We start from the raw sequence: 72,089 nt of genomic DNA, 5'->3' as shown, positions 1-72,089 counted from the left end.
TGACAAGGCTCCTTCTCCTACAGTTGTACTCTCTGACTCCCTGCCTGCGATCCTCCCAGGGCTATGACTCTCAGTCTTGTTGTTGCTCTTATGGCAGTGCGGGTGGTAACTATCAGTCCTGCAGAGTAAAGGATAAGTTTCAGTGTCCCCCCGCCCAATTGACAGATCAAAGAGGGCAGCAAAATCCACATCTCTTCTTACTTCCACGCCTCTCACCTCGAAGTGAGTGCGGTGAGCTGAAGGGTCCATGAAGGGGGAAGCAGCAGACCTCGCATCCAGGCCCCATCAAACGTTGTATGGGCCGGCTCCTCAGTTCCACCACACAGCAGCTATTATTGTGTGTCCCTAGTCTCTAGGTGTTTCTCCGTACTGCCTCTATAGGCTCAAGTTTATGTCACAAGTGCAAGTACCACAGTCTTGCAGTCCAGTACATCCATCAGCTCAGGACCCCACACTACAGAGGCACAGAGTTAGATTGTTGATAGCCACAGAGCAGAGGATCAAAGGGTTTGCATCAGGGCCTGTGAGCCCACCTCACTCCCGGACTCACGCAGCATCGGGCCACATCAACATAAGCAAAGACATCAGGAGGGTGGGTGCGGGGGAAAGGAAGCCTGCTGCCACGTCGGGCCCTTCAAAACACCACTGCGGCCTCCAACACCACTCAGGAGCCCAGGCCCAATATCACTCTATTTCCCCATTAATGGGTGACAAGAAGGTCCCCAAGGGCCACCCAGCTGTAGACTGGATATGTAGGGGGGACTCGCCCTCCTCCACAGAACGCCTCACCAGGCCGTAGCTCATTGCTCCCTTCACCGAAGGACGCGGCTCTGAGGGCTGTGACCACTGCTCGTTTTTGCCCCGGAGGGGGAGGAGGCCGCACCCTCTAGTTCCTGGGGCACTTCAGGCAAAGCAAGTCCGGGACTGCAGAGTCCAATGTCCCTCATAGTGCCAACGCCACTGCCCAGAGCTTCTACTGGGGATCGCGGTGTTCAGTCCCGGGGAAGTGTTATCGCATTGACGGCCATCTCACTTTCAGAGCGCGGTATCTCCAATTGCCCACGTGGTACACTAATGTTCAGGGGTTCTTTGATTGATCATTCAGCGGCATCTACACCATCTCAGCCACTCAGCGCCGTCTGAGGTCTGCGCTGGCAGAGGAAGTCCCCGCATTCAACTCCGACAGGGAACTATCTTGCAAGCCTGCCCACCGGTTCAGCAGTCCTACACAGCCTTATTCTCTGCCAAAAACCACAGCTACTGAGTTGTACAGCTCACCACGTAATCTGGACACCTTCCAGGCAGGTTTGCTATAATTATGTGGCGTCGAGGATCAGGATTAGTGTCAGGATGTGATTAGCGCCGGTGGAGCTTGCAGCGAGCACAGCTACCCGGCCATACTGCTGGCCACACCCCATAAAACACAACTCTAGAACAATAGCAGCAGGATGGGCCTGATAGATATTGTAGAGACACAAGCTTAGGGCAGAATACTGAGGAACACCACAATGATCTCATTCAAGTCAAATGTAAAATGGGGCAAAAAACAGCTTGTTTGTTGTTGGAAAGAAAGAATTTAATCCATTTTCAGAAGGTGCTTGCAATTCCTGTTTTTTACAATCTGTGCAAGATAATGGCATGTGACACCATGTTGAAAGCCGCCGTGGTTTGGTATACCACTATGTTGTTCTCAATGGGAATTTGCTGTTAGGCAACTTCAGGCCTGTTCAGGTGCAACATGATCACTGGGTTAAGGTTGGACCATATGCTCTGGCCTAGGAACATCCGCCCGGCTGCCCTGAAATAAAAAAACATCACATCTCTATAAGCTGATACATGCAAAAAGACCAAGAGGTACCGTTGGTGCTTCTGCTGTGCATGTATTGCTGCTCAGCTCGGTGTCACCAGTCAAAAGAGCAAGGGTGTAGCCATGGATGGAGCAGGGCTTAAAGAAAGGTCAATGGTAAATTGGTATGTAGCTTTCTTTAGTGCTGCACTAGGGAAGGAGCAGTGTGCCGGGGCACAATGCAGGCAGTTTGGCAGTTCAGTTTGTTGCAGAGACAAATGGTTGGCAGCCCACAGTCCATGTGGCCATCACAGTAAAAGACAAGGTGAGTAGTGTACCTCAGATGGATTCGTACTGTAGACCTGATAATCAGCAAACAGGGGCGCTGATGATTGATATCCACTGCAAAGCTGTCCTTTTTGCCAGGGTTATACAAAGCTCAAAAACACGTGCAAACAGACACATTTGTTATTGTCTCTCACCACCAATGTCTAGGCTTCTTGAGGCTCAGCAGTTCCTCATACTTGAGTTAAGAGAATCTTTCCTTATACAGTTAATACAAAATGATTTGAGCGATCAAACCAAAGGGTGAATGGCATTTCACAAATAAAAAAGCACCACATCCCTCCTGAAATCAATCCCAGAGACATCCCGCTATTTAGGGAGTTGTTCATACAAATGGTCTACTAACAAAAATGTTAATTTATATTAGAAGTGACCTTCCAGTTCTTAGCTTCTAAGCCCTGTTTTTTGTAGAGAATTATAAGGATAAGTTTGACAGAGAAAAATCCCCTTCAGTGAAAATTTCACCTCTGAGGATCTGAATCGAATAGATCTTGTTGGTGCTGGTTGTCGTCTATAGGACCATATTAACTTACCTATCTGAAATGCCTAGTTGTTAGTTTGAATGTAACCCAGATACGAAGCCCCATAAATCACGAACAGGGGCTACATTTTAAAATCTGCCTCTTGTGCTTGACGAATTGGCACATCATTGTGGGTTGGAGTAGCAAAATAAAATATATAGCTGTGCTCCACCAATGTACTATAAAATGTATTCTCGCCTTAATTGCATAAAGTTTGTCTCTTGAAATAATAAGATTGTCAGATTATGATCTTAACCATGCCATAATGCCCTACTCCATGATGTGAATATTTAACCCATTTATAATAAATGTCATAATTTACAAATCAGTCACTCTTTACAGGGCAAGGCAGAAAGTCAAAACCATTCCTGGCAGAAATGTTCAAACCATGCCCCCAATGTAGGAGACTATAAGTAGACTGGTGCCACTGGTGCATAGATGGCTCATGGCCACCAACACAGCTTTGAATGTGAAACTATCCTGTAGCCCACCCTGGAAATTCCAAAGCAACAATCTGGCAAATCGTACCATGATCCATGATGTAGAAGAATACACTTACTAACCATTATTGTGACAAATGTGCCTTTACTACTCTGCTTTTATTACTCCGTTTTCTGCCCCCAACTATTTCTGTCTCTCATTCTTTGCCACCCTCACTAATGCTCCCCTCCAATTCCACAGCTTCAGGATCATACTGCTTTCAATGCAACTGCTGGGACTCACTTCTTTCTCACTGGTGCCTGCAATCTAGACGAGTGTCTCACAGAATCTCTACCATGACTGAAGAAACATTGCTCTAGTTGCTTACATCAAGTCCCATATGAGGAGGAAAACTTCTGAAATCCTCTGGTCTAAAGTATATAAGAGGTTCTAGTGCTACTACTTCATCCATAAAAACTTGGGACCTGACTCACAATGGTCCTCCATGATCGTGTCGGTAGCCCAACAGTCATGGGGGAGTCTCTGAGTGCAGAGAATCCCCCACGCCTGTGGGCCCTTCGCAACAAGTGCAGAGGCTCCTTATGAATTAGTTCCATGGAATGTATCTCCCACAAAATCTGTCAGCTTATATTGCAGCATTAACATTGCTTTTACTCCTGTTTCTTTTTTTTCAGTTCAAAATATGTTATTGAAATTTCTTAATGGCTAATAAACATGGACATACATAAAAAATATTATTGAGTGATAAAATCTATGACAATATATAAAATTCAAAAACATCATATTCACTATATTAGATATGAAACTATTCATATAAAAAATAAAAGAAGGGGGAGGAGGGGAAGGGAACATCCAAAAGCAACTAATGTTTGAGCTATAAATAGAGTTACTATATCATATAATTAATGTAATATAAGAACAATAAAAAGGGAAAAAAGCTATAAATATATCACTTAAAATGATAAATAAACATCAACAGGTATCCAGAATAAATGATAAGAGTTAGAATTATGATTAATCCTAGACAAGGATAACTGGGCACCTCTTCTTGTAAAAATAACCAATGACCACCAAGCATGAACTGATAATGACAGAACATCTTTCCAATAGAAGGTAGTGGATTTTAATGCACTTGAAATTAAGAAATTAAAAAGTTTACCTTCAAGATCCTTTAAATTCTGCGATAAAATAACAGATTTGCATATTAACATTTTGTATGATATATCCTCATGAATATGTAATTTTTTTAAATAAAGTCCCACACTTCATTCCAGAATTTAAACACTAAAAGACAATAATAAAGTGCATGTTGTAACGAACCAGGATGTAATTTACAGTGCCAACATGTTGCAGATGGAAGAAGTTTAGCTTGGAATAAACGTAATGGAGTTCATAAACAATTAAATAAAATATAAGAATTTGTTTGATAAAGTGAGACCGGTAGCCATCCAGATATATTACTAACCCAAATATCTTCCCATGTATCCATTGAAAGCTCATTGTTACAAAAAGTGGAAATCATACTATTGTTACTTCCTAAAGTATTAGATACGCTTTTTATATAAAATAGAAACACCATGAAATGACGCTGATATAGTTTCAAAATAAATTGATAAGTCAGCTTTAAAATTAGATGGAATAGCTTGAGGAAAAGAATCTAAAATCTAATTACATAAATATTCGTATTTAAAAATATCAGATTGAGAAAAACCAAACCTTATTTGTAAATTCTCAAATGGTGTGAAAATGTTGTTGGAATAAACATCTTTAAGATAGAAAATACCAGCCCTAGTCCAAGAATACCAAAAACTGATATTTCTATTCAATTTTATAACATTGCTATACCATAATGACAAGTCTTTAGTATTAGACATGGGAAATAGAAAAATTGAATCAAGATTGTTAAAAATAATTTTAGTGGATTTAAGAATCACAGATTTATAAAAAATGATGATTTGTTAGACTCAGTTAACAGAGTGGGTAATGGAAATGGATTTACAATGGATTTTTCAATATGGAGCCAAGTAGGGAGATTTTGTAAAAAAAAGAATGATTAAACCATATGGAACTTTGCTTTAAAATAAAAGCTTTTTGGTATAGACAAAAGTCAGGGATACCAAACCCAGCATTTCATTTAGGCATTTTTAATTTTTTATAACTAATTCGAGGTGATTTGTTGTTCCAGAGAAATTTGGAGAGAAGTTTATCAACATATTTATAAAATTGTAATGAAAATTGAGTAGGAATCATGGCAAGGGAGTAAAAATTTTTTAGGATCAATGGTCATTTTGATAGAATCCATTCTACCCGACCATGAGATATGTAATGATGCCCATTTGGACATTTTGGGGGTTATTAGGATGGCGGGCGGGCTTTGCCCGCCCGCCACCCTATCGGCTATCGGGACCGCCCGCCTAAAGGGCGGGGGTCCCGACATTGGTATTAGGATGCGCCCGCCACGGTGGCGGGCGCATTCCTCAAATTAACATTGTGGCGGGCCGTGCTCACTGCACCGCCCGCCACAATGTTAAAAATAAATGCACGCATTTAAATGATCGAAGCGGCAGGCACCGCACTGTGCCTTCCGCTTCGATTATGTAAATGCAGGGGGGTACCACAGGTACCCCACCATGTGTCACCCCCCTTTGGCATTCACTCTGGGGGACCACAGGGGGCCCCCAGAGTGAACACCTCATGCCTTTCCGTGAAAGGCACCGAAAAACGCACATAGTAATATAGCGGGCGGTGTCTAACAGACACCGCCACAATATTACTCGTTTTCCGCCCCGGTCGCAAGGCGACCGGGGCGGAAAACAGGCAGGCGGTGTTTTTTACTGCCGCCATCCCCCCCGCCATCCTAATATGGCGGGGGGATTTGGGCTTGCGATGACGGGCGGATTGCCTCTGCCCGGCATCGTAATGGACCCCTTTGTCTTTAATATAATCTAAGATAAAATTACAATTTAAAGTTAATGTTAATTTTATGGAAGAAGAGAATAAAATACTAAGATATTTTAACTTATCCTTTTGCCAAATGATGTCATTCATGGGAATCATATCAGGAGTACAAAAAATGTTTAAAGGAAAAAATTCAGTTTTGTTAGTATTTACTTTGTATCCAGAAACTGTAGAATATTTTGTTATAATTTCTAATAAGGAAGGGAATGTTGATAAGGGATCACTAATAAATAAAAGCACATCATCAGCGTAAGCTAAGGTTTTAATAATAACATCATTAATATTAATTGCTTTAATATTATCATATTTTCTTATAGAAGTAAGAAAACATTCAATCCCAATTAGAAACAATAGAGGGAAAAAAGGGACACCCTTGTCTTGTACCTCTAAAAAGGGAGAATTAATTCAAAACGTGGCCATTAATAAATAAATGAGCAGTAGGAGCAAAATATAAAGCTGAAATATTGATAAAAGTGTCACCAAAATTAAATGATGATAAGGTATGAAATAAAGATTGCCAATGAAGTTTATCAAAAGCTTTTTCAGCATATAAAGCCATAATCCCAGAAGGTAAGGTTAAAGTAGAACCTTGTTCAATGATATGTAACCAAGTTCTTGTATATTTTGCAGAATATCTATTTTTCATAAACCCAGATTGATCTGGATGAATAATAGAATCTAATACAGCGGCTATTCTAGTGGCCAGTATTGTAGCACATAATTTACAATCTCGATTAATTAAAGATATAGGACGATAATTAGACATAAGGGCGGGGTCTTTATTTGGTTTGGGAAGTACAATAATTAAAGCTTCAGAAAAAGAACCTGAGGTAATTCCAGAAGAGCCAAAAGATGTAAAAAGTTGAAATAAAAACGGTAAAAGTTGGGACTGAAATTCCTTGTAAAACTCAGCTGGGATACCATCAGGACCTGGAGATTTATTTTTTTAAGAGATTTTATGGCAGATAATATTTCTTCATTAGTAATAGGTAAATCAAGCTCGATTTTATCTGATTGAGAAATCTTAGGTAATCCACATGAAGTTAAAAAAGAATCAATTATGGTTCATAATGAAAATCTGCCTTATTATATAAATTAGAATAAAAATCCAAAACTTCATTTACGATATTTTTATGAGATAAAGCAATTTTACCATTTGAACCATGAATTGAATTGATTTGAGTTTTATCTCTTTTTATACATAAGTAATTAGCTAAAAGTCTTCCTGATCTATTTGCATTGAAACTAAATGTGGCTTTGGCCCTAGAAATCTGAACGCAAGCTCTTTTACTAAGGATTTTATTAAATTCATAGTGAAGCTTTTGCAGTTTAGATCTATATTGAGGATAATTAGTTGAAATAAAAAGTCGTTCAAATTTCGCAATTTGTTTTTCAAAATGTTTTATATTTGCATTTAAGATCTTATTTTCGTGGGCCATAATAGAAATAGTAACCCCTCCAATATAAGCATTAAAATCATACCATCTAATAAACATTGAAGTAGAACCTTCAGGATTAAGCATAAAATAATCATGAATGGCAGATAAGAGTTTAGGTGTATTATGTACATTGAGAACTATACCAGTCTTCATTCTCCATCTAGATTGCTTAGTAAACGTTGGATTTAAATTTAAAACACAAGAAATCATAGCACGATCTGAAATATCAATGTTACCAATCTTGGGAGTAGTGACTGATTTAAGTAGATGTCTTGTGACTAATTAATAAATAATCAATCCTAGAAGGAGACTTATGTGGCTTTGAAAAAAAAGTAAAACTTTTTTCTGTAGGGAAATGTAAAAGCCAGATATCAACTAACTTAGTGGTTTGAAGAAATGATTTAAAAGCATAATAAACTTTAGGAGGGTGACATTTAGTAAGGGATAATCTGTCTAATAAAGGATCAGATATGACATTAAAATCACCTCCAACTATTAAAGGAACAGTACCAATTTTTAGAACCTCCGTTGAAAGATTAGTCCAAAAAATAGGATTATCCGCAGTAGGACAATAAACTTTTAATAGAAATATAACTGAACCATGAACCATAACTTTAACGATTAAATATCTCCCATCCGTATCTGAAGTTTGACTTAAAATGTGGCAATCCCATTTTTTTGCAAAAATGATAGCCACACCATTTTTTTTACCAATAGCAGGAGAAGAGACAATAGTGTCAACCCACTTTTTCTTCATATAATCTAGGATTTTTTCATCTATATGAGATTCCTGTATAAAACAAATATCAGCTTTGTAACTACCTAAATAATCTAAAATGTTAGTACCTTTAACTGGATTGTGATGTATTTACTATGGGTACTGTATCGATCCCCCTATTTCTGACCCTTGTCTGGTTAATAATTAACTAGCAGCCATTCAACTGCACAGAAACCCGTTATCTGATTAGCCAAACAACGGCACAGAAGCCCGTTATCTGATTAGGTCATAGCGCATGCCATCTCATTAGGCAAGCACTATTTCTCCAGCCCCCTAATAGGCATACGGTGTTCTCAAAACAAATTAAACCTACCACGACCTGGGAAATCCCCACAGCCATTGTTTTGATTTAACCGAGAACTTCAGTAAAGAATGTGCGAACGATCAGTTCGTATGACATCCTTATTGACGTATTTATGTCCATCCTTACGTCAATCTCGGCACCTTTCCGGTATAAATAATACCGACATTGCCTTAAGCAAACACACGAGGTGGTGACAAGATTGGAGCAGCGAGACTTGCCGAGGAGCCCAGCTGACCGCGAAGCCCACAGACGCTGCCCCTCCTTTCTGACGCGCTGAGAGAGAGACGCTGCCTTTTCTCCTGCCGAGAAATCCAGCTCAGGCGCTTCCAAGCTGCCCTCGCAGGCAGCTGGAATATCAAGCCCTGAGATAGAGATACCAACCCTCCAGCCTTCTAAATCCCAGGTACTGAACTGAATAACCCTTTGTAGAGAATTCTTGAAGCAGACTCTTGGCAAAACAAACTTAACTTAAACTGCTACTTATCTACTCCCGCCCACGTATTAGGCTTAGGTCAGGTACATTGGGGTAGGCGTAGTTAGAAGCACCAGTTGAGTACGATTAGTCAATGTATATATGTATGTATCTATTTTATCCATTTTAAGTATCATATGGCTAAGAAACCATATCAATGCTTTTACAGCATTATTTTATAATTCTGTTATTACTGTATGCACTTTACTTAACTATTAGTATTGCAATAATAGCGATTCATTTCTCTTGTATGAGAAAAGAGACTGATCAATAAATAACATCTTTTTATTGAACACGCCCGTCTCTTCCTTTTCTCTACAATCTGGTGAAACTAAGAATGCACTGAACTGACTGAGTAAAATAAGTTGTCTTTTGTTTTCACACGACTCTAGAGATACACTCTTGATTAGGGGAGAGCAAAGTTGTCATGTTCTATGGTTGTCAGAAACTAAATCCCTTCTTGTCTATCCAGGGAGGTTAAACTCCTCCTTGTCCATTCGAGAAAGTTTCTAGTGAACTCTGAGCTAGCTGGCAAACATTAAACTTTAAGTCTAATATTGACAGTAGAAGACCTAGTTAACCTCTGTCCTACGTCTATGCTATTGAAGATATTATTCCAATGCGCAGAGCCTATTGGGATAATAGGAACTACACTACATGGCGCCCAATGGTTTGGATAGGCGATAAATCTAACGTAAGACATTAGAGTAACTCAGTCGTGCTTTTTCACACAGACCCCTTTTCCCCATAATACTCCAAATACGTCTGGAGTGGGTGAAAGGTTATATCCGCCAAACTTAGTAGGAGGAGACTCCTATGTATTGTTCTTGGTTTATTCAACGTTGAAGGATACACTGTTCCAAAATATTGTGCATCTAATCTTTGTTTCCATAGAAACCTGATCTGCAAATAAATAAAATAACTTTCTTGACATTAGAATGTCACAAGCTGAAGAAGAAAGGGAGACAGCTAGAATAGCAGCTCAACTCCTAGCGGCTGACAATAGTCTCCTACAGCAAGACCCGGAGGCAATACTCATCACGATCAACATAAGGAAATCTATAACTTTAAAACTTATAGAAAATGGGCTGACACCGAGAGGTGGTACAGTCATATTCGTAATTGAGGCACACGAATATCGGCAGACAGAGGTATTCTATTCATGGATAAACTTTCCAGCAGCAAACGCTGTAACAAAGGACTTCCACTATTACAAAATAGAGGAACCTCCTAATGAGTACACTCCTTTTGAGGAGGTGGAAATACCACTCAAATACCAAGAGCACCTGCTCTGGTTTAATGGTGCCCTAAAACATAATAATCACATCACCAGGCTAAGTCCACTAGGTAGACCAGGAGCAACGTGGCCGGTCCTAGCCGGATACACACCACATCCAGACATTGAAGAAATGTCTGCACCAGAACTTTTAGCACAGCTAAAACAATTAATTAAAATACATAGACAATTAGTCCAATATGTAATGCGGACTTCAACAGTCCAACCAGCTATTAAAATTCCACAGCTGATCCCTCACCAGGGGAACACAAATAAAATTACACCACAGAACATACAGTCCTGTCTAGGTAAAGTACCCGCAAAACGGGAACAAATTCCATTCTGGTTAGCACAAAAAATCACTCAAATAGAGGCGGTATTTCCAGATACCACCCCGGTTGAGAAACACAGGATTCTGACTATCTGTCTTCCAATGGGAATCGCACCACATGTGGAGGACTGTGACACTTGGGGTACAGTCTTTGCTTCCATTTACACAAAAACACATGGTGTTCCATCCATGTCAGTAATACCAGATGTGCTAAAACAAATTCAAGATGAATACGGTCCAGAACCTGCCTTAACTCTTGGTATGAAATTACTAAAAGACTTCAAGCAGGTCTCGGCAATATTATTAGCAAATATAAAGGGAGAAGCAGCAAATGTGGCGATCCGCCAGAGGTTGAAAGAGACAGATATAGCAGACCAACCATTTGAAATTGCCAGAATCATAGAAAAATCCTATGAAGAACTAGGAAGAGATAGTTTGGGTGGAAAACCGGTGAAACCCCAACTTATTGAAAAACCTGAAAAAGTATTTATTAAAAATAATCTAAACACTCAAAAAAAGAGCTGGGATGGAAATAAACAATCCACTCCTAAAGAAAAAAGATTCCAGTCCAGAGGAAGGTCTCCTCGGCGGAGAGAAAGATCTCCGGACCAAGGACACAAGTCTCCCCAGAGGGAACCCTCTGAGAAAAAATACAACCTTAGAAATAGGGATAATCTGAAGAAACCTGATAGATATCAAGATATTGATACACGTCCCTCTCAATCTTTTCAGACTTCCTTGCAGAAATCGGAAAGAAGAGGACGATCAGAACACAGGGAAGAGCACGTCAAGTCCAAAGACAAGGAACCTGCTCATCAAAATAAAAAATTACAGTTTCCAAAAAAGAAGGTAGCCAGTATTAAAGTAATCAACCATGCCGAGAATACTGAGGACACAGCTGAAAAACGGAGAATGGGCTCAGACAATGCTAGACAGCGCAGCAGAAGTGAGCATAGCTCGCAAGATCCTTATGAATCATCTGGAGACAGTGGACACGAATGAATACATTCAGGTGGAAACTGCAGATACCAGAGTTAGCAAACCTCATAAAATATATGAAATAACATTGCGTATAGAAGGGGATAAGACTAGGAAAATAAGGGGTCTCTTTTGGGATAATCTCTCCAAGGGCTATGACATCCTTCTAGCTGAAAGAGACTGGCCACCAGAGTTTGTCAGGGAGTGCCCTCATGGCGAAGAAATAATTATGCCTGCCTTCTCAAATCATATTCCAATTCATAAAAAATATACACTTGCAAGAAAGTGGGCAGTAGCCCAAGCTCCTGCATTATATAAAAACCATGTGGGATGGGATGAGGACTCTCCTCCTCACAAAATCCAGTTAAAATCACAACCTACTGCTCAGAGGCAGTACCCAATTAAGCAAGAAGCAAAAAAACGGGTAAAAGAGATCCTAGATCAACTTGAATACCAGGGGGTGATTGAAACTTGCACCTCACAAATGAATAATCCTTTGTTTCCTGTCTCCAAACCAGACAATTCATATCGTCTTGTTTTGGACTACAGACACCTTAACTCATGTTGCAAAACCTTTGCAGTACAAAACTCGCATAGTGCTGCACTAATGAATAACATAGTGCGCAAAAAATACAAAACAACATTAGACATCTCTAATGGATTCTTCTGTCAAAATATAGCACCAGAGAGCAGATATTTGACCGCGTTCTCAATAAATGGCGCGCAAAAAAAATTCTGTCGTTTGCCCCAGGGGTTTAAAAACAGCCCAGGATTATTCTCAGCAAGAGTAACAGAGTTACTACAAATATATGATGATGAGGCATTATCTTATGTCGATGACATCTATCTAACAGATGATGACTTGGATACTCACTTGAAGAGAGTGAACACCATAATACTTGGGTTCGCAGCAGAGGGTTACAAATTCAACTTTAAAAAGTCAAGAATTGCCCATCTAACTGTCCTGTTTTTAGGAGATGAACTATCAAGTGAAGGCAAAAGCCTGGCTGACAATTTCCTAGAGAAATGTGCTGTAATCCAAGCACCTAGAACACTAAAAAACTTACAATCAATTCTAGGTTTCCTGAATTTCGGAAGAACTTACATTATAAATTATGCAGAGAGAGTTAAACCTCTCTATGATCTTATAAAACCAGATTTTAAAAGAATCAATTGGACTCAAAAACACACAGAAATGTTGAGATCTTTACAAACAGATATGTTAGTTAAAACAAAATTACAAACACGTGACAACACACGCAACCTTGTGATTCGAGTCATCCCAGGAAGATGCGGATTCACATACCTGACCTCTAATGAGGGAGAGAAGGTACCAATTGCATACAAATCACACATGTACACAAAAGCTGAAATGAAATTTAGCCCAACGGAAAAAATTCTAACCGCGGTACAGACTGCTGTAGCAAAAGAACGAGCCCTAGCACAAGGTAAACGAATAATCATTGTGACACCGATACCCGCCCTGGAGGCGGTAACAAAGGCAAGCATTCCGAATGCTAAAGCACTCCATCGAAATTCTGCCTCTAGAACATTACGCCTGTGTAATATATACAGACGGTCATGCTCAACCCTCAGTTTGGGGAGAGCTGGCTTACAACGCCACATGCGAAATTGTAAAAGAAGTGTGGCGCGGAGGTAAATTAAGACCTCTACTTACAAAAACACACTCAGTAGAAAATAATTCAGAACAACAAACTGAAATAATAGCTTTAAAAATGGCGCTAGATAATGCCGATCGCGAATTCCTGACACTTATAGTGTGCGATTCGTATTACTGCGTCAAATCATACAATAACGATTTACAGAAATGGATTCAAAACGGTTACAAAGATGACACAGGTGCAACAATAAAGCAAAAAGTGCTTTGGGAACAAGTAGTTCTTTTACAGAAAGAACTACCAAAAACTCACGTGATACATTCACTGAGTCATCAGCGTGATGGTGTTCACGTTGCAGGGAATTCATTGGCTGAGACAGCCACAGCGGTAGCAACTAAATCGGCTTCCGTAGCTACAAAAAAGCGTACAGTAAAATACATTGACGGATAAACTGTGCTCGCAGTGAAAACGTCATCAAAAGGCGACTGCTCAGCGCTACCGATCAATTACCCACTCAATTATACATACATAATCGATTCAAACTCAGTCCCTTTTGCTCGAATCCCTGGAGTGGGGGATAGAGTAATTCCAAACACGGACAGGAGAGGCTTGTTAATAGCAGACGCACATATGGGTGAGGGTCTCAGACACCTTAAGCTAAAAGATTCTCTGGAAGAATTACAATCAGTGTACTGGTGGCCAGGCATGAGCCTGCATCATCACATTTTTGTAAAAAACTGCCCAGACTGCAACAGAGATCGCAGTGGCGAGAGAAACGGTTTACTACCATGGCGTTTCACTCCAGAATGTATCAAATCAACAAAAAAATAATAAAAACACAGTATGAATAATGCGTCGTATTAACATGTAGAGACTATCTTCACTTATAATGTAGACCCCAACTTTCGGCTGACGTCGGAAGTGTTATACAAAGATTTGCGAGTCTAGAATGGCATATACGCTAGAAGCATGTTACGTTCTGACCAAAATCTTTCCTTTAGCTCTAAAAACAGCTTATGGGGGGTGACTGGTCAGAATGAACATTGCATTGCGGGACTCTTCTCACTTCCTTCCTGAGGGAAACGGGATGGTGTAAAGAAAAAACCAAGGCATAAAGCAATCTATAACAGCAAAGATATTAGGTTCAGGAGTTGGGTGGGTCAAACATTTAATAAGTGTCCAACGTAGTCTAAATAACCTGCCAAGAAATTCTCTGAAAGGACTCAGTCCGTACGAACTATTGTTTGGGACTAGAATGTTAATCCAGGACTTAGATAGTCAGACTTCAGTGGTTAAAGAAAAATGCTTTGATATCAAAGATCGCTTGGCTATTTTACAGGACTTAAATGAAACAAGAAAAGACCTGAGCAACATAAAGTTGAAACAGCAGCCAGCAACCACTGAAGAAAAACCACCTGTCCCAGCAAGGCCTGTCTGGATTCCAAAAGTCGGGGATCTGGTCGGAGAGAAGATCACGGTAAAGAAGGAATTTGGGCCTTCTTACAGAAAAGCAGTTCCTGTCTTGTCTATCAACGGGACAAGATCAGTAGTACTACCGCCCCTTGCTGGTAAAAAGGAGAACCGAGTCATATCCATCGACCTGGTTAAACCACAATCATGTGGCCGATAACAAATAGTAGGCCAAGTGGACTCCCAAGAAGTAGCAGAACACCAAAGTTTGCTACATCCACAGAGGTTCAAACTGAAAGACTGATCACATTTGGAAAATCTACAGTGAAACAACAAGGACTATGCAACAAAGCAATGGAACTTGAACCTCTTAAAACCCAAATAAAAACATTTATCATCAAGGAACAACAACCTACGATGATGTAACTACAGACGTTGCTAATGAAATAAAGCAAAATCCAAAAACAAAAAGTAATCCAGAAGCAATTGGAACAATTGACAGAACGGCATCCGGCTACTTCATCAACTTCGATGATGTTTCAGAAGATCCAAGTGAACCAGAAGTACAGCCATCAACAAAAACTTTTAAAGACAAAGCAAAGGAACTTTTTCATCAACTAAAGGGAACCTATCTGACTTCTCCATGGATTGAAATTTGGGTGACATTAGGTGCATTTATCCTCATACTTTGGCTCATCATGGTACTATGCTTGGGACATTTCATTGAGGGAAAATATGCTAAAATGGACACAGCAAGCCAGAAAATCAACTTGGTCCTTAAACCACAAACATCTTCAGACGTCAAGAAAAGAGAACTTTCTTCAGTGAACTTCACAGCCAATCCTATACCAGGCGGTGTAGCATGGGACAATACTGATTATGAAATCTATGGCCCGGTTGAAATCCTGAAGTATCCACATCAATTTAAGATCTCGTTAAGTGACTTTGTAAAACCAAGCACATTCGCTGATGATTGGGACTTTGAAAGTATAAATGATATGATGTCTGACCTAGTAATGTCTCATAAATTTACAGAACATGATTATTTGCAGGGTTCGTCTAATTATGATCAAATGTTCTGCTACAACCACTATGGTAACCATTATCTCCATAAATCTGCACAACCTAGAAATGTTTTAAATTATAACCAATGGGAACATTGTGCTACTCCACCAAAGGGTAGTTCTAAAACATTTTATGATAAATATGCATATTTTTCAGGGTTTAACACAAGTAATGCAGAAACATTTTATTTCAAATTGTCGAATAAGACAGGTATGAAGACCATGCTTACAAACACGAAATTGATATATTCAGATTCATTTTTTGAGCAAATGAATACATTTGGTTTTGATTTCTGGAACAATAACATTGAAACAAAAACTGTTTGGGGTACAAAAGATTGGCAAGTACAAGGTATAGAATCATTGTTCAGAGCCTGTATGATCCCAGAACAAATTATATTCTTGAATGACACTATTCAACAAACTACCTGTCTTGGCTTAGCCAAAATCAAAGACTTAAACAAACCGTCTATTCCAAAGCCAACAACGAACAGTAATAGCTCTATAGATGTTGAGATAGACGTGAACCATATTTTAAACCAAAACAGAACACATCCTGATTGGAAACAATGGTTGATCTGGCCCACAGACACAAATAACTGTCAAGACAGATTCCTGAACAAAATACAGGGGTTCAAATTGACCAGGCCAGACCCTAGATATTCCCAAAGACAACATCCAGGGATAGTAACTACTTACAGTGTGGGCAAGCTCTGCCTTCAATGGCTACAAACATCCACACTGGCAGAAATTAAGCAACACCTAACTTTACTTCAAGAGGGTGCTGACTTGCGTGATTTCATTATGGGACCACGCAAACAACGTCAAAAACGTTTCATAGCGGCCTCTATATATGCAGCTTACAATGAAGCCTGGAAAGTAACTCAAATTGAGACAGCAGAAAAAATATGGGAAATTGACCGTATTCATTTGGAAAAATCCCTTTTTGTTGTGGACAATGGGTTAATGACTCTGTCCTCCAGAATATATTCACTGGACAGTATTGTGTCTTCAGCAATCGATATAATATCGCAAGACTTACTGATGTTACAACACGGTCAGTCCCAATTGCGTTCTATTGTACAACTTGGCTGGACGTTACAAAATCTGCATTCAGGCTATGTGCCTTGGCGTTTAATCAACACAACGTCACTATTTAATATCTTTAACCTTACTGATAAACAAGTCAGTTTGGCACAGAAGGGTGCTGACTATACAATTCTGAGCATTGAAAAACTTGAGAGATTACCATTGACAATGTCAGAACGACCTGTCATTGAATGGATAATACATGGGATAATAAATATTCCGATAACAACTTTCCAGTTTCAATACTGCCAAAAATATATACAGGCAGGCCAGTATGAAAGGTTGGGTAAAGGATACATTAAGTCAACATGGAACTTGCCCTATACACACGCATGTGTTAGTAATAAAGGACAAAGTGTGTTCCTTAGTGGCAATAATTGTGAAAGGTCACTAAGCGGTACACTTCTGTGTCAGGGTATTAGTTTGCATGGCTATTCCTATTAGGTCTGTTACCACTATTATCACTATCACTGCCTCCCGATGAAGACGTGTCAGAGAACGTGATGAATTGGTTACGTGACTGTCCTCTGTTGTCTCCTAAGAAGACAACAGAGGACGGGAGGCAGTGATAGTGATAATAGTGGTAACAGACCTAATAGGAATCGTAAATGGAATCAACAACAACAGCCTCAAGGACAACCTTCGAACTCATTTTTAGGAAGAGGCCAATCCAGGCCAAGAGCAAAAACAAGATATGCACAACCGTGGGAAATGACAACTCGCCGCCAACATTACAAGAACTAGCGGTTTCCCCAATTTTCAATTTATCAAAAAGAATTCTAAATAAAGCGGAAGAAAGCGTTTTGGCCAAAGGACTTTCTTTTGTGCCATCTAGGAGAACTGACTTTGTACGTATGAAGACCGAGCTCATAGAATTCTGCCGGAAACTGAGGTTGACTTTGTTTTTTGCTGACAGTACAGTTACCCCGACACCTGAAGTAACTGGATTACGGAAAAAATCTAACTTTTGCCCTCCAGGCAATAAGATTCCTAAGGAAATCCTCCTGTTTGAGAAAACGGTGCTATCTGCCATCTCTGAAATGGAAAAACAAAAGAAATTCGTCAAATTTAACATCTCAAAAGATGAAACTGATGCCTTAACATCCTTACGCAACGACTCCACTGTTACAATTAAGCAGTCTGACAAGGGCGGGTCTATTGTGGTCTGGGACACAATTGAATATACATCTGAGGTCATGAGACAGCTTAATGACATATCTTGTTACCGGAAAATCGAAAAAGATCCCACAACTGAATTACAAAACCAACTGTTCACTTTACTTAAAGAAGGTTTTGAACAGGGGTTCCTCGGACCAAAAGAATATGACTATCTACAGAATAAACATCCCAAAGTCCCATTGTTTTACATCTTACCAAAGGTTCACAAGAACCAAACCAACCCGCCCGGAAGACCAATTGTGGCGGGTTGTGATTCCATGTTGAAGCCAATTGCGAAATATGTGGACTGTTTTCTGAAACAATTCATGGTGCATGTAACTTCCTACATACAAGACACCACTGACTTCATCAAAAAACTGGAAACAATTAATTTTATCACAGGGAGGGACTTACTAGTCACGATGGATGTGACTTCCCTGTACACACAAATACCACAGGATGAAGCAGTGGCAGTGCTTTCCCATTTCCTTAATTTGAGACCAAGACCAGTCCAAGTTCCCACACAGTTCCTGGTGGATTTGGCGTCCTTTGTTCTAAAAAAGAACTATTTTCGTTTTGGGAAGGAGTTTTTCTTCCAAACGAAAGGAGTGGCTATGGGGTGTCCATTTGCCCCAGAACTGGCAGTATTATTTATGTCACTCTATGAGGATACCTATGTACACCACAATAATCCATTCTCTGAGTACATCGAGATATGGCTACGGTTCATCGATGACGTGTTCATGATTTGGTCAGGTGGATCAGAAAAGTTGGAACTTTTCCACAATTGGTTGAACGACAGAACTTTCGACATCAAGTTCAGTATGGTCCAATCGGACAAAAGAATATCCTTCTTGGATGTAGAAGTCTTTTCTGTTGAAGGGAAATTGGCGACTTCATTATTTATGAAACCCACTGATAGAAACAAGGCCTTATTGTTTTCGAGTAACCATCCCAGGAGTTTGAAGGAAAACCTTCCTTATGGTCAATTTTTACGCGTGCGTAGGAATTGCTCAAACAATGATGACTTTAATCTCCATGCTGGTAACTTGGTCAAAAAATTATGTGATCAAGGCTACCCAAAAAAACTAGTGCGGAATTCAATGAAACGCGCCAGATGGACACCAAGAGAAAGCCTTCTTGAACGAAAAAAGAAAGTCCAATTGAATCGTCAAGTTTGCGTCACGACTTTTTGCCCTAATGCCAACAAACTGAAAAAAATCATAGGACAGAACTGGCATTTGGTTAAGAATTTACACGAGAGCCTACAGGAATCTCCCCTATTTGCTTTCAAAAAAGAAAAATCTATTGCCAACTATGTAGTGAAAGCAGCGACAGTGAAGGAACAACAACCCACTCTAAGACATCTCATGGGTTTGCCTCCCGTCACAGGGCACCACAAATGTGGCACATGTCTGTGCTGTGACCTCACTGTGGAAGGGACGCTCTTCCCACATAATGGGATCTCTTGGAAACATCAAATGTTCAGCAACTGCAAATCCAAGTACGTTGTTTATGGAATAAAATGCCCGTGTGGACTACTGTATATTGGTAAAACCAACCAAGAGATCCGTCAAAGGATCTCGCAGCACAAGTCCAGGTTAAAACAGAAGGTGGAGACCGCGCCTTTGGTTAACCATTGGAATAGATGCAAACACCAGATAAATGACTTGAGATGGACAGTCATTTCTAAAATAGAAAAAGACTCTTATGGAGGCGATTGGGATCAAAAACTGTCTAGGAGAGAAGCCCTCCTAATCGTTAAATTTGACACGGCCGTGTCAGGTCTCAACGAATTATCTGAAATTTACAAACTTTAATTCCTTTTGTGCAGCAGAATTCTGACGTGAAGAATCTTTTCATCCACATTCTTCTACATACAACTCTTAAAAAGTATGCAACTTTTCTCACTAGTTGAACATTTTTTCACTAGTGGATCCTTAGGATGACATCTGAGTTATGGCTTATAATTATTTGAGCTTCCACATAATGGTGATGCTAGCCCCCCTTTTTTCCCCCCTCCTCTGAATCTAGAGAGCCCGAATATGCTGAAGCAGTTTTGTTTTTCCACGCGATTTTTTCGCGCCGTAGAAACTACATTTTCCAGCAGGCTTAGAGCCACGCATGCGTCTTCATCCGCCCGATGGCCATTGACGAAGTGTTTACCTTGGGAACAAGACGCGGCTCGCTACCGGTGAGTGTTCGGCCCCCGGGATTAGATATTGCGCTTTCCATATCTGTCCCAAGTTTGCCCTAAACTGAGTCTTATATTGTCCACCCTGGTAATTTTTTTAGAAACACGGCGTGTTAAAATTTGTCCCGACGCCGCCTGGTGTTAACCTACTTGACTAAATCCACTTCCGGGTTTGAAGTACGAACTCTGCCCGGTAAGCACAATTCGATAGTATTGATTTATGCGTGCCCGCATGCATTTATGTGATTGTTTTATTCGTCTGGTGTACAGCTATTGGAACGCGAATATTAAAACTATATACACGCTATTCATTAGGGTTACCCCTGCTGGCCGCGCATTGTCGTTGAAGACTGCCCTTAATGAAGATTACTCTGGAATTCTCGCTAAGGTAACCTACAAGTCTATATTGGCATTTAGAACAGAAATCAGGTTTTGAGGAGTGGCACTAATATCTTATCTACTCTTTCTTCTTTTCTCTTGTGTGTGGATTTGTTTTCTTTTCTGACTTTTAGATAACTCTCCGTCTGCTCCACTGTTGGGTAAGCTGAATTTGAATGTTTGGTGTAGTAGTGCTTAGGAGTGATTTGAGGTTACAACCACTCTATTAGAAACTTAGATTTGGTCTTCTCTTCCACTTTTTGTCTCCTTTGCAGAGCGTGCTAAGGTCCTGAAGAGAATCCCGTGAGTAGTGAGGATTCGAAACGCGTAGACCTTGTAGGGTCAACCTTTGCCACCCTGGTGCCTTAATTATATGTCACCCGGTTTTGTGCTTATACACCCATTGATTGTTTATGATATGTTTTTTCTGACAACTGAAAGCTAAATCAGTAGTGGTGTATTTTTTGTTTGCATTATCCCCTGCAACCATTTTGCAATTTATTTTGGTTGACCCTATGTATTTTACCATTGTTCGAGTGAGAGTGGTGTGAATGTGATATGCTTGTTGAGCGTGGAGATGGTTGAAATTACATTCTTTTTATTGTTTTGTGTTCCAAGTTATTGTTTTACAATCTGTAAAGATGTATTGAAATAGATAAAATGTCCGATGTTTAAATCATTGTGAATAAATAGCTATTTAAATAGCAATAAACCCAGGTATTGAACTCATGTCTGTACTTTGGTGAAAGTAAATATTTGGAAAAGAATATATCAGCACTGGCATTCCTCCTTTGTTGTTGCATGAGCATATTGGTAGCATTTAGCCTCTTGCCTTTCCTGTGGCCTATCATTCAGCACAATAGGTCACCCTTTTCACGTCTTTTACTTTTATCCTGTCTTTCCTTAGCTTGTTGTGGCAGGTTGTCACTCACTGGCTGCTGAATCAGCTTTGGTATCTCTGTAGGATCTCTATTCGATTATACCACTACAATTCCTTAATGAACCTCTGCTTGATTAAGCAGCTCAGGGCTTTTAACAATTGTTGTTTCTGCATTTGGGCAAGGTTTGTATGTGGGCCTTGTTGCATTATTTTTTGAATCTCCCAATCAGTTTGTTCATCTTAAGCTAATCTCTGGCCACTAATTGTTATTATATTAATGATAGTACTCATCATTTGTTTGTGTAAAAGAGTCTTAGTAGACTATTCTGTTAAGTCAACTGCTAGGGGGCTTGTTTCAGCTCTATAATCGCTCCCTTCACATTGTTCTTTTCCCTTTCCCCATGAAGACGTTTATAAAAATTGCATACATGTTGTACCACAGAAGCCTCTAATAAATGTCTTTTACCCAATGCATTACAATGCACTTGTGTTAAGTTTCATCTTTATCTCAATAGACTGCCTCAAAAGCTTAGGACACACTCCCATAAGCAGACTAGTTCTACAACTCATTTGTATAATGTGGGTCGTCTATATCTGGCATCACCTGTGGCACTTGAGAGTTCCTCAGGGGGTTACACTATAAAAGGATCTCACAGTTATTGAAGATTCCCTCAATGCAACTGGGTCTAGTCCTTTGACTTTGCTGAGACGTTTCTGCTTTTTAAGCGCTCCTTTCTGCTAGTTAATTCTTCTGCAGCATCTGGAAGCCACCGCAATGCTGTCTGCTGGTAAGTTTTCACTGAGTAGATATCAGACAATTAGTAACAGTTTGCTTACATTAATCAATTTATTTGTGTATATGTGAAGATCAAATTAGGTCTGGAGTGCTACATAATCGTCTACTGCTCTCCAATTTCCCCTTTTAAAGTTTAATACATCAAACGGATTAATAGTTTTCCCAAATGATTTGTTCCTTGTGTGGAAGACAAACTACATTAGTGCCACCAAGACAGATATCACTTAGCCCACCTCTAACTGTTGAACTCAAATCATGCACTAGCTCTTTTGTAGAGCGTAGGAGGCACTCACCTTAAGTCTGAGTGACTGCAAGCTTACCTCAGGGCATGCATGTTAATGGCTTCATTCTTTCACTGCACACAGTTGAAGCCAGTAGCCCTTTGCAGAGCCTGATGAAGCTTCTATTTTCCTGCTCTGTGTTCTCTGAGTTGCTTCTGTACCCAGGGCCTGGCATTGCTCCTTAGTGTCCTCTGAAGAGACAGTGTTCACTTGATTCAGCTAGGTAGAGCATTGTAGAAAAACTTCTGGACACAATGTGGCTTATCATGGCTTAACGATGTGCGGCTTCATGCCTCATGCTTCAGCTCTCAGTCCGCCTCTGTCTAGCATGGAAGAGTGGCATGTAACTCACTCCCTACATCAGAAGGATCGTATCTTGCTATTGCCAGAACAAAGCAATATTAATTAACTGGACCAAACATTGTTGTGCCATTTATGATGTAATTTTTGATTTCATGTGTAACATTTTGTATATAATGTAAGGGAAACTGGGGGTGAGCTAAGATTGCATTGTAGATTATAAGTGATGAATTGTAGTGCTTTCTAACTATTACATGTTCATATTTTATTACGCATTCTGCTCCAAGCCTTAAACTGATATAACATGTTACGAACACATTGGTATCAGGAAGAAAAAGAGGCACAGAGAAATATATGGAAATAATACAAACAATTAAGAAATATCAGAGGTCTTTTCTCAAAGAGGATGAAGAAAAAAAGGGGCATTTCTCCTATTGAGTCACTTGTACTGTTGAAGCTAATTTATGTCTATCTTGTAATTTTCAAAGAATGTATTCCAGAAGTAGACAGTTGCAGATTTCTTCAAGTAGTTAAATGCCTGAGTATTTCTATGTGTAAATGTAGAAATCCACATTTCGTTTCGATATGCAGATACACACTTGAAAATGTCATTACTTTTCCTTTCTATAAATAAAATAATTCTCCTCGACCCCCACTAACTTTCGGGGTAGCCCCTCTCTATTTCACCTGCATACAGACTCATATATGTCCTTTACATAAGTCAGTCACCGACCGCATCCAGAGTTGGAATATTCCTTTCAAAAGTGTATTACTAACGATAATCTTGCAAATGTGTGGTTATTCACTACTTTTGTAGGTGAATACAATGCCCACTAGTGGTCCCTTCAAATTATTCACGAAAATGTGAAAATGAACTCTAATAGGTTACTTCTTAGGATTGAAATACATTCCTGACTTTTTGTGAATCGGGCAAAGTCTGCCAAAGTGATAGATTGTTTAAATGTTTTTAATTTATGAGTGAAATTAATATTTTTGAATTGATAACTTGAAATTACATTCACAAATTATGCTACTGTCTAGAGACATGATTCACCTACATTTCAGCTTTAGTGCACACACACACACACAAACACATGCACGCATTGATGCACGCACACACACACACACACACACCCACACACACACACCCCCATCAGATGTTCTGCTTTAATCCGGCACCTATTTGTTGGTGAGGAATAAGTAAGAGCTACTGCTTTAATGATGCCAGTGAGGCGGCAAGGACAATGAAGGAATGCCAAATGCATGCCACTTCTGGATTTTGCTTTGGGTTACCCAAAATATACAAGGTCATATGGAACTCTGATGCAGATTTATCAACACCTTGGCAAAGTCACCAAAAGGGAGCCAAACTGGCACTAAGTGTAGATTTGTTATTTACTACATGTAGCACAAAGTAGTCCTTTCTGTTGCTTTGTGAAACTTTGCAACAAGGGGTGTCCCATAGGTGGTACAAGAGTGTTCAGATGCAACATCCCATGGATTTTGCCACTAAGCCCTGCCTACTAACTTTTAAAAATAACTTAGTGATAAGCCAGGCATTAACATAGAGAAGCATTGTTATTTTTCCAGACTTTTCAAACTTTGCATGTGTGCTTCAATGTACAGCAGACAAATCTTGTCTGAAATAATTTAAAGTTTGTCTGTAGAATTGTTTTCTGGATTGGAAAGATATCCTACCAGTACCAAACCTAAGCTATACATCACAAACACACACACGTTTTCACTATGATGCAAAGGTGTATGTATGGTGCTAGACAACAGGTGTGAGTGCCGGTCCAGGGTATGACAGCAACAGTGCCATATTTTCGTAGATACGGTTTGGTGCTGTGCTTTCCCCTTACTCAATGCAACACAACAACTTTGGTTGCTGTGCTGCATTGCACTACGTTTTAATGAATTGCCCTTAAGTGTTCCTTTCTGCACAAATACCTTTGTATAGTGTGCCACGGAGGAACATAAAGTGTTGAAGATGTGAGAACTATGGCCAGATGTACTAGTCACTGGTAGCAAAACACTGGTCACAATGTTCCAACCTGTATTTTGCAGTCAATAAATATTTTTACGAACCAACCTCTGTACTATTCGGTCAGTTCATTAAAAAAACATACCCGGTTTGAGTTGCAATGTAACCTACCTAATTAATGTTCATTAAGTAGGTCACAAATTGCAAGTCACTATGTTTTTCCACAATTACAGGGATGGTGGCCTGCAAGTGTCAGCAGGTCACTAAGTCTGTGACTAATTACCAATTCATTTATTAAACTTCATTTAAGAGTTGCCTACTGCTCAACAAACTTGTTTTACTTTATCAAATGGGAAGGTGTCCCAACCGATCTTCAGTACAAAACAATTTGATGCTGATTCGGTATTTAGAAGGGACACCTCCAACACACCCTTTCCAGATACTGAATCAGTTTTCATTCAGAATCCCATTTTAGGAGTCTGCGAACCATTTCTGGTCCTAAAAATTGATCAGTACCTAGGATAAATAACATACTAGTGGCAAATGCTGAATTGGAACAATTGCGACTGTTAAAATGCTTAACGCATCTCACCTTATATGGGTTGCTCATTTTAACGGGTAGGTCATTTCAGATAATCTGGAACATAAAATATCACTAAGTTCCTTCAAAGCATTAACATAAAAATGTATTACTATTTGATGACTCTCAAAGATAGATTTGTGAAAATTCAAGTGTTGGGCAATTTTAGAAATACTATCAGATGGCCAATTGAAGAAAAAGCATCTATAATAATAAGGTCTGATTCCCAAGGGCAAACATACACTTTTGTGAGAGCCTACTACGTTTAGGTGTTCACAAATTACATGCACAGTGTTATGACTCCACATTCCCTATATCTATGTATGTGGAGTTTCTGCACCTGGAAGCACCTCAATCGAGATAGAGACTTCCGCGCACATAAATGTAGGGAGTATGAAGCCATAAAACTCAACAAGTAGTTTTTAGAGACATACAAGTAATACACTTACAGGAGAGCGTAAATTTACCTTCATGAATAAAGTCTGTAGTGTATTTATAACTTATAAGATTGCCTATGATAGGATCCAAGGTGGTAAAGTTAAAACCAGAGTTTCAAAGACTATTTTGAAAATATCACCGAGATGGAACTGATAAATATTTAAGGTAGAGGCTCTAAAATCAAATAGATATATTGTTGACTCTTCCCAGTAAAATAGGAAAACCATTTTGACAATATCCACAATTGAGAGTTTCCTCATTTTATGAAGATTTCTGGAATCTTGCACAATGGTGTTTGTGTGTGTGTGAGGAGGGGACAGTATCAGTTACATATAATACGAAACGTGTCGCACATTGAAGAATATTTTTCAGAAAAATGTACTTTGTCCATTTATTCTAAGCAAACAGACATCAAACGGTATGCAACGTTTACAACGAAATTTTTACAACGCACTACCATTACAACGCAGGTATTACCACGCATACCATTACAACGCATTGCGCTGGGGGGCGCTCTAGGATAGGGAATACGTTTAATTTTCTATCCAACACCTTCCCTAGTGTCCACGGGGACTGGAGTTGGAATAGAAAATTATCCTTACCACTATCCAGCAGCTCTAAGCGTTATGCGTTGTAATGGTATGCGTGGTAAAAACCGCGTTGTAAAGGTATACGTGGTAAAAGTATGCGTTGTAACGTCATACATCCACATCAAACAGCACTGGCAAAGCACTAGACCTTGGCTCTAAAAGTCAGAATTATTGGCGTTGCTAATGGTTTTTGCGGTGCATGGGTCAAGACACTTGCACACGCATGGCAGTAATCTTGGAAAAGGTTTTTCATTAATGAACACTAATTTCAGGATTGCCGCTGAAGCGCACACATGCATCCTGATCAATATACACGTGTGCCTGATGGCGTGGGCACACACACTTACACCTTGACATGTGTGTGCATGCTTCGAGATGCAAGCAGCCATTTTTAATTTAATGGCAGACTGCCATGCCAGAGCAGAAAATTATTAAGTAGGATAAAATAAAAATGAAGTCTGCTCGAAGCATAAAAATGGATTAAGATGTCCAGCAGCGCTTTTTCCTTGCCAGGTCCGATAAAAACGAACACAAAACAAAGAAACATAGTTGAATTATGAGAAGTGGGATGTAGAACATCGTAGAGGCAGGTTGGAAAATGAAACAAAACTGCTGGTGAACACAGATATTAGACTGAGTGATCCATTGGTACTTTGGAGTTGTAAATAAATAAATCCCCGGGAATGAGATAGCGAGCCAGGCAGGGAGGGAGGGAGAGCAAGAAAAAATACGCAATCTGTCATAGTTCCGAATATAAAATAAAAACGACTTGCCTCAAGAATGTAGTGGTATTAAACAACTCATCCAATCAGACCACTGAGAGACAGAAATGCTCCTCCATGGAGAAAAACATATGAACAGGGAGGAAAGAAATTGAATCAAAAGCACATAACCGAGATAGAAAAAATCCATCCAATCATGACAAGTGACTTAACCAAATCATCCACGAAATATATGTTATGTACTTCAAACAATAGGCTTGCCTACAGACAGCTAAAGCTATGTGCACTTGTTGCCTATAAAGCAATACACACAGTCATGGTGATCGTACACCTTAATATTATTGTCCATACAGCAGGAGTTATTAGCTGTTAATTTCTCACTCGGAAAATCTGATAGAGCTGAAGGCAAGAGCACCAGGGACAGGAAAGCATTATGTTAAGAATCCTGAATAAATAAAATATACATTTAAAGTGAAAAAGGCCAGTTAACATCTGTTAACAGCAGGACCAGGAGACATTTGCATTACACCAGGGTAATCCCACATTATTTTTAATTGTGTACAATTTCGGCAAACTCATGTTAAACTTGTTATGCAGAATTCCGAACACTAGGCTACTATATGCCACATCACGTAATTATGTGCCGTTTGTGGGAAGAAGTTAGCACAAACACAGGAAAACAACATGAATGTCAAAAGGCAAACAGCTTTTGTTTGTGACTCATCTGGTTTTTGTGCAATTTTTTTTAAGCACAAAATGGTCTTTCGTATGCTAGGTGTAGCCTCTATGCACTATGGTACAAGGGTGCCTGCATTGGCGCTAGGCAGCTAATTTTATCGCTAGCGCATGGGAAAACGCAGGGCTGCACCATATTGTTGTAAATATGGTGTAGCCCTGTGTTTTCAGAAGTGGTGGAGCATGGCGTTAAACCAAGAAGGCTAATCCGCACCCCATCACTTCTATTGTACATATGCCCTTGATTGTGTCCAATTCTATACACAAGAAGGACGCTGCACTCCTGTACTGGGAAATAATCAAAGCTGAGAATGCAAAAGGCAGGCTGCTCTATCAAATTTGGGTGAACACTATGCCATTGCCCAGCCACGAAGAATTGTGGCAAAAGTTCTTTAAACTACTCTATGAAACACTAAAACCTGACCCTTCAGACGCAAAGTCATCTTTTTACATTACGTAGAATATACTGGACTCCAAAAAATAATGGCTAAAATATCGAAGCAAGCACGGCCATTCCTAAAGTGTGGTTTACCCACCAAGATGACAAGCATATCTTTGTCAAATGACCAAAGCTTTTTTTATTTTGGAAAAACGTAAGTACTTTCCTGTCTGAGGTTTTCATATTTGAAGTAAATCTAAAAGACACCTTAATAATATTTGGTTTTGATCCTGCACTAAGGGGCCGATTAGGATGGCGGACGGACTTGCGTCCGTCCGCCACCCCAGAGGTGGAGGGACCGTCCGCAGGGGCAGCGGCGGTCCCTCCGTGCAAATCAGGATGTGACCGCCACTGTTGAAAGTTAGGCTGAAACCGTCAACATTATCGGCGCCCTCTTGCTCTCCTTGACCTTTTGTGCGCGTAAAACAGCCGCCATTTTGAACACCATGGCTTCCCTGCTCCCGCCGAGAGCCAGCGCGCCTCTCTCCCACTCCTAACTTCGCCGGCATCCCCCGCATACTGACAACCCCCCCTGCCTGCACCTGCCGCGAATCATAAAACCCCTCTTCAGCGCAGCTCTGCCCCAGGCCCTCATCCTGTTCCCAACGCGACACCTCCTTGCCTCCCTTTCATGATCTCCGGCCCTTTGATGAAAACCCCTTTTCCCCGTGTGCCCGTTTGTCTTCCCCGTTCCCAGGCCGACACCTAGCTCTGCCGATACCAATCCCTTGCCCCTCCCCATACAATAGAAAGCTTCCCTCCTCAAAGGACCCCCGAGATGATCAAAGCCCCCCCCCATCCCACGAGATCCGATCGAAACCCGCACACTCCATGAATCGGCGGAATATCCAGCTGCGCGATGATCATCACCTGTTGTGAACGGGGTGGGGACTTCCACTGTGACCTTGCGTGGGAACGGGCTGGGAAAGGGGGGATTCTGAGGATGTCTTTCCGTACATCAAAGTATCGACGAGAATGTGTTACATGTAATAAAGAGATAAACTTGTGTATAAGAGGCCAGGCCTCAGGGATGCAGTTAGAGCACCTCAGAACGATACCTTCTGTCCGTTTCGTTGTGTTCTCCTCCGGAGCGAATAAAAACCTTGTTTCCTGCCTTCCAGTCTCCAGCGCCTGCCTCTTCAATAGTTTAACTTCTTTGTGGGTTCAAGAGGCGACACCGCCGGGCAATAATTAAGGATCTTATATTCTGGTTGGTAGTGCCCCCCCAGTTAGTTTCTACAATTGGCGTCCCAAACGTGGGGCCCATCAGCGACCCATGGATCCAGTGGGAGAGGTCCTGACGACAAAGTGAACGACTGCAACGATCGGGAACGCGTCTGTCCGATAGACCCTCGTCTGACAGCCGATCATCCGAACTTCACTGGTTCCGAACAGACCTCTCTCGAGTGATCTACGGTCCTGACTGGGAACCATCAGGAGTGCCGCGAGGATAACGGAGAAGAGAGGACGATCGGGCGCTGGATTCGGAAGACAGGAAACTGTCCATGCGGTCCGGGTAAGGTCGTGTAACCACGACAAGTCGCGAAATTTGTTTGATTGCCTGTTTGTTTAAAAAATACTAGTATTGCTCTTTTTTTGTTTATTTGGAGATTCACTGTCTGCAAACGGAGAAGCAACGGTCTCTCTCTTTGCAAACAGTGGAGGATAGGTAGGGCAGCAGCCGTGCTTATTTTTTCTCCCCCACTCAATAATCACTTGAAACTGAACTGTTGTTCACAAACTATTGTTTCCTGGAGATTCCCTGTCTGCAAACAGGGAAGAGACCACCCTTTTTGCAGATAGTGAAAAAGGTAGGTAACGCAGATCTTTGCGGACCTACTCATTCTCCCCATTGTTATTTATCGGTCTTTTGTTATCTTGATCTATGAGGGATTCACTGTCTGCAAACGGAGAAACAACGGGCTCTCTCTTTGCAAACAGTGGAGGATAGGTAGGGCAGCAGCCGTGCTTATTTTTTCCCTCCCACTCAATAATCTCTTGAAATTGAACTGTTGTTCGCAAACTATTGTTTCCTGGAGATTCCCTGTCTGCAAACAGGGAAGAGACCACCCTTTTTGCAGATAGTGAAAAGGGTAGGTAACGCAAATCTTTGCGGACCTGCTCATTCTCCCCATTGTTATTTATTGGTCTTTGGTTTTTTGATCCATGAGGTATTCACTGCCTGCAAACAACGTAGAATAGAAATATTCTGTCCAGTCTTTGCACCTAGTGATAAGATAGGCAGTGCTGACTTTTTAGTCCCTCGTTACGAGCCGTCATGTCTGTCTTCTCCCCACTGATTAGTAGCCTGTTTAGCCCGGACCGCTTATTAGAGATGGACCATCCAGCCCCACTGGAAGGCACCCCTAATAAGGACATGTTCATGAAGCATGGATTGACCGCTATTGCCTATAGTAAACTATGGCATAAATATACAAAACAGGGTCAAGAAAGTCAATGGCCCCTGATAGGATCCTTCGATGATGATAAAATAAAAACGCTAGAAACTGCCCTGGGTAAAAACAAGACAACACCTACTATGCTTGATAGCTTCGGCATGTGGCGAAAAGAAACTGAACAGCGTAAAAAGAAAACTGAGAGTAGGTTGGAAAAAGAGCTGCAAAAAGCAGCCCACCTAGCTGCTCAGAAACTAAAAAAGGAGATAGAGGAAAGAGAGAAAGCCAAACAGAAACTAGAAAGGGAAACGCCAAGCCAGTGTCCGGTTAGAACCCCCTCCATGCTCTACCCTGATTTACCCTCGAAACGACAAGCCAACGAGGACCTGCTGTTAGGTCCTCCTATCATCTACATGCCCCCTCCATATGCCCCTTCTCAACCCTTGGCGCAGCACGCGCCACCCCCAGGTACAAACAAAGGTACCGCCACAGCGTCGGCCCCAATGGCCTCTGTGCCGGCCGAACCCCTTGTATTAAAACCCGCATCAACAACGACGTTAGACGACCATGAGACTCGAGGGGCTGGCTCTGCAAGAACAAACAGGCTAGACAAAGATGAGCGAGCGGGGATCGACAAAATAGCAAGGACACTGGTAGAAAGGAAGGATGATGAAGAGTACATCACAGATATGTTCAGCTCGTATACAGGGAGTCACAGACGACATTTTACCGTACGACTGTGTTATCATATCTTGAATGCATACGAGGACCGATACCGAGACAAAGGTCCCGAGAGCCTAAGGACTCTGTACCGGAAGGTCGATATCGGGGATGAGGGCGAGTGTGATGTGTCGGACCTCCTTACGCGTACGCTTGAGGTTTTCCGCCACCTCACTGAACGAAAGCCGGGAGCTAAATCCGCAGCCCCCGTAGTGACCGAACCACCAACCGAGCAATCTAACACCATGATGCCGATACGTGAGGCTGCCCCTTACTGGGTTCCTCCTCGGGGTACAGGGACTCACGATGATGCAAACAACCAAGATGCGAAGGGAAGGGTAGTATACAACTGGGTCTACCAGCCATGGGACCGGCAAGAGATACTGACATTCCGGAAATCTCTACCCGACCTACGTAAAAACCCCACTGCCTTCTATACTGAATTGGGTACAGCCCTGGGTTCAACTATCATGACCCTGGCTGACATCGACTTGTTCTTCGGGTTATGTCTACCAGCTGATGTGTGGAAGCAAATCCGGAAAGTCGACCACCTTGAGCTGTTCGGACATACCTGGTCACAACTCGATGAACTGGACAAACAACGGGGACCAGGACAAAAGCCGTTGAAATCCATTCTAGACCTCCCAGATAAAATCGTAGAGAAATTAAAAACCCAAATCCCAGAAAAGAAAGTGGACTGGTCGATAGTAACAGCCTGTCGCCAAAAACCCCAGGAGGACGTATCGGAGTACTTCTCCCGGTTTGAAACGGTGTTCTCCGATTACAGCGGCCAGGACATGACCACTGCAACCGGACACCATCTGTTTGTCCAGAATTATGTTAAGGGCCTATCATTGGAAATCTCCCAGAAACTACAGGCCAGCGAGAGTAGTTGGGCAGCCTCCAAACCTACAGCGATTCTCCAAATGGCCCAATATTATGAGCATCAGAAAAATGAAAACGATAGGGCGACAGAGAGAAAGAAGAAAGACTTAAAAGAGAGGGTGATGATTGCCAAACTGCAAGGGGTGACTATAGGACGAGACCAATACCGGGGAAACTACCAGACAAACGTCCCTAAGACTACATTTCCCCAGGACCGCACTCTGACTCCCTACAGTGGACGCACAGACCTTAGAGAAGACCAGTGCGCTTTCTGCAAAGGGACTGGCCATTGGAAATCCCAGTGCCCAGTTCTTCTGGAAATGATCAGAAACAGAGACCCCAGGGATGTAGCAAACGGACCGAGACCTAAGGGACCACCACGAGGGCCCCCAAATGACGCAACGAACGACAGATCAAGCAGACCAAATACGTTCGATCGACCCAGACAGAACCAATATCAACAATCTGACTATGACGACACTCACACCTTTGCATAGGACAGCCAAGGGCGAGGGAGGGATCCAGTCGAGCTCTATGTTGACCAGCAGGGCCCTTATGTCACTGCTAAGGTCCTGGGTACCAAGTCTCCATTTCTGGTAGACACTGGCGCAACACGTAGTGCGTTATCCAAACGACTGATTCCAAGGGCACCCTTGTCTGGCTCACTCATAACATCGACAGGTTTCGATGGAACGCCCTCCACCAACCCTTTGTCTGCCCCGATTCTCTTTGACGTAGAAAACAACACCACCGACACCACGTTCTTGCTTTCCTCCAATAGCCCTGACGCCATTATGGGACTTGACTTACTGAAACACTTCCGAGCGACGATTAGGTGTTCTCAAGATGGAGTTCGAGTGTTTCTTTACGACAACCCCGTTCTGCTTAGACATTGTTCCCCCCGGCACATGTTTTCCATCACCGACGTTGACGCGTCCCTGCTTGACACTCTACCTCCGTATCTGTGGGCCAAAGCGGATTCGGACGTAGGGCGTATGTTAATTGACCCAGTGCACATTACTGTCCGACCAGACGCAACACTCCCAAAACTCCCACAATATCGGATATCGCCAGAGGGCGAGAAGGCATTGGTAATGATTATCCAGTCACTGATAGACGCAGGAGTGGTAGAGGAAGTGGTTAGCAACGTTTGCAACAGCCCTATCTTGCCCATTATCAAGAAGCAGGGAGAGGGAGATGAGAAAGCATACCGTTTCATCATCGACCTCCGAGAGATCAACAAAGTGGTGGTACCCCAGTACCCTGTGGTCTCAGACATCACCACCATCCTGACCTTGATTCCATCCACTGCCACCACCTTTTCCGTCATCGACCTCAAGAACGCATTCTTCTCCATCCCCATCCACCCAGACAGCCGATATCTCTTCGGCTTTACCCTAAAATCCCGCTCATATAGGTTTTGCCGAGCTCCTCAAGGCTACACGGAGAGCCCTAGCATCTACAGCCAGGCCCTCAAAAGACAACTAGACCAAGTCCGGTTACCCGACGGGGTGGTGTTGGTACAATATGTCGATGACATCCTTTTGGCAGCCGACACCACCCCTCTAGCGGTTACCGCCACCATTCAACTCTTGCACTTCCTGGCGGAAAATGGCCACAAGGTCTCCAAGAAGAAGTTGCAATTCTGCCTACCCCAGGTCACTTACCTGGGCCACCTTCTGTCCAAAGATGGAAGGAAACTCACCCCTGATCGAATCCAAACCATTCTAGATACCCCTGTCCCTAAAACCCAGAAGCAGGTTCGCTCCCTATTAGGCCTCACCTCCTTCTGCCGACAATGGTTGCCAAACTTCAGCCTCGTTGTAAAACCACTGCTTTCTCTGCTAAACAAAGACGTCCCTTTCCCACTCCCTTGGACTCCTGAGTGTCAAACTTCCTTCACAGAACTACGAGATGCCCTTTGCTCAGCCCCTGTCCTGGGTACCCCTGATTACAGAAAGCCCTTCTCCCTTTACACTCACGAAAGGGAGGGGTGCGCTTTATCTGTCCTGACCCAGGCCATCGGTCCTAAGCAACGACCGTGCGCTTACTTCTCTGCCACTCTTGACCCTGTCGCCAGAGCCTTGCCTGCCTGCCTTCGAGCTGTAGCTGCTGCTGCAGTCTCTATCCGACAGAGTGAGGGGATTGTACTCTCGAATTCCCTCACGGTACTGGTACCCCATGCAGTCGACACCCTCCTGAACCAAACCAAGACGCAACATCTGACGAGTGCACGACTGACTGGATACGAACTAACCTTGCTTGCCCCCCATATCACCCTGAAAAGATGCACCACACTGAACCCAGCAACTCTGTTACCCTTGCCAGAGAACGATCCCAATGTGCACCCCGTACATGACTGCGTGACTCTTACGGACGAACAGACCAGGAGTAGGGTCGATCTCAGAGACACAGCTTTCCCTGACCCCGACGGGGAGTTGTGGGTGGACGGTTCTTGCATCAAACTCTCCGATGGTACCACTTCCGCTGCCTATGCAGTCACCACGGCTCGAACTGTAGTAGAAACAGCCCGCATCACCCAGCGATCTGCCCAGGCAGCGGAACTGATTGCTTTGACGCGAGCCTGCATCCTGGCAACAGGAACCACAGCGAACATTTACACTGACAGCCAGTATGCCTTCGGGGTGGTTCACCATTTTGGGCTCCTCTGGAGGGAGAGAGGATACTTGACCTCACACGGCACACCCATTTTGCACGGGGATTTAGTCTCCGCCTTAATCGAAGCTGTCCTCCTCCCCAACAGACTTGCCGTTATCAAATGCCAGGCACACAAGAAAGTGACAGACATTATCGGACAGGGAAATGCACTAGCCGACATTACCGCCCGAACGACAGCTGAAAATAGAACGACAACACATATGTACGTGACCAGGTCACAAGCAGAAAACTGGACTGACGCCAAAGACACAATTAGAGACATACAAACGACTAGCACACAGCACGAATTGACTGAATGGACACGGGTGGGATTGAAAGACGATGAAGGCTGCTGGCGGACAAAAGACACGAACAAATGGCTACTACCTGATTCGTACTTGATTCCCATATTAACCATGGCACACTCCCCTGCCCACATAGGATCAGCCCCCATGATCGAACTTGTCTCCAGGGTTTGGCACAATGACAAGATCCCAGATTCCGCCAAACGCCTGGTCCAACAATGCTTAATATGCCTGCAACACAACCCCGGGAAAGGAACTGTAGTACCCCGGGGGGGATTTGGGGTCCCAAACCACCCATTTGAAGTCCTGCAGATGGACTACATCCAGCTAGACAGATGCCAAGGCCTGAAATATGTACTTGTCGTGGTGTGCGCATTTAGCAAATGGGTGGAAGCATATCCAACCCGTGACAACACCGCTATGGCCACTGCAAAGGTCCTGTTAAAGGAGTTTTTCCCCCGTTATGGCCTCTGTCGTGTTTTATGGAGTGATAATGGCCCCCACTTTGTAGCCAACGTTATCCAGCTCATCCTAAATGGGCTGGGTATTAAACAGAAATTCCACGCAGTCTTCCACCCTCAATCTGCAGGGCTTGTCGAACGACACAATGCCACACTCAAGCTTAAACTGGCCAAAATAGTGGCTACGACGGGCCTGAAATGGCCAGACGCCCTCCCACTGGCATTGCTATCGATGCGCTCCACCCCCACCCGACATCACTTAACCCCTTATGAAGTTGTCTTCGGTCGACCCATGAGCGTCTGGTCTGCCCCGAAACCAACTTCCATTCATGACGTTCCGGATGTCCTAATGTCTGATTATCTGTACAAATTGACTAAAACTTTGTCTGTCCTTCATCAGCAGGTGCAGCAGGCCATCCCCGATGCTTCCAGGGGTCCGGGTCACGCCATCCAGCCGGGGGACTTCGTGCTGATCCGAAATTTTCAGCGATCAAAGAGTTTGGAACCCCGGTGGACGGGCCCCTGGCAAGTGCTGATCACCACTCGGACCGCACTTCGAGTGGAGGGGAAGAAACATTGGCTGCACGCTCATCACTGCAAAAGGGTCTCTCCAGCCCTGGCCACGACAGACACCGTCAACACCCAAGAAGAGCTCCTGACCCAGGACCGACCATCGTTGAACTGCTATCCTGACATAGAGACACTTGAACTTTCAAAACATCCTGACCCCACTGTGCCATCTCGAGAAGGGTATTTCCTGCGTCGAAAGGAGGGAGCTTCGGCTAAGTAGGCCACGGACTAGGTTAAAGGATCTCAGAACGGTGACCCAAACTACCAAGGGTTACCTGGAGAGAAGCTAAAACTAAGTCTGTGGTCCTGCCCACTACCGAGCACCTTGAAGACGAAGATGATGGAAGCGCCAGATAAGAAGATGATGGAAGCGCCAAATAAGAAGCCGACGGAGACAGCAGGAAATACCCACTACAGAAACCCGAGAATGGACAGACTCCACAGCTCAAAGACAATTGCACTCTTCATCGTAATCCTCCTCTGTTTTCTCCTCATGACTACGCTCTGGATTATGGAAGAACACGCACCTGCTCACGAAACATTCCTAACCACTGCTCAGCCTACCACCGTGAAGGAACATCATCTAATTTCGCTCTCTCCTCAACTAAGAGAGAGGCGAAAGGAATTTTGGAACAACTCTTTCGTGCAGCTACTTCACCAGCACAATCTTGCCACCAACGCCACCAACTGCTGGATCTGTGGGTTGCTACCCCATGCCACTGGACATTCAATACCATTCATCCCTTCACCCTTCTCCGTCCACGGCTCCTGCCTTGCCTGGCTGATCCTCCTACAAGAGAGCTATACGGGAAATGCCACCTCCAGCAGAACTGCCTCACATCCTTCTCATGGGTCCGGGCGAAACAAGACAAAGACACACTTCTGCCCGCTGACCCCCAGCGACTCGATCCAAATGGACGTCCCGGCCAAAGAACGAATCGAAATGCAGGTGTTCAACAATCCGACCAGACCCACCTTCTCCTATCTGCGGAAACGAACGGCTGCCACTCTGACTGTGGCCCTGACGGTCATCAACGTCACAGGCCACATGTGTGTAGAAGGACTTGGGACACAGCTGGTGGGTCGCAGCGCTTGCCGCTTTACCAGCACTCTGGATTCCACGGATCCACCTTCCTTTGTGTCATCTCCAAACATGTATTTCATCTGCGGCACGAAGGCCTACACCTGGCTCCCCAAAGGCTGGGGGGGCACTTGCTACATCTCCTTCGTCCTTCCTCCAACTTATGTGGCTCCAGCGAATCACCACAGGCAAAAACGAGCCAAAGACGTTGAGCAAGCCGACTCAACAGGGGCACAGTTCCTCGATGCTATGAAAGGACTCGTCCCCCTCTGGGGCCCGATGGCAAACAGCCGTGCCATCGACATTTGACTCAGGCAGTCGAGACAACCATGAACATCACAGCGGGCATCTTTGCCAACAACACTGCCGAGCTCCAAGCGGTCCGTTTGGTGGCTCTGCAGAACCGCCTCGTTCTAGATGTGGTTCTGGCGGACCGTGGAGGAGCATGCCGCATTATTGGGGCCAGCTGTTGTACATACATACCGGACAACTCACCCTCAGTGTACAAAGCCATCGAACATCTTCACAGACTCTCTTCGGAAGTTCACCAAGAGCAAGAAGAATGGTCGCTTGGTGGTTGGTTCTGGGACACCGTCAAAAGCTGGGGCTGGAGACTGCTCACCATTATCCTGATTCCCGTAGTTGTAATATGTGGCCTATGCTTAGGAATTCAATGTTTGCCACCTATGTGTTCTTTATGTGCGAGTTGTATTTTTCCCAAAACTGTGGACATTGGAAGCGAACATATGAGAGCATTGTATGATACCGAAGTTAGGAATTTGATGAAAATTGACATTGAGTAAGCAAGTTGGCTAGATATGTTGAAAAGGGAGGACTGTTGAAAGTTAGGCTGAAACCGTCAACATTATCGGCGCCCTCTTGCTCTCCTTGACCTTTTGTGCGCGTAAAACAGCCGCCATTTTGAACACCATGGCTTCCCTGCTCCCGCCGAGAGCCAGCGCGCCTCTCTCCCACTCCTAACTTCGCCGGCATCCCCCGCATACTGACAACCCCCCCTGCCTGCACCTGCCGCGAATCATAAAACCCCTCTTCAGCGCAGCTCTGCCCCAGGCCCTCATCCTGTTCCCAACGCGACACCTCCTTGCCTCCCTTTCATGATCTCCGGCCCTTTGATGAAAACCCCTTTTCCCCGTGTGCCCGTTTGTCTTCCCCGTTCCCAGGCCGACACCTAGCTCTGCCGATACCAATCCCTTGCCCCTCCCCATACAATAGAAAGCTTCCCTCCTCAAAGGACCCCCGAGATGATCAAAGCCCCCCCCCATCCCACGAGATCCGATCGAAACCCGCACACTCCATGAATCGGCGGAATATCCAGCTGCGCGATGATCATCACCTGTTGTGAACGGGGTGGGGACTTCCACTGTGACCTTGCGTGGGAACGGGCTGGGAAAGGGGGGATTCTGAGGATGTCTTTCCGTACATCAAAGTATCGACGAGAATGTGTTACATGTAATAAAGAGATAAACTTGTGTATAAGAGGCCAGGCCTCAGGGATGCAGTTAGAGCACCTCAGAACGATACCTTCTGTCCGTTTCATTGTGTTCTCCTCCGGAGCGAATAAAAACCTTGTTTCCTGCCTTCCAGTCTCCAGCGCCTGCCTCTTCAATAGTTTAACTTCTTTGTGGGTTCAAGAGGCGACACCGCCGGGCAATAATTAAGGATCTTATATTCTGGTTGGTAGTGCCCCCCCAGTTAGTTTCTACACCACCCTGGCGGTCACATCCTGTATGTTTTAACATTGCGGCGGGTGCTGCTTGAAGCAGCGCCCGCCGCAATGTTAAAACTGCATGTTTTACATTTACATGCACAAAGCGGCAGGCACCGCGCGGTGCCTGCCGCTTTGTGCATGTAAATGTTGGGGGGTACCATAGGTACCCCCCATGTGCACCCCCCACCCCCCGACACCCTGGGGGCCCGCAACGGGCCCCCAAAAGCCAAAGTCCACATCCTTTTCCACGGCGGAAAAGCCGCCGCGGAAAAGCATGTGTTTGTGCAAATCCTGATTTGGTTGACGGTGTCTTGCAGACACCGTCACCAAATATCCCTCCTTACACCGCGGATCAGCGGCGGACGGACCTGCCGTCCGCCGCTGGTCCACACGCACTCCCACCGCCATCCTGATCTGGCGGTGGGTCTTCCAAGTCACTGCGGCGGATAATCCGCATACTCCGGGCCGGCGGTGGCTTCCGCCGGCCCGGAGTATGCGGATTATCCGCTATCATAATGAGCCCCTTAGTGAGCAAACAGTGCAAACAAACAAAAAACATGAGTAGCTGCTGTTTGCAGCACATGAGTCTTTTGTGATATTTGCGGAGGCAAAACTACTCCTTGTTTCAACAGAGGATGCCAGTACACATTTCACATTAAAAGATAATGCCAAAATCCAGTTTTGTATAATGCATCGTTGAGCATAAACATGAAAATAATGTGACTTTCGCATAACCCTAACTAAAAATCATCAGCATGTGGGAAATAAGTATGTTGCCTGATAGTCATGGTAGTAACCTTAGTGAAAAACAAGGGTATTTCTCCATGGGCATAACCTTAATCATTGTTATTGATCTAATTACTTATCGGTTATCTGTATCACCTCAATTTACAGGCCTCGTTTTCCCAGTCATAACTGAAAGAGATGAAGCAGCCTCCAGACAGATATCTGACATGCTATTCTTATGTCCTTATTTATTATTTATTATGCATCTTGTATTGCGCAAACTAAACCCGAAGGTGTCAAGGCGCCTAACAAAAAAAGATCAAAAGTGCAGGGCACATCTACTCATACGCTTGTACAAAAAGACGTGTTTTAAGGGCAGATCTAAAAGTCTGAAGGGAGGGGAGGGACCTTAGTTCTAACGGAAGATCGTTCCACCATTTAGGGGCCAGATGGGAGAAAGCCCTACCACCCCATCTGGTTTTCCGAATACGCGGGACGCGAAGAAGAAGGTGATTAGAGGAGCGGAGGTTCCTGCCAGGTTTATAGTAAGACAGGATAGATCCAATGCCTGTAGGGCTACTTTTCGCCAGAGCCTTATAGACCATACACATGGACTTAAAGACTATCCGCTCCTTGATCGGAAGCCAGTGAAGCTGCTTCCTGGCCAACGTGGCCAAAGAGCGGCGGGGAAGATCAAGGACAAATCTGGCTGCCGCATTCTGGACTACCTGCAAGCGCTGCAGCTGACTCTTATTCAGTCCAGCATACAGCGCATTGCAGTAGTCCAGGCGGGAACCCAGAAGGGCGACAGCAAGTTGCCTTCTTGCCTGCACGGAAAGGTAGTTCCTAATTTTCCTTAGTATGTGGATTATACCCCAACAGGTGGATACCGTCCTATTAACCTGTTGGCACATACCAAGGATGGGATCAATCATAACCCCGAGATTTTTAGCCAAGGAGGTAGGTTTAGGGCAGGCAACCCAATGAATCAGGCCACCACTCCAGAGACCAGATCTCTTCCTTTCCGCCGAACACCATCACCTCGGTCTTCTCCCCATTCAATTTCAGTGAGTTGTAGATCATCCACTGGCTGACAGCCTCCATACAAGATCTAAAATTGGAGGCTGTCAGCTCGGTTGACTGGGAGAGAGACACGAGGATCTGGGTGTCATCCGCGTAGGAAACTACCTCCATCCCGAAAGATCTAATAAGTCTGGCAAGGGGGGTCACGTAGATGTTAAAAAGGGTGGGACTAAGCGCCGACCCCTGAGGGACCCCACATTGCACAGACAGGGATGGAGATAGAAATTTTCCCAGCATTACCCTCTGCTCTCTGTGGTCGAGAAAAGAGGAAAGCAGCCCCAGGGCTGCCCCCCGGACCCCAATCTCACCCAGTCGAGATGTTAGGACACGGGGAGAAAGGGTATCGAAGGCAGCCGTGAGGTCCAGAAGGATCAGGAGGGATGTCCGACCCCCATCCACGCTCATGCGGATGGAATCGAGCACCAGGGTGAGGGCAGACTCGGTGCTGTGTTCCCTCCTGAACCCATGCTGGGAGGGATCCAGACAGCCCGAGTTCTCCACAAAGATAGCAAGATGCCCATTTAAATGGGCCTCTAACATCTTCGCGGGAGCCGGGAGCAGTGAGATGGGGCAAAAGTTCTTTAATACCCCTGGATCTGGGGAGGGTTTCTTAAGCAGTGGTCTTACCACCGCATTTTTCCACTGCTGTGGAAAGACACCCTCCCTCATTACCCCATTCATGATGTCAAGCAAAGGGGGTAAGAGAGTTCCTCTACACTGCTTCAGGATCTTAAGAGGGCAGACATCCAGCGGAGACCCTGACTTAGTATTGTCAAGCAGCGTCTCAAGATCTTGTAGAGAAAGCGGAGGAAAGGATCCCAGACAACCGGCCGAAGGAAGCTATGCCGAGGAAGCGTCCGAGACCACGGTAGCCGGTGACTCAGCCATTGATAGCCTCTGTGCCTCCAAGGAAGTAAAGATGTCCGATATTTTGGACTGAAAGAAGAGAGCTATGTCATTGCAGAGCTCCTGAGATGAAATAACAGGATCGGGGACCTGAAGAGATGTAAGAGAGTCCACGATCCTGAAGAGCTCTTTGGGAGATGAAAGGGATGCAGTGAGGGCCGTGAAGTAATCTTGTTTGGTCCCGATAACTTCCAGCTTGTATCTTTTAAGCAGGGTTTTATGGGCTTCCCTGTCTTTTAGATCCCAACTAGCATGCCATAGACGCTCCTGCCTCCTTACTTCCTGTCTAAGGAGTCTTAACTGTTCAGAGAACCAAGGGGCAGAGGGTCTTTTCCTGGCTGAGTAACAGGACCGAGCCGGTGCCAGTTCGTCCAAGGCCTCAGTAAGAATTTTGTCATAATGCGGCACCGCCAAGGGAAGATCCATCTCCCGAATAGAAGACAGACTAGAGATCCACGGGTCAAAGGAGTGTTCCCTGATGTTTTTGAGATTCCTACGTACTTCAAAAGTACTCAGAACTTTCCTAAGGATCTCCTGGCTAGGGAAGGCCACGTTGAAAGGAACGGCCAGGTGGTCTGACCAGGAAAGAAAAAAAGGATCCGTTACTGACAATCTCTGGTCATTAGAAAAGATCCCATCGAGCGTATGCCCCGCTCGGTGGGTGGGTCCTTTCACCAGTTGGGTGAGTCCGCATGCTGTCAGCGCTTCCAGCAGGGCAGAAGTGTCATGAGTCTCCAACAACTCTAAGTGAAAATTAAAATCACCCAGAATCGTTAAATTCTCACGGCCAAAATAAGGTTCCAGAAACTGAAGCAGTTTTATGCTAAAGTCTGTTCTAGGACCGGGCGGACGATAGACCAGAATCCCGTTAAAGGAGAGATAGAAGAGTCATGTAATGAAAAATACAGCACCTGGATAGCGTCCTTAGGGTCAGATAAAGGCATAATATGACATTGGAACCTGTCTCTATGCAGGATAGCTAGTCCACCACCGACCCGGCCTATTCTGTCCTGCCAAGTCAAGCAATACCCATCCGGGACTGCTTCGATAAGATCTGGGCCCGATGAGTCTTTCGCCCACGTTTCCTTAATGAAGACCCATGTCGGGTTCTTCTCCAATACAAGCTCCTTAAAAACAATATTGTTTTTAATGAGTGAGCGCGCATTAAGAAGCAGGCAATTTACACTCAGTTCACTAGGTACCACTGGCGAGCGGAGCTCTCGAGGGGGGGTGGGGGGGGCAGAATTCCGGCCCCCCGGGCCTATCTGAAAGCACCCACATCCCATGGGCAAGAGAAGATCTTCAGGAGTGCTTCTATGGAAGCACGATGCAGTAGAAGGTCGGAGGCGTAAGACATCCTGAAGAGAATATTTCAGTACACAGTGTCCCACTGTTTCTGGCCCGCAGGTCCCGCCGTCCAGCCCGTCCTCAGCGCGGACGGGTGCAGACGGGCTGGACTCTGGCGTGACTCCGGCGTGGCTGCGGCGCACACGCTGCGCGCCATAGGTACTGGTAGATATAGGGCTCTAGCCAGTCCACCTGACTGCTAGAGCGCAGATCGTATCAAGCTAACCTTGTCCCTACCCAAAATGGCGCCCACCGATGACTCGGCGCGAGGGTCCGGCCCGCTAAACAGCGGTGAGTGGAACCATTTAAGTGCGGCAATGCAGCGGGGGGAATTAAAAACAGGGAAGAACTGTGTAGAAAATAAAAAACCAAAATACAAAGCGGGTCGAATTAAAATACAAATAGCGCGAGTACAAGCGCTGAGGAAGCGCGACCAGCAAGAGGGAGAGCTCCTACCTGTGTCCTTTAAATACTGTGAGCCCCCGAACTGCCTCTAGCCAGTCCACCTGACTGCTAGAGCGCAGATCGTATCAAGCTAACCTTGTCCCTACCCAAAATGGCGCCCACCGATGACTCGGCGCGAGGTTCCGGCCCGCTAAACAGCGGTGAGTGGAACCATTTAAGTGTGGCAATGCGGCGGGGGGAATTAAAAACAGGGAAGAACTGTGCAGAAAATAAAAAACCAAAATACAAAACGGGTCGAATTAAAATACAAATAGCACGAGTACAAGCGCTGAGGAAGCGCGACCTCTACCAAGTCTGCTAGTGGTTGAAGAATGGACCCCTCTGCCCTTCCTTCTGTAACTTACATGTGTCCAGTTGGAGGTGCAAATGTAGGAGGGAAGGAGGCTGCAGATTGGGATGAGGAAGATTACAAATTGAGGTAATGAAGATTACCGGTAAATAACTGGATCATAATGGATCATCATCTTGTCATCTTGTCCTCCTTCTCCCAGTTGTAACAGATGGAGGATATACAAAGCTTCATAAAAGATGCGGTAAGATCCAGATTATTGTGCTTGACGAATGTATAATGTGGGAAACCGTTGCTGCCCAACAGATTTCTTGTAACTGACCATTGAAACTGGTCTCATAGAATGCCCTTGAATGAAAGGAGGGGCCTCATTCAACATTTGTCGGAGTCTGAGATTGCCAGGCGAATCCACCTGCTTATAGTGTTGGATGTGAGCTGCCAGCCCCAGTTTGCTTTATTGTACAATGCAAAGAGAGGTTTCGAAATTCTGAAATCATTAGTCTGCTTTAAATAGATGGACAAAGCCCTCCCAACATTTAAGAAGGTCAGAGTTCTGAACTATCTCTCAGAGTCTAGGATTTATAAAATAATCTCCTTTGACAGATGAAAAGTAGAGATTCTCTTGGAGACAAAATTCGGATCCATCCTCAGAACACCTTTGTCTGGGAAAAATGTCAAATAAAGAAATGGAACAATCAAAGTTCCCAACTCCCCTAAGCTCCTTGATGAGGAAATGGCCATCAAAAACACTGTTTTAAGAGACAGCCAACTCAAATCTGCTTTTTAAAGGGGCTCAATCAGAGGCTGTTTAACTCCTGTAAGATGATGAGAGATTCCATGTTGGAAAAGGGTTATTTACTTTCTACCTTTTTAATCTAAAACCTCTAAGGAGCCTATTCATGAGTGGGGATATGTGTGTACACAGTACTTCCTCTTTAAAAACCCTCATAGCTGACCATTGTGCAGATAAAGTGAATGTGTTACGCCCAGCAGATACCCTGCTCTAAGGACCTCCAGGATCTGAAAAGTTTCTAGTGAGAGTGGAACTAACACTTTCAAACTGGAAGACTTCTAAAAGGAACCCCAATGCTTCTTGTATGAAGACATGGTTGAAGGTCTTCCTGCCAACTGAACATCTCAGGCAATATCCAGAAAACGCTCTTTGCACATGCTCGTCCAAGGCCTGTTTTAAAAACGTTTCAGGTTTTTAAATAAGTGGGCTTTGTTGTTATTTTGCACAATGTATTTTTACTGTTGGTTTTAAAAAAAGATTTGGGCTTTTTTTAAACAAGAGGGAATACATTTTAATCTGTGCTGCACTCATCTGTCACACTTACTTTGCTAGAGACTTCCCCGGTCCGCCATGGCTTTGCCGATTGCTGCAGAGGGAAGACCTCAGCTTGCATCACTTCCGGTATTCTTGTTCCGGCGGGGTTAGCGCTTCAGGCACCAGGCGTGACTATTTAGAGCCACGCTGGACCGGACGCGCAGTGGACCAGCGCAGCGGGCGCGCCGTGGGCGCGCTGAAGGCGCGCCTAAGGCAAGCCCGTCTGTGCCCGTCCGCGCCAAGACCGGGCCAAGGGCCTGTCATGCTGCCAATTTTGCCCAAGGGTATACCACTCTTCGCCCTTACAGTCGAGCTGCTCTACTATCCTTAAACCCGGGCTCGCATGCTGAGCAGAAAGGCTGCAAATTGGCATCAGATAATGTCTGGGTCTGTCCTGACTGTAACTTTCACTTCCCTCCTCTTCAGTCGGATCCTCTCTTAAAGGAACTGCAAACGCCGACCATTCGGGCTGCCCTGATTAATGCACGCTCGATGGTGAAACATGCCGGTAACATTTACGAGCTTATAACGGACCACAATTTTGATATCCTGTTTATCACTGAAACCTGGCTCAGGGAGTCCTGTGCACCGGTGGTCGAGCTGGCAGTCCCTCGTGGCTATCACCTAGCTCGGGCTGATCGTTGCACGGAAGAGGTGGAGGCACTGCTGTGGTGTTTAGGTAGTCATGGGCTTTTGTCTGTGAAAAATCCACGAGCGTCCAGGAGGGAGAAGCTTTGGATTTTTCCTTTATTCTGACGCCCCACTTCACGTTAGGGGGAACGTTGATCTATCGACCACCTGGGCCGACTGGATTATTTTTGAATTCCTTCGGTGAGTCGCTGGCAGAACGTGTTCTTTGCTTCCCTAAATTCCTCCTTCTCGGAGACTTTAATATCCATTTAGATTCCCCCAGGGCTTTGGACACCCTGGCCCTTTTGGATCTCTTGAATGTAACTCAGCTGACCCAGTGGGTTGTCCAACCCACCCACTTACGAGGCCACACGTTAGATCTGGTGTGCTCTAACTTTTCACTAGATATGAGCGATCCTTGGCCAGTATCCTGGTCTGACCATGCCGTGATTATCTTCTCCTGGGCCATGGGCAAGCCGTTACGCCAATCTCCTCTCTCTTCTGGGGCTCTAGCCCAAAAAATTAGTATTCCAGGACTTGCTGAGGCCTTGCCTTACTTGCAGGTAGCCCCTGCCCACGATCTTGAAGGGCAAGTTGACCAATTTAACATCTGGCTCAGCAATGGGGTCAAATCCATTTGGAAGCCCGTGTCAAGAACCCACCAAAGGGAGATGCCCTCTCAACCATGGTACTCGCCTTTGCTAAAAGATCTGAAGCGGAATTGTAAGAAATTCGAACGACTTTGGAGGGTGGCCTATTGTCCGCTAGCCAAAGCTAACCTCCGCGCTTCTCACAGAATATACTACACTGCGGTGAAAAGAGGAAAAAGTGAATACTATACGTCCAGAATTATGAAGGCCGATAACAATGGCAAGGAGATCTTTGTCATTGTTCAAAGCTTCATGTCCCAACGAGCGGAGCAAAAGATCATCCCCATCTAGGCAGGCTGGTGTGAGGAGCTTTCATCCTTCTTCATCAAAAGATTAAACTTATTGAAGAGGGTCTAGCACTGTTTACCGCCCCACCTCACCTGTCTCCTGACTGCACATCCTACCCTCCCCCTAGCAGGCACCTATCCCAGTTTGACATGGCAAAACTAACTGATATTCTGACCATCCTCAAATCGCTAAAATCTGGATCACCCTCTGATCCCTGCCATGCCAGGGTTCTGGCTGGAGTGGCGGATTGAAGTCACAAGCCTGGTAAATAGGTCGCTGCAATCAGCCACGGTGCCAAGACAATGGAAGCAGGCTAAGCTCCTTCCACTACTAAAGAAACCCTTGGCAGACCCACTCATAACAGCTAACTATCGGCCCATCTCCCTGCTACCAGCGCTGGCTAAAGTCTGCGAGAAGGTTGTCTTTCGCCAATTGAACGCTTTTGTAGAAGACTCGGGAGCTCTCCACCCAGCGCAGTCTGGCTTCAGATCATCTTTTAGCACTGAGACTGCTCTGGTCGAGGTGACGGAGTCAATCAAGGAATGTCTGGATAGGGGCGGCAGAGCGGCTTTGATTTTATTGGTCCTCTCTGCCGCCTTTGATACGGTACCCCGCCAACTTCTCCTGGCGCGCCTATCATCTATTGGCCTCTCCGAGGCCGTGTGGTCATGGCTGGAATCCTTTCTCAGCTCCCGCTCGCAGCAAGTCTGGATGCCTCCCTATTCGTCCTCGGCCAGAGAAGTTCAGACAGGGGTCCCTCAGGGCTCGACGCTGAGCCCGCTTCTCTTTAACATCTACATGACCCCCCTGATCGTCCTGGCCGAAGAACTGGGCGCCAAGATTGTGGCCTATGCCGACGACACCCAGCTGCTGTTTACCTGGGAAAACTCAAACTTAGAAGTAGATGCGGCGCAAAAATGTCTGGCCGCCGTATTCACCTGGCTTGCCCAGGCCAAACTCAAATGCAACGAGGGAAAGTCGGAAATCATTCTCTATGGGCAATTCCCCGCTCAGTTTACAGAAGCATTGTGGCCCTCTGATTTTCCCCGCCCTCTCTTCGAAGGTGGCCTAGTCAAGAATCTATCTATCATAAAAAGACTCTCGGGCATCTGCTTTGGGACCCTTAAGTCCTTAGGCCGTTTTTTTCCCCTGCTTCCCCAACAGGCCAAGGAGATGGTTGCCCGAGCACTCATCTTGTCTCGCCTGGACTATGCCAATGCACTCTATTTGGGCATACCAGCATTCCTGGTCAATAAGTTACAACTCATCCAGAATGCTGCGGCGAGACTCCTCTTGGGCATCTCTAAACGAACTAGCATTAGATCGCAAATGTCCTCACTGCACTGGCTGCCAGTGGCACAGAGGGTACAATTTAAGGCCCTGGTCTTAACCCACAGAGCCCTACATGACTCAGGCCCCTCTTACATTAGGAAGAGAGTGGCCTTCTACATTCCCCGACGATCTTTAAGGTCGGCGGCCCAGCGTTTGATGGTAATTCCTTACTTCCGTCGCGCCAGGTTGGGCGGTCAATCGTTTTCTGTAAAAGCAGCCATTCTTTGGAATGCCCTACCTATAGTCCTATGTCACATTCAGGATATAAGATGTTTTAAAAAACTTCTCAAAACTCACCTTTTCAGCCAGGCCTATTAATTCATTTTCTCTCGCCATAGGTGTATTATTGCTTCGCGCCAGGATACTCATGAGTAGTTGTGCGCGCTGTAAATACCAATATAACATAACATAACTCCATGCATCGCAAGATTACCCTTTTTAACTCCAGGCTAGAAAGAATGCAGGGGCAGATAGAGATAATTCCCCATTGTTATTGACATCAAAGGGAGAATCAAGGACGCCGGGAAAAAATAGTCCTCCTAGTATTACAGATGTCCTCTCCTCCCAAATCTTCAGAAGGAATTCGGGAAGAGGGGAGTCTGTTGAAAGGCATATAGAAAACAGGTCTATCCATGGTGTGAGGAAGTGTTGACAAATCCAGTTGAATTCCTGGACCGTCAAGTGATACATCATTGACGAGGGCAGATTTCAGCTGAAGTTCTGCACCTGGTTATTCAACTGACCCTGACTAAAAAAACGCTCCCAGGGCCAAGAGGTTTCACTCCACCCAAGTGAATATTTGGTCAACCAGATTATTCAATTCCTCATTCCTGGTACCTCTCTGGAGAATTAGATAGCACTTTGCCAACTGGTTGTCTAACTTGACTACCAGATTGGCTCCCTTCAACTGTGGAGAAAAAGTTTGCAGATCCGTGCATACTACTGCTAATTCCATCCAGTTGGAGAAATGAAAACATTCTTCCCTCAACGACTGCCCTTTTGACTCCTGATTCCCCAGTGTGGCCCCCCAGAAGCTGGTGTCCATTCTCAGTTGTATTAGAGGAGGAAGTGGTAGAGAGACTTCCTTGGAAAGATTGTTCTTTCATAACCATTAGCTCAGTGCCACCCAGATTTTGTAGGTAACCAGAATTAATGCCTCATAATTTTGAGAGCTCAGGACTAATGGTGGAAAAGGTGGTTAACTAAGGGTTTGAGGTGAAAATGGACTGAAGGAATTACTATAGTAGCTGTTGTCTGTACCCTATGCACCCTCCCTTTGATCATGATCATTTGGGCTACCAAATGAAAGAGTTGATTCTCAATTGTTGCAATTCTGACTTGGGGTAAAAAGACATGCCCGAGGCTGGTGTTGAACTGGGATCCTAGGAAACATCTTGTTCTGTGTCAGTTGGAAATAAGACTTCTGGATGTGGATAACAAACCCAAGTTTCTGCAGCACTTCTTTGACCTTCCAAATATTGCTTTCTTCCTTAGGTAGAGAAGACGCAGACAACAACCTGTCATTCAGATGTAGTAATATTGTGCAATCATTTTAGCAGAAGTTATGCACCAACTGTTGCCATTAACTTGGAGAAAGCCATGGGAGATGCTGCCAATCAGAATGGACGGGATTGAAACTGGAAATGGTCAACTCCCACTGCCAGGTGCAGAAATCTCTAGATTTATGGGTGGATCAGGATGTGAAAATAGGTGTCATGCAGGTTCAAGGATGCTACAAAATAGCCTTCCATTATCAGTGGGGTGAACAATTGAAGATATATCATGATAAAAGGATCTATCTTGGCATATCTCTTTAACAACTTTAAGTCCAAAACAGGGTGATACCTCCCATATGATTTTCAACCAAGAAAAGAGCAGAATAGAACCCCATTCCTGTCTGGTACTCCAGAACTGGTATTATGCTGATTTCTGCACTAGTGCTTAAAAACCTCCGAACACCCAGCTGCACAAAATCAGATCTTGCAGCTGAAGGTGAAATTCTCTCAGATGCGCCCTAACCTCATTATGGTCACTTGTGTGACTTTCTTGGATCTTGCAGAGTAAATAGATGAGATTTGTTGCCAAACACAGCATTACAACCATGGGCTTGTCCGTTAAAGGAATGCCTGCCTACATTTTTTTAAGGTGCTGTTTTGAAAGACTTCTTGTTAATAAACAATGTGAAGGGCTTGACAATCTTTTCTCCCCTGCAGCTTTTTGAACCATGTCATCAACTCTGCCCCAAAGAGCTTTGGGCCTGTAAGGGGGAAGCTTTTGAATAAGCAATTTCTGAGTGATCTACAATTTCTAGGAGTTCATCCACAGGTCCTGCTGATGACGTAGCAGCCAATAGACGGCCAAAACGTGTGACATATTTACATTTTTGGATGGATGAAAGGTGGATCATCTTTCTCCTGGATATAATCAAAAAGCTGTTGGAATCCTTAAGCAATACCTGCGTTGTATATGCTGATAGGTCATTATCGTGATCACAAAATGGTATTCTGCATAATGCAATTTGAAGGTGGCTTTCAATTTTCTGTCGACCACATTGGACATTGTTGAATCTTCCGATGCAAAGGTTGACAGTGAGGCTATTGATGTCAAATTGTATTAACTCTCATGGTGTGAGGAAATTCTTCAAAATTCTGAAGAGAGTATTTCTGTCGAGGAAATAAGGATTAGTCATTTCTTCTGTGTCCTTCTCATCTTTGAACAGGAGTTGTTTAATGACATCAAGCAACGGAAGTTCATCCACCTGCACCCCACTATATTTTGAATAAAAGCCCTCTTCAACCTGGGGCTTCTCTTGAAAACATAAAGTCTTTCTGATATGTTTATGATGTGTTGCATTTGAGGAGACTGGATATATTTGCCCTTTTGATCTGCATCCATGTCATAGTCCTGGGCATCTGTCAATGTGCTGGAGCAGAGTCAACCACCTCCCTTTTAGAGATTGCAGCGACTTCCTCGTCTTCCTGCACAGCTGCAGGTTCCAGATTGTGCTGCTTACCGGCAGCTTTCTAGCCCCTATTTTGTAACAAAGATGTGCTTTAGTAGTGTCTTTAATCATGGTGCCAAATTTGTGAACTTCCACACTTGTGGTATCGTAAACAATAATAGGCCTCCGGTGTCTCCCCATGCTTGACACACAATTAGTTGCACGTTACACCGGCGCAGGCTGGAGTAATGCAAGCATTCCCCCAGGTGCCTAACTGCCAAATTCTCTGCAAGCTCGCTGCCCCTGCCTAGAACTTGAGCAGGGAGAGCGTCAGTGGCCAGAAATCAGAAACCGGCTGGCAGCGTTCTCCTAATGAATGTACGCTCAACGTCTGGAGGGTAGACATGACTATCTGGCCAAAGTTAGCATACCAGTGCCAGGAAAGGAAAAGGTAAATATCATAAAGCATGCAAAACATAAACTGCTTAATTCTTTCAAATCCCACAAAGTTAAAAGTGGAGAGGCAGAGGGAAGTCCATTCTTCTACCACTAACAGTGGAGCTAGAGGAAAGATGCAAGAATAACGTGTCAGATCTCTGTCTGGATGTGGGTTGACTCATTCAGTTACAACTGGAACACGGAGGACGAGATGAGACGGTAATTACATATGCATCAATTATAAGCTGGAGTTAAAGGCAAGAACATATTCTGATTGAGGAGAAGGGCAAGCAGCAGCTATTAATGCATAGTAACATCAGCTTAATAAAACCTTTTGAGCAATCCCCACTAATCTAAGCCATAACAGCAGAAAAGCAGAGCAACTATCTCTGTTCACTCTAATCCCCAGCTTCACACTTTCACTGAATTTTGATGCAGTAGACAATAATTGGTGCCAGTATTTTAAGCATCTTTGTTGTCTGGGAGTTCCCAAAATCTCTGCTCCATGGACCAAAGCAGAGCTTTTCCTTGCTTGCATTGGCTAATGTCAAGGTGGTGCGCACGAGCAAGGAAAATTCAACTCCTGGTGAGATTTCTCAATGCAGGCGGTCACGGATGGTTGAGACCTCTTCCATTGAGAAACCTTCTGATTGCTTTGAGAAAGCTGCTGTCCGGTAAGAAATCTACACGAGCGGCAAAAGAAAAGAAGCAGCGCCCTCTTGTGCTGCACATGGTGCCATTTACACTGGTTTTACAATGCAGGACAAACGCCCAGCACTGAAAACCAAAGCGAACAGCATGACCAAATGCAATGTGCAATCAGCAACAGGGTTTTTACCTGGAAATCAGCAATCTCCACCCAGGCGGACTCATGGTCCATCCCAAAAGAAGACGTCAAGTTAGCACGGCAACACCTTCTTCCCTATGTCTGAGAACTCAATAACCCAGAGAATGTGTCAGAACTATTAGACACATAGGTGAAGTACAGATGCTTTGCACATCAAACCACCAACTCTACTGCAGCAGGAACACTTGCCTTGAGACACTATAATGATGACCCTGATTTCTAGAAAAGTTCTTTTTTCACCAACCTCATTGACTAAACTATCCACATTATCAGGTTTCAATGTATATATCACCAAAGATCAAGAAATAGAAGTTTATGTGCAAATACATTTTCATTACAATTTACTTGTGTTAACTTTGAAAGAGAGATTGGGGCTTGGCCACGCCGGTGACCATAATGACCGCATGGCTGTGATGCTCCAGCACCGTAGGCACACATCCAATGGGTTACCGTGCATCAACGTAATCCATTTCGATCTGAGGGTAGAGCTGCTGAGCTCCCTGGAGCTGATTTCTGCTGGTTTGAGCCCCCGTCGGCTCATCATACAGCCAACCAATGAATGGGCAGGAGAGGCCTAGCCTTGCCTCAGAGGTCCAGCGGTGACAGGGACCATGGGTAAGCCTTACTGGCCCCCACGCTCTCCTCACATCCCTGTCCAGGGTCTGCTCCACTCCCACCTCCACCTGGCTTTCTACCCTGGTGACCCTGCAAGCCCTGGATCTGGCAGCACATGTTGGGCCTTGGAGCACAGGCTCTGCCAGCGCCTCCCAGACTGGAAGTGCGCTGGCACCTCTCCCACCTCATTTGAGCTGTGAATCGGTGCCTTAATATTGGTGCAGCTCCTCCTGGTCTGGCCCTGCTGCACTGCAGGGGGCCTGCTGGCCTCATTTATCCTGGTTGCGTGGGCCAGAGTAGGGATACCATTGGGCCAGCCTGGGACCGTTCGAGCACATTGCCATGGGGTCGCCCCCTTGGCTTCTGCCAAACCTTATCTCACATGACAACTGGGATCCCCAGTCATCTTTGCATCTACAGTGGATATGTGAAAGACACAACCTGCGAGAGATTGCTTACTCCCCATCTGCGATCTGCCTGGGGCCCCTGGACCTGCCTCCCCTCCTTGCTGCGCCACTACTGAATGACTGTGAAGCCTACTCATATCTTCTGGCTGATTTCTCACCATGCAATCTCCATTGGTGCTCAGTCCCAAGCAGTGAGACCTCTACCCTGATTCCTGGTTTACCTGCAGCCCCTCAGGTTTGTGTTTGCCTCTCACCGGCTTTCTACCACTGAGCACCACCCCCCTGTGAGTGTTGGACTGCACTGGAGCTGCTCCCCTCAATGCAGCTCCCACCTACTGCCATTGCTCTAGCCGTTGCCCCCTTCCGGTCCCCATCTGGTTCCCTCTATGGACATTGGGCTGGACCTTGCCCTCTGGCCGGTTGACTTGTATCCTGCTATGATTATCCCAACCTGCACATTGCACTTACGACTGCTACCCTTTGGTACGCCTCTTGTGCACCTTGTGTTCATCCACCATGTTAACCCCAAGCAACTTAAACCTACCTCAGACCTCACTATGGCGACTGGAATGTCTGACTCCCGTTCTGATCCGAGGATGGGCATGGTGCAACTCAGTTCACAGACCGACATAAGGTGTTCTGCTGCAATCATGGCAGAGTTCCAAGCTGGCTTTGATGCAATTTACACCTGTTTTGACACCCTGGTTGGGCGGCTGGACCACATGGGGGAATGCCATGGCTATGCGTTGATGCAGTGGAAGAATGTGTCTACAGTCTGAAAGATGGTGCAACCTCCCTGAGCCAGCAATTGAGGAAGACGGAGGGTCATCTGGAGGCAGTGGCTATAAAAAATGAGGACCTCGAAACGTGCTCACGAAGGAACAATATTCGATTAGTGGACATTGCAGAGTCCATGCACACGGGGATCCCAGACTACTTTGTGGAGAGATTGCTCACTGAACTATTTGGCACCCAACACTTCATGTTTACTTTTGTGGTGGAAAGGGCCCATAGGTGGCTGGGTCCCCTTTCCCCTCCGAGGATGTCTCCATGCCCCACTGTGGATCGCTTACTTTATTAGAGACTGTGACACTGTGCTTTGTTTAGCCCGTGAGCTTGGTCCATTGCAGTGTCAGGGCACCACAATCTCCATTAAGCCTGACTGCTCACTAGGCCTGGGAGGTAAATTTCGTTCTGCTCGCGGAAATTGCGATAATTTGACATTTTCGCGTTCCGCGCAGAGCACGAAAATGTCAAAACTTTTGTAATCTGCCTCGACACGGAGGTTTTTACTTGCTCGCTCTTTAAAAATGCGTTCTCGCGCACGCGGTAGCGTCCCTGCATTCGTCGACGAGTTTTCCTATGTTGGATTGTTGGTAGCCGGTCTCGCCATCCCGCGTGAGTTTGCGATCGTGAACACGTCATTCGAGACCCCAAACAGGAAATAAGCATCACGAGCGGGCGGGACAAGTGAAAACAAGATGGCGACCACATGGGGCAAGTTGGCGAGACATTTTTCAACGTGATCCCGCAGAAAATATCGCGAACAGGCAGGGAAAAAAAACTTCTGCATCTTCGCGATATTTCTGCGTGTTTGCGGAGATTTTTGACATTTTCGCGATAGTTTGCAAAAGTGAATTTCGAAAATTCCGCCCACCCCTAATGCTCACCGGCCAGGAGGAGCGGCAAATGTTCGATGATGCAAAGGCCCATCTCCTCAAATATTGAATGTTATATTCTGCAAGGCTCCGAGTGGTCGTAGATGGCAGGACCCAATTCTTCCACATTCCAGCGGAGGTGCTGACCTTTTACACAATCAGCTGGGCCCTAAGAAACCTTCTGCCACCCCGAGTACTCAACTACCGAACACCACTTTTCCGCCAGTGCAGACCTCTTCCCTATAAACTGAAATGTTCCCTGGTTTATTTATTAATTTTACCATGCACTTTTTGTGTCCACTAGTTTACCAATTAAGAAGAAAGCTCAGCTACTCACTGAAAAGACTGCCAACAATCGCCCCATCTCGCTATTGCCACTTATGAGCAAGATGGTGGAAGGGTATGTTAACACTCAGCTATGGGCTATCTTGAATCTCAAGACATCCTTGACCCCTCCCAGTCTGGGTTTAGACCCAACCATTCCACAGAAACTACCCTCATTGGTGTCACAGATTGTATAAAAATGGCTCTGGATAATAACAAGGTAGTACTGCTGGTATTGTTGGATCTGACGGCAGGCTTTGATACTGTCTCTCATCAGAAATTGATTCATCAATTGAGAAAGCTGGGATTACAGGGACAGGCACATAAATGGCTTACCAGCTTTTTGGATCAACATACCCAGACCATTAATCAAGGCACCTTTCATTCCCGAAGCTCACCAAGGGGGTACCTCAGGGTTCTTGTTTAAGTCCAATCCTGCCCTCCATGCCAAGATCATTAGGGAAAATTGATTTACTCCCTACTCTTATGCTGACGATACACAACTGCTCTTGTCCTTTGATAAAGATACAGAGCTAGTTGTACATCGCTTTGCTAAGTGCATGCTAGCCATATCAGCTTGGATGACAGAAATCTTTCTTCAGTTGAATGCAACCAAGACTGAAATCCTGCTGTTTGGCTCGGCTCAAACAACCTGGTCGCCAAATTGGTGGGCAGCTATTTTGGGCCGCGCACCTACCATCTCATCTGTGGCAAAATATCTAGGGGTTCACTTGGATGTTTCGTTGTCTATGAAGGATCAAGTGATGACCACCTCAGACACCTGTTAGCATACTCTAAGTCTTCTGTGCAGAGTGTTCCAGTGGCTGCCCCTATCTGTCCAATGAACTTTGATTCAGGCACTAGTCATAGGTTGACTTGATTACTGTAATGCTCTTTGAGTAAACTACAGATAGTCCAGAATGTGGCAGCATGCCTTGCTCTAAAAATGCCACACCGTACCTCCTCTAGGCCCATTTTGGGGCAGCTTCACTGGCTTCCTATTCACAGGAGAATTAAATTCAAACTCTGCTGCCTCTCCCATAAAGCACTTTATGGTACGAGTCCTAGTTATTTGGCGGACAAGTTCAAATGTTACTGTCCGAGCAGGCTGTTTAGATCCGATGGTAAAGGGCTGCTTGTTGTCCCCCGCTACAGGAAATTACGAACAGGTGGCAGAACTTTTGCATACCTTGCCCTGAAATATTGCAACTCACTGCCCAAGGCCCTGGGCAAATACCCCAGTCTTCTTTGCTTCAGGAAACTCCTGAAGACTGAAATATTCTGGGACTAATTTGGTGCGGTTCCTTACCCTTTCTTTCTTGCAGTGCGGAGATACCCCTAAGGGGGTGTTTCTGGCGCTTTGCAAATCCCATACAAATACAGATACAAATTACCTTTCGTAATTAACCTGTCCTGTATTCATCTTGAAACAACCCTTCTCATGTAACCCTTTCTCCACATACCTGCATTTGCTAACGCACTACAATGTGGGTATTGATTGCTGAAGCATTGTCCACTCCCTGTGGAGCATTTCATTATTCACATGTTGGGTTTTCTGTTTGTTTCTTGGGTGTTGTTAGGATTTGCTGGGTCTCCAATTCCTAGTGTGGCTTGTGTTGTGGTTTTTAATTGTTTGCGTGGCTAATGCTTTCTGTTTATTTTTCTTACTATTGTTTATTGGACAAGACCCCCAATAGCATCAGACACACAACTTTTCCTATATAACTGCTACTTTCAGTGCAATGACTGGGGGTAATAAACAGCTGGTGAAGCTCACGTTTATGATGTGGAATATCTGCGGTCTTAGCAATCCTCGAAAAGGCAAACAGATACTGTCATATCTCATCTGACATGGCATAAAGGTTGTGTTCTTCCAAGAGACGCACCTAGCTCCTCAATCATCTCCTACTTTTGTAGCATCCTGGGGACCCCATAGATACTTTGCTAATTATAGGACATACTCTTGTGGGGCATGCATATTCCTCCATAAAAGTCTCCCATTCAGTCATTATACCACTGTTGCAGATAACAATGGATGTTAGGTCCTTGTGATTGTTGTGTTAATGGGGCAACAGGTCCTCCTATTGAATGTTTATGCCGTAGTGTAGATGAGCCTCCCTTCTTCCAGGACCTGAAGGCCCTGCGCAGTCAATTTGATATTGATATTGTACTGTTGGGTAGAGACCTGAATCTTATTTTTGACTCCTCACTGGACACCACCAGCTCACATTCTTGAGCTAAACCATGTATTCAGCACACCCTATGAGATATTTTTTACACACAAACTCTTAAAGATGGTTGACGTCTTTGCCATTCTGCAATACCAGGATACACTTTCTATTCCACCCCCCCATGCAGCGTGGATGCTTATAGACTACTGGTATATATATCCAAGAATACTGGACCATGGCTCAAAAATGTAAAGCTTTTGCCACATACACTGTCTGATTATGCCCCAGTAAATCTTGTCATTGAGTTCCACTAGGGAGAGGGCTGGGAGTGATGATGTTGTTTCCCTGGTATAGAGCCATACCAGGGAAACAACATCATGCAGATGCAGTTTTTTGTTCAGAACTCCACAATTCCATTCTTGAATATTTTGAACTCAACTCGGGCTCTATTAACAGCCATGATGCCTTTAAGGCATATATATGCGAAATCTGTATTTCAAAACACATGGGTATCCTCAGACATCTGCAATAATCTGGCATTAGTAGAAGCCGACCTCTTTGATATTAACAAGGCCGACTCCTACCACCCTGATGGGAAACAACCTTTACAACGCAACTTTTACAACACACTACCATTACAACAAAACTTTTACAACGCAACATCCATTACAACGCATGCCATTACAACGCAACCATTACAACGCATGACACTACAACGCACACCACTACAACGCATGTCATTACAATGCAGTCATTACAACACATACCTTTACAACGCATAACATTACCATCCAACACTTACCCTACTGTTTCACCCCCTGGAGTTAGAATAGCAATTTTTACCCCAACACTATCCAACACCTACCCTACTGTTGCACCCCCTGGAGTTAGAATAGTAATTTTTACCTCTACACTATCCAACACTTACCCTACTGTTGCACCCCCCTGGAGTTAGAATAGTAATTTTTACCCCTACACTATCCAATACTTACCAAACATGCAATGTAATGCTATGCGTTGTAATGGTATGCGTTGTAAAGGTATTATGCATTGTAATGGAATGCGTTGTAAATGTAGTTTTTAAAATTTCGTTGTAATGGCATGCGTTGTAATGGAATGCGTTGTAATGGATGTTGCATTGTAAAAAATGCGTTGTAGAGGTATGCGTTGTAAAAGTGTGCGTTGTAACATCATACATCCACCCTGACTCTCTTTCCCTCCACACACTATCCATTCTCCTTGTGGGATACCGGGACTTGGCTGATAGGGAAACTGCTTATTAAGGTAAATATTCCACAGCCCGCGGGTATGGAGGATGGAGCAGCTTAGCCACACTCTTGCCCGTCTCCTGCTCCCCACCCGGAGCCCAAGTGTTTAACTGAACTCCACCAGGACGATGGAGTGCCAGGTTACTGCTAGTGCAGACATTATCCTTGAATTAGTATCCTATTATACGAATCTCTATACTTTGTGGTTGGGTCATGCCAAAACATCACGACTGACCTATTTTGAGGAAATAGCTCTGGTATGGCTTACCGAGGGTCTGCAACAATTTTTAACTGAACCCTTTACTAGCAAAGAGATCGCCCAGGCAATTGACTCCCTAGAGGGCTCCAAAGCCCCTGGCCTAGATGACCTCACAGGTGCCTTTTATAAGGCATACAAAGGCATCCTTACCCCCCACACCTGCTTGATATGTATGCGCAGGCCCTCTGCAATGGGGTCACACCACCCACACTGAGGAAAGCATTGATTTCCTTACTGCTTAAGCCTGGCAAAGACCTTTATGTTTGTACCTTTTATAGGCCACTTTCCCTGCTTAATTTCGATAATAAGATCCTGGCCAAAGCAATTGCCAACAGATTGTCCTTGTTACTTAACCAGATCATTTCACCCATCCAAACTGCATTTGTCCCTTATAGGTTCACTTCTTTAAACTTACGCAAAGTTTTTATCAGTTCTTAACAGAGTCACCCAGGATGTGCCTGCAGCCGTCACTCTTCTTGACGTTGAGAAGGCATTTGATTCTTTGGTGTGCCCCTTTCTCCATACAATGCTACATAGACTGGGTTTCCATAGTGGATTCGTCTCCCTCATCTCCCTTCTATATTCTGAATAAGTGGCCCGAGTACTAGTGAATGGTTCTCTTTCTGAACGTTTTGCCATCTCCAGAGGCAGTAGGCAGAGGTGCCTCATTTCGCCTCTACTTTTCATCACAGCCATGGACACCTGGTCCGCCACCCTCAAGAAAACTGCCTGCACTGCGGTCTCCATTTTAGACACAGCCCATTGGTCATTTCTATGCATGCAGATGATATTCTGCTTTTTATTCAGGATCCCTTGGTCAATTTGCCCCCCGTGTGTGAGAGATTATTAGTTTTGATGGTTTATCCGGTCAACATACCATTTGGGCAAAATCTGAACTTGAATACCCTCTTAAGTGGTCGATGATTTGACCAAATATTTAGGCATTATTTTACACAAAGAACAAAGGATTCCTCTCAACTATAGCCCTACTGCTGACAGGCTTGCAGTCCAAACTGAGTGGTGGATTTGACTCCCGTTGTTAATGGTAGGCCAGATATCCATTATTAAAATGGTAGTACTCCCCAACTTTTTGCATTTGTTTTTAAATATACTATACCCATACCATTGACAAACTCCTTTTTTTCTTACACTGCTCAGTTTCCTTTTGAAATTGATTTGGGCACGTCGAAGGTCTCAGATCACCTGGAAAACCATTATTCTTCCCTATGAATGGGGAGGTTTTGCAGTCCTTGACTTTCAGACATACTTCCTTGTGGCAAAGGCCCAGTTTACATATCATTGGTACCATCCAGATGCTTGCCTACCTTACGATGCACCTGAATGTGACTTGGCAGGTGCAATGCCCATGGCAGCTCTGCTACCACAGGGCCTCAGGCTAGACTCCTCATATATTCCGACATTGCCCAACATGTGTTGGGCCTGGTGGAAGGTCAGTCAGGTCTTTGGCAGTGATTTTTTGCACTCCTCTGTGCTTACTCTTTCACAAAACTCATAGCTGCCCTTGAAACGTGCAAACTATTGCCGAACACACACTAGCACAAAATGAACTTTATGCGCTTGGTAACTTATTCCCAGATGGCCATGTGCTTTCCCATTCAGTGAACACTAGTTTTGCTATCACCACATATATGGATACGCCCCTTTTTACCCTCTGGCCCGATGATTTCAATCCCCCATAGTGTTAATAACAGACACAGAGGGGCCCCACATGGTCGCTAAACTCTATTGCGCTTGCATGGCTCTTAGACAAAAACATGACAGCAGGGTTCAGCTGCAATGGGAGGAAGACCTTGGCTATCCTATCTCTGACAAGGACGACTCGTCCTATTAATGTGCGCAAACTAAATAAGTATTGCCCAACCATGACCACAAGTTACTCCACTTTTAGTTTTGGCACATATCCTACACCACTTTTGCTGGCCTTGCCACACTCAACCCTTCCAGGCCTTCTTTATGCCCCAATTGCAGGCATCCCGAGACAGGCTTCCCCCACCACTTGGATGCTAAGGGCTTTGCACCCTCTTCATGTAATTTCCATTGAAATCAATGGAAACTCCATGACGAGTTACCCTTGTCATTAGCATCCAAGTGGTTAAGTAAACTTGCCCCCTTATCGTCATGTATGGGACTGATGTGATTAATACCCTTTCTCGCATGATTCTGATGACTCTCAAGCAGATGTATGTCGTTACAATGCATGCTTTTTCCACGCATGCCTTTACAACGCTGGTTTTACAACGCAAGTCGTTACAACGACTTGCGTTGGGGGGCGCTGAATAGTGAATAGTTTAATTTACTATTCCAACTCCAGTCCCCGTGGATAGTAGGGAAGGTTTTGGATAGTAAATGAAACTATTCCCTATCCCACAGCGCCCTCCAGCGCAAGTCGTTGTAACGTAATTCCTGCGTTGTAAAGGTACTGCGTGGAAAAAGCTTTGTTGTAAAGGATGTTTCCCCTCTCAAGCCATCCCCTAGGATGGCCCTACTGGGCAATGTGGCTGATGTCCCGAAGAGCACTCACAAGTTCATCACTATAGCTCTGCTACTGGCAAATAGAGAGATAGCGCTGCTCTAGGGTAACAGGATCTGTACTACTGCTAAGGCCTGGCTCCATAGCCTGACATATTGCGACATTATAAGTGAAGTATATGCCACGCTTCAGTCCCCCAGTACCAGATCGAAATATATTTGGCAACCCCTCCGTGCCTACCTTCTCTTTCTGAAGTCGGATGCCCAGAGCCAAGAACCTCACTCACCTCCAGCCACCTCTTCTACATATTCTGCCAGTCAATGACACTGTTATGTAGAGTTTGCCCTCTCCTCTATCACTCTTCCTTTCATGATCATGCCCTTTTGTGATTACTGAAGTGATGTGTTTTGATGTTTTTTTCAATATATTTCATTGTCCGATGCATCGAATTGCCATGATTCCACATTAGTTCTTTGATGTATCATTATGCGTCTCATATTATCCATGTTTTCTATTTGTGGAAAATGATAAAGCTTTTAAAAATGATTAAAAGAGAGATAAATAGCCTAGATTCTGTTGCAGGTTAAATAACCTGCAATTATAGATGAAGAAGTTGTTTTAAGACATTCATTATGACAGCTTTTAGACCTTTCTAATGCAACAGTTGTGTTCCTATTCAACATATAGCACTAGGTAAGTATTTCAGCAAATACGTCATATTTTACCACTAAAAAGCACTTTGAAAACAATCTGTTTTCATTTCTAACTTTGGTAAATGCAAATCATAATTCCCGATTTGACTGACAATATGGATTGAGACTGTCTGTTGCCGAAGGTAGAATTGTCTATTGTTTTGCTACACACACTGCGAATCTCTCCATATTCTCTGCAGGATTTCAGAGGAAAGGAAACAGAGATTTCTGAAACCCCTTCAAAATAAAAGTTAGGACTTCAATGCAGCGTATTAGAATTCATATGCAACAAGAAAGAACTCTGTGGGTTTGGATCGTGAAATTGATTTTTTAAAGAAAAAGTTCTGTAATTGTCATGTCTCAGATATAGATTTATCTTACAAACATCACAAAATGCTTAGAACCGGGTATAGAAAAGCAGCAGCAACTAAGGGGGTTAATTGGGATGTGAGAATTGCAGGTGACGTGCAAGTGCTGACCATTTATGTAGGTTGGGTTAGTGTAAAGCATTATTGGGGATATATGAACAGAGTTTTGGATAGATGGGGGAATATGTGGATAGTGTGTGCAGTGATTAGAGAGGTGAAAGGAGGGGGAGAACATGGTAGAAGAGGGTGATAATTTAGGAGTATGAATGAAGTATACAATTAGATGCAGAGTTGGTATGCAAGGATGGTAGAGGTAATTTGTTAAAAGAGGAGTCTACTATTTTCTGGGGAAGGGAAGAGGAGAAGTGCAGTGGGTAGCAGAGGTTGACTAAGATGCAGTAGAGGTGTGAATAGGATTTGGTATGTTTATGCATGAAGGAGCTAGAGAACTTAATGAGAATAGGCATGAGTAGATTGATGTGTGGGGTGTTAGTCCTGAAATGCTTAGGGTGGCCTTCCCCTAAAACGTTTTGCCTGCTTACCTCCTGTTTTTGCTGATTTGTTTTGTTGGCCTTAGGACTCTGAGCACTTTACCGCTGCTGACCAGTGCTAAAGTTCATGTGCTTGACCCCTAAACATGGAAAAATTGGTGTATACACAATTGGTAAGTCCCCTGTAAAGTGGTATAGCATATGCCAAGTACATGTAACCTAAATGCTACTAGTGGTCTAGCAGCACTGATTGTGCCACCCACACAAGTAGGTCTCCAAATTTGTCTCAGGTCTGACATTGAAGGGTCTGTGTGTGTAGTTTACTACCACTTTAACTTGAAACTACCCTTTTATTACACATAAGTCACCCCTATGTTTGGCCATAGGAAGTCCATAGGACAGGGAGGTATGTAAGTAAAAGATAGGACATGTACTGTTACGTTTTGCATGTCCTGTTATGTTTTGCAAGTGTTGCATGTACTAGCAGTGACAAACACCCAAAGTACTTTTCACCTCTGTGAGGCCTCCTCCTCTGACAGGTTAGCATTGGTATTTCCTTAATACTCTTTTTAGCTGTAATTCCTGATCAGAAAAGAGTAGCTGCATCATGTTTTATATCTTTGCAATGTCAATAATAAATTCTCTCTAATGGTGAAGTTAACATCATTATTTTAGGAATGTCACTTTTAGAAATTGGGTATTTCTCTGTTCTTACTGCTGTGGGCCTGCAGCCTGTGTCCATTACACGTCTGGGGTGGGTGTCAGCTACAACAGCCACAAACACATGAAGGGGTAGAATGTGACAGAGAACTCATCTGTATTCTGAGTCTGTTTTTAGGCAGGAAGAGAGGTGGGACTGACATACCTGAATAAGCAGTGTCCTGTTTCCCGCCCAAAGGGATGATTATCACATACTGATAGTCTGGAGCCAGGGCTGGGGAAGAAAGGGTTTATGTGCACTTCAAAGACCTTTCTTTGACGTCACCCCTCACTGCAAAGGCACAACTGGGTATAAGTACTGGGGCTCTGAGTCTACCAAGACAGTACACTACTGGACCTGTCAAATACTCTGCAGCAGTATAGACTGTTGTGCTACAAGGATTGCCACTATGCTTGAATACTGCTCTGGAGAACTGTTTTTCTGCTTTACTGTGTTGCCCTGATGCCTGCTGATCTCTGCCCTGCTGAGGACAAGGACTGGACCCATCTCACTTGAACCCAGAGTGGCTGAAATGGCTTGCTGTCTTGCTCCTTGTTCCGAAGTCTCAGTACCATCAAATACTTCCTTCAACCCTGCAACAGCACCTGGACTCTGCCATCTGTGAGTTCCCTGCCAAATTGAGCCAATCCAGTCCTGGGCCATTGAAAGGAGATTTCTGCTGTGTCTAGCCATCAAAACCAACGCATCACCTTTCAACACTGATGTGGCTGCCGCTCGATGACATTGCTTCAATGTACTGTGCAGCTCGGCACCAACGTACTGCTCGGCTCTACAACAAAGCATCTCCTGCAGTGTAAAGGGGTTCGCCAATTAATCCTTCATCAACTGTGCGTATCAAAACCAGCACATCTCCAGAATCCACGGTATCAATGACAATGCCTCACCTCCTCACATCAGTTCTTCGATGTCGATGCCACCTTTATCCAATGTACTTTTTTAACTGGACCTGTTTTAGTCCTGTAGCCGGCCTGCCCTCTATTGCGGTTGGCCTGAACTTTGGATATACCCTAGTATGGTGTGACCAGATGTCCCCGGTTGGTGCTTTATGATTCTAATCAATATAATTGTATTTCATTCATAACTCCAGTTCTACTTATTGTATTTTTGCCTGATTTGCCCAAACAAATATAATCTACTGATCTAGCCCTACATGTAGTACATTTATTGTGTTTTCATTGTGGTAGTATGTGTGCGTGTGTGTTGCACAAATATTTTACACATTGCCTCTTTAGATAAGCCTGACTTCTCTTTTCCGTGTTATCAGACAGTGAGCACAACTTATCTTTTAGTGTGAATCTAGTTTACCCAGACTAGAGTGGTAGTTCCTGCTTGTACAAGGTGCATACTCTGACAACCAGAAACCCCTTTTAGAAATGTGGTGGTGATGACATAATGGGGGGGGGGTGGAAGAAGTGCCCTATGGCGGTGGGAGTGATGGTAGTGTTGTTAGTGTGGTGGAACCTTTTCTTTAGATAAACAAGAGGGAGCAGCATATGTTACTTTAGATCATTGGAGAGCGAGACAGACCCTAATAGGCCCTAAGAGACAGCAGCCTTATCCTGTCACAGCTTCCCTGGATTCATTTAAGTGACCTGGGCCCAATTGGAGTCTTATATTGAACTGGTGGTTAGGTGAGGTTGCGCCAATGAGAGCCATAAGAGCCACAGACTGGGGTGGCTAATGCTAGGTCAAATTTGAAAACCCTATCAATATTTATTTATTTATTTATTATTGAGCATTTCAAAACTATACATACGGCGTACAGTGCCGCATTATAGCATACATATACACATAGATGCAAAAAAGCAGATAAGAAAGGAAAACAAAAAAACAAACGGTACCAACATAAAATCAGGCATACTTGTACATCAATTGCCTGCGGTCAATGTGCAGTAGAAATACATCAAGTTACATCCTGTATTACACTCAATGCAGCATAAAAGCCCAACAGCAGTTCCAGCATCCCCATCCCTCTAACAGCGCTTCAATCCGAGTCCAATTCTTGCTGAGCCAGGAAGTATTCCCTCAGCGGAGCCCATATATCCTTGGGCCTGGATGAAGCCGGCAGTTACTCGGCGTATAGTTCAAGTTGTTCACGGCAATAGACCATGTCCTTCAACCACATATCTATTTTAGGACTCATGCGGCTGTCCCCTGTGAATAGCACCCACCTTTTTGCCAGCAACAGGGCCACTCTCACAAACCTCCCCACCAGAGCTCCAGCATGAGGGATGTATCCTAAAAGGCACGACAGAGGTGTACACTGAATGTCCAATCCTGTCATAGTTCCTATAAGGGCGAGGACGCCCTCCCAGTACTTGAGCACCAATCCACATTGCCATGCTAGATGATAAAAGTCTGCACTAGCCTGCCCACATCACGTACAACAATCAGAGTCTCTCAAGCCCATTCTATGTAATTTTTTAGGAGTATGGTAGACTTGGTGTATGAATTTCAGGTGAATTATCCTCAAGTTGTTGTTGGAAGTCAATTGGCCCGTCAATGTACAGATGCGACGCCAGACTACGTCTGTAATGGGGGTGGGGCGACAACAGAGTTCCAGCATTCTAAGCTGCGGTCTTCACCCATGGGAGTTTCCTCCTTTATTGCTCTGTACTGTTTGGTGACCAGTTTTTTCCGGTGGGGAGATACTATCACCAGTTGTAATGCATGTAGCGGTGTCGGTTTGTCAGGAAATGAGGTGTAATGATCTTGAATAGCCCTACGTAACCTATAACAAGTGTATTTAAACAAGAGAGTGGGATGTTGCATATACTCCAGATCTTCACTAGTGATGTATTTCCCCTTAGGATATAAATCCTTCATTGATGTGATACCCACTTCCCTCAAAGCCGCAATGGGGCCACGCTCCTGCGCAACTGACAAAGCAGCATGTCCAGCTACGGGCATCGCAGGCGTGTATAAAGGTAGTTTCTGTTTGTGCGTTTCCCAATCTCCTGCCATGCGGCAATATTGGCATCCAGCTTATTAATCTCTAGTCTAGGCGTCTGTCTAGCAATATGGGTGATAATGCCACTCAAGGTACCGGATGCGCGTCCCCCTCCTCCATCACCACATGCGGAACAAAGTCATGCAGCTTAAACCAGATATAGGCGTATTGTGCTTGCCCGCATAAATAGTAGGCATAAAAATCTGGGGCGCCAAATCCCCCTCTCTCAAAGGGCACTGTTAGCATTCGCCAGCTGAGTCTCGGTTGTTTATTTCTCCAGACTAAGCGTAGCAGCTGTGTAATGTTTTAAAAAAGTGTTTGGTCAGTGATATAGGGATATTACTAAATAAGTATAAAAAACTTTGGGAGGACAGTTATCTTGATTAAAGCAATACGGTCTGCCACGGAAAGGGGTAAACAAGCCCAGCGATCAATCTGCTGTATTAGAGTAGAGTATGCGCAACCGTAGTTTTCTCTTATCACCACCTCTGGTTCAGCTGAGTTGAGATAAAATAAGGTTTTAGTACCCACTTAAGTATATGATTGTGACCTTGGTTATTGATTGATTTTTCCAGATGATGATTAGATCTGATTTTTAATACACGTAAGTAAGTTTCTCCTTGATTGATTGATTCGTTTGGGGTACTAATAACTAATAACTTAAACATACAGCCCCTATAGAGTTATTGTTGAAGGTGTATTCACAGTGGTGGCACGTTTTGGGCTTTTTATAGTGTTCTGAATAAGGTGTAGTCACCGTTTGTTCTCCTTGTGGTGTGAGCTGACTGCACCTGACGCTCTTGTTGTGTCATAGGGTACTGATGTTTATTATTGTTGTTTTTATGTATCAGATGTTTTTGTGCAACTGTTCTGTCCTGGAGATGGTCCCAAGGATCTACTAGACCACCGGGGGACCGAAACGTCGCCGCCTAACACTATTTTTGCATAAAGATTCAATGTGTTCTTGACTGTAATTTAACAACAGATTGTGTTTTATTCACACTTGTATGGTTGAATTGATTGTCCATATTTGATGCGAAAAGTGTTCTGTTTACTACCACCAAATGTCACATCACTAGATTGGTAGTATTTTGTTGCCAGACATTTATTAATTTTTGAAAAATGCTACAGAAAGTATAAAAGATTAAAATGGACTATTTTTGATAAATTGCCATTGTCATTTAGTCCCTATGATTACTCCAAATAAGTGTTCATGTAAGTGACACAAAAAATATCTGAATTGTTATATGAGTGTGTCCTTTGGGGGCATTTTGCATTTGTTATTAACGATACCCAGTCCCCGGTGGAATATTGGGTGGCTCTGTTTTGTTACTATTGGCATATTCCAGCGCTAGTTTAGGACTCGTGAAGATCTTGGAATAGGCTGCCTCACCAATGCCCAGCCGCGCTGGATAAAGCATGGCATACTGAATCTGTTCTTGCATCAACATCTTCTTCACACCCTGGAATTCATTGCGCGCTGCCTGTACTGCGGCCCGGAAATCAGGGTAAAAGGTGAGTGTGTTGCCTTGATAGTTGATGGTGCCTTTTTGTCGAGTGATTTTTAAAACTGCATCACGATCTCTATAAATGAGCAGCCTGGCGATGATCGGCCTGCCCAGGGCCCCCAGAAGAGGGCGTGCTGCCAGAGACCTATGCGCTCGCTCCACCGCATAGGTAATAAGGCCTCCCCACCACAGACATCCCGCAAAAGAGTCTCAACAAAGTCCTCGAGACATCCTACGTTGGTGCACTCAGGCAAGCCCAAAATGCGCACATTGTTGCACCTCGAGCGCGCTTCGATATCTTCGTTCTTGGCCTGGATTACTGCAAGAAGCTTCGTCATGTCCGTCTGTTTCGTGGTCACCTGCCGCAGGCCATCCTCAGCATCAGAGATATGCTGCTCTGCTTCCCCCAGCCTCGCAGCCTGCTTGTCTAGCTTGGGGGAGAAATGGTCCATTCTACCATTCAATGCTTCTATTTTCCCATCAATAGCCTGGAGGCTAGCTTGAAGGGCGGCCAGCGACTTCTCCTTGTCGGAGTAGGCAGCGGCCTAGAGCAGCGGCACGCCGAGCGGTCACGGCCCACCGATGTCCTTGAAGCTGGCCGCTCGCGTAGAACACACCGCCGCAGCCGCCGTCGAGACCTCCCCGGGGGGTCTCGGCATCAGCTACCGAGGGCCGCCTTGCTCACTCGGCCGCCCCTGCCACAAATCAGGGCACCGCCACAGCACCAACAGGCTCCAAGGTCTGCCACCGCCGCTCAATAGGGGTAGCTCTCTCCGCACAACAGCCTCCACCACAGTCAGTAATCGGTGCCCGCGGCCGCCATTACCAATGCGGTCCGCGGTTTTCAGCAAAGGACCCACGCTCTCCGAGAGAGCACGCCGGCAGAAGAAGCCTCAGCAGGGAGCTTGCATTCGCCCAACGGCAATCCACCACCTTTGTACCGTGGATGGTCGGGTCTGGAACAGGATGAATGTAGGATAATATTAGGAAGCCGGCTGAGCTACACTAGTGTGCGGCCATCTTGCAGAGCGCCAAGCCACGCCCCGAAAACCCTATAAATATGTTTACCAGGCGGAGCCCTATTACTAGGAAACTCTACTTGATGTGGAAGTAGTAGAGAGAAAAATTTGTGAATTTGATTCAAATCTGCAATCAATGATCAAAACCTAATTTTAAACACCAAGGTATCAATATAATCTATAATGTTAAAAGATATTCCAAATTGTTTAACACAGAATCCCTACATTGTTTCAGGCGTACTTGCTAACTTAGGATCAGGCAGGCAAAGTTAGAATGTTAGTCCTCTGAACCATCATGCACCTGTTTCAGAAATATAAAAGTGTTGGTCTGGGGAAATAGGTTACTTCTTCATCTAGAACCATTTGTTCTACTGAAAGGCATGACATTTAATGTCTTGTCATTGTTAGATGGTCCTGCTCTGTTGCCTCAAGTACTGTGAAATAAAAAAAAGTTGCAGAAAAGAGAACATCCTTATTTGTGCCTTAAGGCACCCCTTATCATCCACTGCTTGCAATTTTTTCTTAATTTCTTTTTTGGGTGTCTAATGTTATGTATGTCCTTGGTTATTGAAGTGATGTCTCATATTTTGTCAACATTTCATAGTCCATCACCACTAGTTTGGCGGGTTGTGACATTTGTCCGCCCACCCTATTTAAAGTGGATAAACAAATGGCATGTTTTCACTGTCCATCTCTGCCAGGTAAAACCTGGCAGTACAGGAGCAGTGAAAACTGCCAAATGACCCCTCCATGGAAGAAAGTTATCAGGGCTAGGGGGGGGGTCATTGCTTTTTTTAGTTTTTAAAAACAAAATGTGGCTTTGGGATCTTGTTCTTGAAAATTAAAAAATACTGAAAGTTTGATGTATGGCTCCTCGATGTTGAGAGATGTAAATGCAAAAGATGTCTTCTGGGCCTGTGGACATCTGCATATTTTGTGTGCGGAGTAACCTATCTGTGGCAGCTGTAAATTCGTATTTGTCTTTAATGTTTTCAAAATTGATCTTATGTTCTCTACGTTTTGTTTTCCGTAATTGAATTATAAAAAAATCTTTAATGACCAAAGTCTCCTCAAAAGTTTATTCTTTTGGTAGTGCCGGTATGTTTTGAGATCTGTCTGTAAGTACAGGAAAAATCACCTAGCTATCATCTCACATGTCTCATAAATCTGAAGGAGTTTGTTTTCATGTGAAAGGAATCATTGTGCAGGGTTGCACTGTATTTTTTTTAACACTTTCTCCTAAAACTTGTCAATCAGTACTGGAAAAGATAGCTACTAGATTTCCCACATATCATTTGTCTCTGCTTCCCCTCACCAGGTTTTTCTTTTTCCCTTTGTACACCTTCTAGTAAAATATGTCCCTCCTCTTCACAAGCAACTTTTATTATGCCAGAACCTGTGGTTCTAGTATGTGTAGGTTGTTTTCTTACTTTCCTCCCTGCATTATCTTTCCCTCCAAACTACTTGCTTGCAAGTTTGACTGTCAATTTTTCCCACCTCAATTAAGTGTAAAAAATTGCCCAACAGTACAACTTCTTATTTTTTAGATCAGTGGTATCTTGTTGGATCGTCATTATTTTCACTCTTTTCATTTTCTGATTTGTCATTTGTGCCTCACAAATCCAATTCAAATCTCCTTTAACAATCTGTGGTTATAATTGCAATTTTATTTTGCAGAGGCTTGTTTCTACTTTATGCAACATTTCTTTCATTAAGGGCTTCTTTTGCTGCAACCACAAAACACAGAACATGGGGTTAATCTCTGTAAATAACTGTCCTTCGATTGACAGTTTTTTAAATCTAAATTAGAATAACGTCAGCAGGGTTTGTCTAGGTTAACACTGTTATATTCTCATTTCTCTCTTAATTATGTTGCACAGGTGTCTGGCATCTGGCCATGCCATTACCTAATATGTGTCTTCCTGTTTCTTAACTTATGATCATTCACATCTCCAATTTTACACCGTCTCAGGGTCATTGAATCTCCCACTAGGTATATTCTTTTAGTTTCTATTACATTTTTTTTATACTGTCCATTCATCCTTCATTTAAACATGACATATCCAGAAGTACTATTAATCCCTATTGGTATTCAGGGGTCTATTCACCAAAGCATTTTTGAGTTGGTAATGTATTGCTCCAATAGAACTACTCTATGCACTCACAAATGTTATTCACTATCGAGGCCAATTGATCGAAAATTTATGTAGGTATTTTGTATGCCTCTACTATACCAGAGACCAATTCACATAGATGTATTTTAGTAGTATTCTTAAATTCCAGGATTGAGGCATGACTAGGCCAAGAGTACAGTATAATGTGTATTTAATGCAATTAACATTTGTTGCACCCACACCCACACCCACTTCACTAGTCGCTCAACCAAGGACGGCTCAAAGCAACTCCATCTAAGTCAATCTTGGAGTAATTTGCACACTACACATGGCCACTCACAGGTAATGGAAGATAGTCAAATTAATGGAGGCAGAACATGACACTACCAGTAGAAAGTCCAACAGCTAAAAAAAGAAGAGACAAGGATGGTCATATGATCTTCAACATTGCACACACCCCAAAACACCCCATTCTAAAAATGTGTCAAACTTTAAAAAATTAAATGAAACTAGCATTTATTTCAAAAAGTCATATACATGTCAACATTCCATATGCCAATTTACATCACACTGTGCAAATATAACAAAATATAATATAATCAACCTGCTAAATGTGAAGGAAAAGACTCTCACATCCTCTCTATTATCTCTGTAATGCAGAGGACATGACTGC

Source organism: Lissotriton helveticus, chromosome 6, assembly GCF_964261635.1.
Source record: "Lissotriton helveticus chromosome 6, aLisHel1.1, whole genome shotgun sequence".
Classification (NCBI taxonomy): domain Eukaryota; kingdom Metazoa; phylum Chordata; class Amphibia; order Caudata; family Salamandridae; genus Lissotriton; species Lissotriton helveticus.
This window is presented reverse-complemented; position numbering follows the sequence as displayed.